At 38.5% G+C, this 69502-nt stretch overlaps 3 protein-coding genes and 2 long non-coding RNA genes across 5 annotated transcripts; 1 reads left to right on the forward strand and 4 right to left on the reverse strand.

Moving 5' to 3' along the window:
- Window positions 1–18143: 18143 nt before the first annotated feature.
- On the reverse strand, window positions 18144–22907 carry LOC133876660 (E3 ubiquitin-protein ligase RSL1-like). Its single transcript, XM_062314915.1, has 3 exons — window positions 22027–22907; window positions 20615–21387; window positions 18144–18548 (listed from the first exon to the last, which is right to left on the reverse strand). Exons 1-3 carry the CDS (start codon window positions 22780–22782, stop codon window positions 18446–18448), a joined length of 1632 nt encoding a protein of 543 aa, XP_062170899.1. The 5' UTR covers window positions 22783–22907; the 3' UTR covers window positions 18144–18445.
- An 8136-nt stretch (window positions 22908–31043) lies between these two features.
- On the forward strand, window positions 31044–33320 carry LOC133876822 (uncharacterized). Its single transcript, XM_062315064.1, has one exon. The coding sequence runs from the start codon at window positions 31044–31046 to the stop codon at window positions 33318–33320; it is 2277 nt and encodes a 758-aa protein (XP_062171048.1).
- A 4592-nt stretch (window positions 33321–37912) lies between these two features.
- On the reverse strand, window positions 37913–44609 carry LOC133877578 (E3 ubiquitin-protein ligase RSL1-like; the record flags this gene model as incomplete). The annotated part of the gene is made up of 3 exons (XM_062315938.1): window positions 37913–38350; window positions 42585–43354; window positions 43788–44609. Coding segments are annotated over 3 exons (1773 nt in total), but the record flags the coding sequence as incomplete, so codon positions are not given.
- Window positions 44610–48073: 3464 nt separating this feature from the next.
- Window positions 48074–51631, reverse strand: LOC133876648 (uncharacterized). Its single transcript, XR_009901608.1, has 6 exons — window positions 51441–51631; window positions 51299–51364; window positions 50810–50864; window positions 49285–49391; window positions 48430–48510; window positions 48074–48305 (listed from the first exon to the last, which is right to left on the reverse strand). It is a non-coding gene; the product is annotated as an uncharacterized LOC133876648 (long non-coding RNA).
- Window positions 51632–53598: 1967 nt separating this feature from the next.
- On the reverse strand, window positions 53599–59289 carry LOC133877075 (uncharacterized). Its single transcript, XR_009901650.1, has 2 exons — window positions 56608–59289; window positions 53599–55730 (listed from the first exon to the last, which is right to left on the reverse strand). It is a non-coding gene; the product is annotated as an uncharacterized LOC133877075 (long non-coding RNA).
- Window positions 59290–69502: the final 10213 nt, after the last annotated feature.

Genomic DNA, 69502 nt, shown 5'->3' on the forward strand with positions numbered 1-69502 from the left:
AGGCGTAAGTGAAAATTTTGATTTTCACGTATCGTTATGACATCAACAACGACGTCATCAGAGAGTAAATTGACAACGGAATACATATTTTTCTTTTACAATAACACATCAAAGCTGAATTGAATAACTTCAATATATAAAATAATAATCATTTGTTCTGATATGATAAAATACATCCAAATAACAACATACGTACCACATGCGGCACAAACATTACATAACCATTGTATATAACATCTGCATACTAAAGGTCTTGTCCATAACCTAGCAGTTCCAACCTTCATTCTTGCAAAACTCGCATGTGATTGTGGTTAACACCACAATCCTATACTATGGTCGAGTGAGTCAACAGTCCTCAACCACATAGTAACACACTGATTTATCTAACAATATATAATGCATCCAAATGATGACAGTTATATTCCAAAATACATAATCACATTCACATATAATCATGCTTATTCCTCTACTTTAACTATTCACTGACTCAAACCATATCTCTTGTTAACACATCGTTAACGTTATCTTTTCCGCTAATTTTACATACTATTATCGCTATATTCTCCTCTAATTTAACACACTATTAGCGTTATCTTCTCCGCTAATTTAACACATTATTAGTCAACCACATACCTAATTCTTCTATCACTGTTTTTCTCTATTATTCCTTCAACCTTTGGTTCATCCATCGGTTTTATCAGTGTATTGATACCTTGGTACCTAAAATTTCGTTTATTCATTGGTCTCCTCAATTCACTGACGCCGTAGTACCTAAACCTCCAGTCTTTTTATCAAAACTTATATCACGCGCATAGTATAATCATGCAAACAGCATCACATCCATAATTTCAACCAAAACATGTTACACATATTAAATGCCAGACATCAATTAGTATATAATCAAATAAAACAGATATCACTATATTGCTAAAGACTAAACCACACGTATCACCTCCAGTGAGTAAGAAATACTCACAGTAGTTCTTCTGGCTTCAGGAAAGCATTCAGAGATAAAACCATTGCAATATACATATATAATCCAAATAAATAGTGAATTAGTACAATTCACTAAGCATAGATTTAACCTTATACTCATTTATGATTTCTTAATCCTATTATCGTTTTGACATTGTAAAGACATATAAAATTCTTCAATTATAATGTCACATATTTCATGTGGGCATTCTAACTGCATTCATTATTAAATTACCAAAATACCCTTAATCATAACAATTACCAAAATGATTCTTTTTACTCGAGTATCACAACGGCATGATTTATACTTCAATCACTCCGCTTTGAAGACCCTATTTTAAAACATAATTTAAATCATTAAAGGATAAGAATCTTATCCAAAATATCTTTTTAGGATATTTTGTAAAATATTTCAAAATATCTTTTGGGATATTTTATAAAATATCTCAAAATATCTTCTGGGATATTTTATAAAATATCTCAAAAAATCTTCTGGAATATTTTGTAAAACTTACTAAAAGCAATATTCCTTTTCTCTTAATCCGTTTTACTATCCTTAAAACGTTCTCTCATTTTCTTATCAACGATTTTATCATTAAAACATAAAAACTAACTTAAGAGCTTTAAGAATTTACCACAAGCAAACCCAAGAGCGATGAGATCCGGCCAAAGAGCGTGATGAAGAGGATCCTTTCCCTTTTCTTGTACCAATCCGAGAGAGAGAGAGAGAGAGAGAGAGAGAGAGAGAGAGAGAGAGAGAGAGAGAGAGAGAGAGTTTGAGATATTTATATATGTTCGTGAAAACAGAAAAGAGAGTTCTTCTTCTTTTGAACCAAAACTAAAAGAGAAAGAGTAAGAGTTTTTCATGCTACTGTATCCATGGAGAAAGTGATGCAGAGAAGCATGAAAGAACTAGAGAAATCAAGAGAAGAAAAGAGAAGAGAGAACTTACCAAAGGCTAATGTCCAAGGGAGAAGAAGATTCTTCTTCTTCTTTGATTTCCTTCTTTTAAATTCTAATTATGCACAACAAAGAAATGAAGAAAGCTACTGATTTGAGGGAAGATCAGAGCTTCAGTGTTCTGTTTTCTGTTGCAAAAATAGAAGAACACTAAGGGAGAAAGAGAGAATCGAGAGAGAGTTTTGAGAGAATTCTTCGAGAGAAGAAGAATATGCGGTTTGTGAGAGAAGCCACCCTTTTATAGAGAAATAAACGGTCCAGATCAATATATTTTGATATGATCTAATGGCTTAGAAACCAACTTGGAGGACAAGTTTATAAGTTATCAAGCAATCATCACATTTTTCAGATATTTCTTATCTTATCTTAATAATTCCTTATCTAATTAAGATGACAAGGTTTGGATGGCTAAGATTTATCACAAACTCATCTAAGGTCAAGAACATGTTGAGCTGGGTCATAACTCATCAAAAGAAATGATGAGAATTGGATAAAAATCAAAAGACAGCTGTTTCGGGTGAGATTATGCATTTTTGCAGAAAGTTGCTCGATCGACTTTTACATAGGGGAATAATCGATCAATCGATTATTATATCGATCGATCGATTTTTGCTTTTATTATATCGTTCGATTCCTTCATCGCATGATTGATTTTGAGAACACTATATAATCGCTTGATCGTCGATTCTATTTAGCTAGAATCCCAATATGTTTTAAACTCTAAATATATTATTACTAAGTATTTGATCTCTTTAAACATGTCTTGATGAATATTTATGAATAAATATTCATATTTAGTTTATTAGACCATAAGTCTGATTTTAAGATATTTTATTTAATATCTTAAAATACGAGGTATTACACGGGTTGACCTATATCATGTTGACACGCGAGTCAACTAACATGCCAACACAAATTACTAACCCAAATACACAATGTGAACCTCTCTTAGCAACCCAAGTGTGTTTTCTCCCAAGGGATTCACGTCACTCTGTCAAATTTTATGTTTTTTAATTTTAGTTATGATGACCAACAATTATGTGATAAGTCTTATTTATAAGACTTTAGTGAAACCCTATAGAGTAACACTAAATATATATTTAGATATTTTTATACATGTAAAAATTCTTTGAAAAAACTCATCAACTAGTTTTATTTTAAGTGTAACACTTAACTGAATATACTATGTCCTTGTTTGGTACACAGAATGAGTATTTCATTAAGAAAATGAATAGTTATTACTGAGAATGAAGAAAGCTAGAATGAAATAATTATTCCAATTCCTTAGTTTGGTGACAACACATATACTACAATTGGAATTGAACCAACATTACTAAAAAAGCCACATAATTTCTTATTTTTCAAAAACTCAAGTCTTTAAAAAAAAAAAAAAAAAATCTTTGAATCTATGGGTGGCTGACCACTCCAATGGGTGTCCGGCCACCCATAGCAAACCCAGGGGATGGTCGCACCACCTCCGAAATACCTCGTGGTGGACTTGCGAGGTCCTCCGGGGGTAGTGCGGACAGCCCCGATGCCATCAGGGGTGGCCAAGACCACCCCCGACTTGCATGGGGGTGGCCAGGTCCACCATGAGGCACTCTAAGGGTTGTACAACCACCCCTTGGGTTTGCTGTAGGTGGTCGGCCACCCATAGATTCAACGAGTTCTTTAGATGTTGTTGTTGTTGTTTTTTTTTTTTTTTTTTTTTTTTTTTTTTTTTTTTAATAGTTTAGTTTGAAAAAAATTAAGGAAAAATATGTTTTATTTATTTTCATTTTTTTTAAAAGGTTGTCTATTCCCTCAGAAATAACTATTAGGCTCATTGTTTAGAGGAATAGTTATTCCTCTTCATAAAAGAGAATAGTTAGTCCCATGGAATAACCATTCATAGGAGTAGGTCCCTACCAAATAAATGAGTGGTAATTCCAAAAGAATAGACATTCCATTCTAAGGGCCTAAACCGTGAACCAAACGAGCCATATATCTTTGAGAGACTGGTAGATACATTATTGAACATCTACATATTATATGTATTATACACAATCGAACGTGTGTATATATATAGCGCTTTATGGGGCATCATCGGTTGACATCGTCAAAGTTTATATGCACAATAAAATAAAACAAATCATAAACCCCTGAAGTCTAAGGACAATAAGCAAATTGTGATAGAACAACCTTTTAACTGATAATGATCACTCCATAAGGTGTTCTTAATATTGAATCGAGTTTAGTGTATATACTTATTACATTACACCCACTTATTTGCTTAAGGACACTATCTCAATGGAGTAAATCATCCTATCTTATAGTAGCACAACAAGTGTAGACTTTAGTGGGGTAATAATTAGTAAATATCTACAACCTAAAACAATTTTGGGTTTACAAGGAATTGAAAAATTATTCCTCACCTTTGGTTTATTAACCGCCAACATGATTTTTCTACAATTTTACACAAACAAATAATAAATATAAAAAATTAGTTTTTGAGGGCATATAATTTTAACAGACTCCTACTTGCACTCAAAACCAGTCATACATATACTTTACTCTCATGTCTCAACAAGTTTCTTAAACACTTTTTGAGGTAAGGATTTGGTGAATGGCTCTGGTACATTGTTAGCCAAGGCAAACTTTGCTATTGTCACATCACCTCCACGTATGATATCACATATCAAGTAGTATCTTGCCTGAAAATTCCCAAACTTACTGCTCTCTTACCAAGAGTGAAAGCAAATCTAGAAGTTGATTTTTGTCATCAATATTTGATTGAAAATCTGAATCTATATACCCTTGAATAGTCAATTCCTCACCCCCAACACTAAGAAATAATGTTTGGTTCTATTCAAATATTTGAGGATATGTTTCACTACTGTTCAATGCTCAGGAATTGGATTCAACCAATATTTGCTCACAAAGCACTATATATTTGTGTTTTAGGATACATTTACTTAGAGAGATGAATTCCATGTCTAAAGGGGAAAAAAAACCATTTCTTGGAATTCTACAAAGTAAACCTAGTCAATATCTTGTCAATGTAATTACCTTGTGAAAGTACAAATAATATTTTCTTTTGGCCTCTATATATTGTGATCCTGAGTATGTAGGATGCTTCACCAAGCTCTTTCATTGTTAAGTGACGAGACAACCATCTTTTCACAAATGGCATTGCTCCTACGTCATTCCCAATGAATAGTGTGCCATCTAAATAAAAGAATTAGAAATGTAAGAATATTTCCACTGCCTTTTTATAAACACAAGGTTCATACATGTTTTGTGAGAAACCAAACGATATGATTGACTGATCAAACCAGATGTTCCAACTACATAATGCTTGTTTTAGGCCATCAACTTGCATACTTTTGATTCACGCCCATGAGATATGAAGGCTTCTGGCTGGTCCATATAAATTTCTTCTTGGATGTATCCACTCGAGAATGCAGTTTTTACATCCACTTTCCATATCTAAAAGTGATAGTATGCAATTGAAAAAATAATCCTTATGTACTTTAGCATAGCCATTGGTGAAAAGGTTTCTTCACAATCAATACCAACATTTTGAGTGTAACCTTTTTCCATTAACCTAGTTTTGTACATCTTTACCTTTCTAGTAGGTTCTAATTTTCTTTGTAGACTCATTTGCAACCTATAGGCTTAATGTCTTTAGGTTTGTCTATTAAGGCCCAGACTTGATTGGAATACATAGAGTCCATCAATGATTCCATAGCCTTTTTCCAATGATCAATATCCTCATCAGTCATGGGAATAACGAGGCTTCGGATATGAGGTAATATTGTTATTCCTTCCTAGAATTTTCTTTTCAAAATTTTGAGGACGAATTTTTATAAGGAGGAGGAATGTAGTACCCCAAATTATTAATAGGATTAAGTAGGTCTTAATTGGAAATTAAGAGTTTTTGACTTTCTGCGTTGACCAAAAAATTGCTTGTGAACGATCGTTATTCGTACATCGAATGTTCAAATGATGTGGTGTACAGTGTGTTAGATTGTGTCGAATGATCGAACCGTAGGACGAACGTTCACATAATCCTAAATAGTACATGAACATTCGAGCCTTGTGTATCGAAGTTTGACAGGTGGCAATACTGAAGAATCGGCTCATTCTTTTCCTCTATGATAAATACACCACCCCCTTCGTTTATTTTGAGTATTTCTACCCCTTTGAGCTAGTATTACTCTAATGTGAGTGTGTGGGAGTCCTTCAGTGGAAGGAAAGCATTTTTTTAAAAAAAACGAGGTGATCCTCTTAGCTTAACTTGATTCATTTATAGCTATTATGCTGTTCGGTTTTTTTTTTTTTTTTTTTTTAATGCTTTTTAATCATAGATTTAATCATCTAGTCGTTATAATGGTCTTAATGCTAGTTTAGTTTTAGGTTTAGCATTTTGATGTTATTAGACAAAGTAATTCTTACATGATAAGTTGTTATGGCTTAGGATTGTCTTAAGAGTATTGTTAAGGCTGTATGATTTCCTTAGAATTAATTTGCCAGGAACGAACATTCGATCCTCCTTCATCGAACGTTCGATCCTCATGCTTTGATCGATCGTTCATCATGTTTTGAATGTTTGCGCATTGTACTCCGAACATGCGGTCGTCGTGTCCTGATCGTTCGTAGGTAAGGAAGAATACATAATTTGAGCTTATTAGAGCATATAATCAGTTTTATCTTGGGATTAGGACTAATGGTAAGTTTTTTTAATTAATTAATTAATTATTTATTTATTTATTATTTTTATTTTTATATTTTTTTCCCTAGATTTCAAGGTTTTGGAGCCTTAAGAGGACTTTACGGAGGGACCTTTTGATACAAGTGAGTAAAAATCACATTGATTCTTGTTATTATATTTTCCGCATAAGCATGATTATTTTATATATATTAAACGTGCATGTTTATAACTCACATGAAATACCTTTTTGACAATTGTGAACTCTACTTGTGAAAATGAGTGACGAATTAATAAGATGATGAAAATGATATTTTGTAAACACATGCGTATAAAAGACAGTGAAGAATATTTGCATCGTATGACATGGTATATCGGTATGTGTGGGATAATGGTTATTGGCTAACTATACATGTTAACCTTATAGTCAAAGGTTTATTTTTATGTTTGGCTTTGGATCCAATGGTTATTGTGACCGGCACAACCATGTTTGAGTTGTGGTAACTATATACGGACGTCATTAGCGAATGTCATTCGCTCGAGGTCGGACTGATAATGATGGAGGGTAGTGTACAATATGCGGGGCATCGGTATTGTATTATAGGTCGCTCGGAATAGCACCAACCCTAGCGGGACCTGTAATAAACATCCCATAATAGCGTAAAATAAAAATAAGCAAAATTCAAATCAAGAAAAAATTGCCCATACAACATTGGTTTGGGGAGGTCAAATCATGATCATAAGATGGATAAAGATGGGAAACTTCTTGATGCCTATCTACATTCTGCCACCACCACCAACTTGGATAGAAGTGTCAAGCTTGTCCTCGAAATCATAGTCCGTGTTGCCACTTGGTGCCTCGTTAGTCAGCAATCCCGCAAACAAATCTAATATGTATGTCTCCATATGCTCTCCCCACCAACGATCTTTTGTCAGCCTCCTCTACTTTGCGGTGAAGGCAAGGGCAACTGATCACCCACCTTTTGTCTTAGTTGGTCCATCCTTGTGTGAGCTGCGCAATCCATGCTTGTACCTCCTAGCTCAGGATGGCAAGCTGTGATGATGAACTTGCTGAATGGTGCCATGGGCTTCACACAGTTCTCCAAAGGTGAGATTGAGACTTTCATCATGCTGGTAATACGGGTGATCAATCCCCCAAAAGGCAACAACCTTGAGGATGGGTCATGGAATGCATCTCGAATAACCCATATGACATGTGTTGGGTAGTCAATGTGCACCTAAGTTCATAGCGTGTAGAGGAATTGGGCTCCTACCTCACTGATTTTGTTTGTATGGAAGACTCAACAAATTTGGTCGGAAGATGTCATCGGGATTAGTTGCCGCAATGTACACCACTAAGAATTGAATCCTTTTGAATGTGGAGTGGGCTAGTATTGAGATAAGATAGGGTGACGTGCAAGCTTGCCATAGGAGTTTGACCTTAGAGCCAACCCTATTAGAGCATATCAGAGTAGCACATACTGAGGATTTAGATTTCATCAATATCCTTGAATGGGTAAGCAAGAACAAGAGGCTTGACTTTAGTGCTGTAGAAGACAAAACCCTAACATTTCAAGGAAGACTTTCCATGCCTAACGACCCAGAGTCTTACCCTTACACATTACACCTTGGAAGCACCAAGACGTATTGTAGTGCCCCAATTATTAATAGGATTAAGTATGCATGTCTTAATTGGAAATTAAGACTTTTTGACTTTCTACGTTGACCGAGCATTCGCTGAGAATAATGAACGATCAATTATCCTACTGCGAAAGATCTATTTTCCTTCTGCGAATGATCATTTTTCCCACCATGAACGTTCGATGACATGGTATACTACTATGTGTCAGAAGGTACATCTCACGCCGTTGGTATGTACGACAAATAGCACACAAATGTTTGAAATAGTACACAAACGTTCGATACTCGAGTATCAAACATTCGATAAGTGGCAACTCACTTCATCTTTATCCTTTACTTTTTTTTTCCCTATAAATACCCATACCCATTTATTTAATTTATGTATTTTTGACCGTTAGAGGTAGTGCTATTCAACTCTGAGTGTGTGGGAGCATTTCGGTGCGTGGAGAAGTTTTCGCTCTAAGGGGTAATTCCCTCAGCTTAAACCTTTCCTGTATAGTTGTTATGCTGTTGATTTATCTTTATAGATTTTAATCATATGTTTAACCCTCTAGTTGGTATTATGATCTTAATGCTAGCTTGATATTAGGTGTAGCGTTTTGATGTTTTAGGCATCATGTTTTTTGCATGATGTGGCTAAGGATCGTATTAGGTGTGTTATTAAAATCCTAGGTCTTGCTTAGTAGTAGTTTACATTGGTTTTAGTTCAAAAACAGTTTCTGCCAGGGACGAAGGTTCGATCTCTCGAGCTTTGAACGATTGTTTCTCGTAGTACGAACATTCGCGTGTCGTATCAAAAACATTCGACCCTTGAGCACAAAAACTCGTGGGTCAGGCAGAATACCCATTTTGAACTTATTATAGCATAAGATTGGCTTTTGACTTGAGATTGGGGCTACTGATAAGTTTTTCTTAAATTTCGAGGTTGTGGAGGACTTTACGGAGTAGCCTTACAATTTTTACTCATATGGATATTTGTTCTTATTTTTCCCGCATAGCATGATTATCTCGTGTACCAAATATGCATGTTTATAACTCACATGAAATATAATTTTGATTACTGTAAACTTTACTTTGTGAAAATGAGTGATTAATTCAAGATAATAAAATGTTGAAATTATAAGAGCATGCATGTAAAATATGGTGAAAATTAAATTGCATCGTATGACATGGCACACCGTCTCGTGTGGGATAATGATCATGGACTTACTATTATATTGGTTGTTCTTTATGGTCAAAAGTTTATGCTATATTATGATGGGCCTTCGATCCAAAGGTTGTTTTGTGATTGTTGCTTGAATGGGGGTCACGGTTACGGCTTTGCTAGTAGCATTGGCCACCTAAGGTTGGATTCGATTGGGCTGCTAGTATATGATGGTATGTGTACATAATTCGAGGTACCGATGTTATATTACAGGTCCCTCGTAGACCATGAATATGACATTATTCTTGTTATAAACATGTACAATATCTATACTGCATCCATGACCATCTTATGAAATGAAATGCTATAATGATATTCTAATGCACGTGCCTTACATCTTAAACTGAGTTCATAATATGATAACATTTGTATCATGCATATTATTACTCATTAAAACGTGGACTTACGCTTGTATCTTTTCACCTATGAAACATGTAATGTTTTATAGATAGTTTGTTTGATGACGACCCCGGAGCGGCATATGGTTCTGTTGGAGGGAGTACTCAAGATCATCTTTGAGGAGCTAGATCTCATATGGTTGGCTAGGATGTGGAGAGGAGATAATGAATACTGCCGAGATATGATAGACATTATCTTTATGATTTATCTTCTGGAGTGTAGGACTTGATTTTGATGTTGTTATGACTCTTAAATCTTTTGGCTCTGGATCTGTATTAGATTTGATGACTAGTCTTTTGACCGTATTTTTGAAAGATTCGCCTATCTATGTTATGATGTTTTCATCTTACTTTGGCTTTTATTGTTGTGATTGTAGATTTTAGATTGCTATATTTTTTTAAGTGAAAGTCTTCTGTTGTACACTCTCTTCGGAGAGTATGAGATCCATGTAGTCTTATTCTTTCTGAAATAAAATTGGGAGACGAACCATTGAATTAACTATCAATTAATTACATTAGGGCGTTACATGTATCGGGACCTCCGAGAGCGTTTTTGGTGGAATCGAATGAAGAAAGATATAGCTCACATTGTATATTAGTGCCTAACTTACAAGTAGGTAAAGCAGGTTAAGGCTAAGTGATACAGAAGTATGTCAGTGACCCTTTGTATGTTTTAGAGAGTGAACCACGTACTATGAGTCTGCTTGGACCTAACATACGAAGAGGTACTCATCTGAATAGTCGACAAGAAGGATCGTAAGCTCCGTATGAATAAGATTTTGTTGGTCAGGCTTTTAACCTTGCTCAACACCAGGTCATGACATACATAAATATTTTCTGAAATTTTATTTACTTTTTGAACAATTTATTTCAATTTCGTTTTTCATGAAATTTCACTTTCTTTAAAAAGTAGAAAGCACAATGTAATATACAGTTCATCCTTTCTGAAATAGGATTTGTTATCCTATTGGACCTAGACTTATCCTATTGTCTACTAGGTAATTTAGGTGTCTTTTATTGTTACTCTCCTTGTTGGAGTGGGTTTGACTCGTAAACCTAAGATAATAAAAGATTCCAATCTGATTGGAATAAGAAAGCCTAATGAGATGAGGATTTCCATACCTAATTGGATAATGTTTCTTAATAAAATTAGGACTCCCATTTAAGGAATTTTATTCCTAATAAGGATTGGTAAACCAAGTAGTAATTCTAATATGATTAGAATTCATAACCCTAGTTAGATAAGGATTTCTAATGAGATTAGGTCCTCTTTGAACAATATTAAGTTAGAATGCCACCACCCCTTCAAGACTAGGGGTCGGTTGGCCATGTGCCATGGGGCTCTTTCCAATACAGAATCCATGCCTTTTTTACATGCAAATTTAAAGAAGATGTAAGTGATGTAACCATTATATGAAGACAAAACCTCAGACAATCCATCTTTCCACCATATCTTATGAACAATAGTATTCATAGCAACATAATGTAGTTTAGAATCCAAAAACAATCCAACCAAGGTAAGGCTGCAAGCGAGCAAAGCTACTCGTGAGCATACTCGGACTCGGCTCGACAAAGCTCGGCTCGAGATTGGTTCATTTATTAAATGAATAGAGCTTGAACATTTTTTTAAACTCGTTTAATAAATGAGCTGAACATTTCAATACTCGGCTCGACTCGAGGTATGATCGTGAACAAAGCTTGTAGAAACTTGACTCGGCTCGATAGGCTCGTTCATATATATAAAATAAGTAATTAATAAATATATATGTAAAAGTTAAATATTAAAATATAATAATTTTTTTAAAACCTAACTAGTAGTTGGGTCTGATTCCATTTGGATTTTGGGAATTACCAAGTAGGCAAGCAGCCTCTTCCTTTTTTTTTTTTTCTTTTTTTTTTTTTTTTTTTTTATCAATTTCGTTGCCTTTGTTTTGGCCATTGGATCTACATCAATGATGAAAATCCAATGATTGATGAAGATCCAACGGCCAAAAAGAGATGGAGGGAGAGATATGTTGTTTTAGGTTTAGGGTTTCTTTCTTTTCTCTCATTTTTGTCATTTCTGCCGCTCACTTTCTTAGTTTCTTCTCGACTCTTCGTTTCTCACCTCGACAGACTCAAGGAGAGTAAATGCTCTCAACCACCCACCTGCTGCATTCAATGAGATTTGATCTCATCTCTCTCACAAACGTCTCTAAGACTCTAACCCTCACCGCCAGCAGCTTTTCCTCCAGAATCTCTCAACCCCTCTCTCAGCATCTCTCTTCCTCTCTCTGTACCAGTAGACCTCGAGGCTTCACATCTACGATTTTCAGTCTAATCTTGAGCATGAGGACGACAACCCTCACCATGATTCGCACGCTTCAGCTTCATCGGCTTATGGGTTGTATATATATATATATATATATATTTGTTATTTACTCTTTGTTCTTTGTTTAGTTAGTTCGGTTCCTCTCTTGTAGAAAGAACTCTAAGATTTGAGTGCTTTCTCCAAAAATCTCAAAGGCCTTCTGATTTTTTTGGTGAATCTCTTTTTCTCCTTCATCCTCTTAGCCTATCTTCTGATTTTGTTCATCTTCTCTCACTCTTTCTCGCCATATCTCTTGCCCTAAGTCTTGGGTCTAAGATAACCGAGAAAGGAAAAAAAAAAAAAAAAGAAAAAAAAAAAAAGAATCATTTTTTCTCATTTATCCATTTTTCAGAAAATAGAGAGCTTTTTCCTTGTTTGATTAATTGATTTGTTTCAGTTGTTTGATATTCGATGATAAATTCATTTTATGGTTTTATGACAATTTATGTTTGATTTATTATTCATTCTATTTTATTTAATACTCTGTATAATATACTATGATTTTTTTTTTTCAGCTCTCTATCTCTGTTTGGGTTCTGATAAATTCTGGAAAAACGATACATTTTGATGTTTCATGTTTATTATTTAGGTTTTAATTTGTAGTAAGAACATGATGCTATATAAATTTTTAGGTTTGATTTATTATTCATTTTGTTTTATTTAATACTCTGTAAATATATTATGATTTTTTTTAGCTCTCTGTCTTTGTTTGGGTTTTGAGAAATTTGGGAAAAATGATACATTTTGATGTTTCATGATTATCATTTATGTTTTAATTTGTAGTATGAACATGATGCTATTTAAATTTTTAGGTTTGATTTATTATTCATTCTGTTTTATTTACTCCTCTGTATAATATACTATGATTTTTTTTTTTTAGCTCTCTATCTCTGTTTGGATTATGAGAAATTCTGGAAAAATACATTTTGATGTTTCATGATTATCATTTAAATTTTAATTTGTAGTATGAACATGATGCTATTTAAATTTTTAGGTTTGATTTATTATTCATTCTGTTTTATTTTTAGGTTTGATTTATTATTCAAACTGTAGTTTGTGTTTATTATTGTAATGTAGTTTGCTACTACTTTTTGTCCATGGACGAGTTGATAGTCAATGTAGATGAAGGTTCACTTGATGTGGACCTAAATTTGATGAATATTGCATCATATAATGATGATGGACTTGTAAGTCTTGAATCACTTGATGGAGATGCTGTCCAACCTACCCCCAGTGGGGAAAGTGCTTGTGCGGCTGAGGAGGTTTAGGAGGGTGATGATCCTCAAAAGCATGCTTATGAAAGGAAGCCAAGGAAGAAGACCTCTCCAATTTGGAAGGACTTTAAGGAATTACTGCAATCTGGTGTGAAGAAAGCTCAATGCATTCATTGTAAATCTATCCTTGGCATTCCAGCTTCGGGTGCCACAACTCAATTTCACAGACACTTGAATAGCTATATTCCACGCATAGCGGCTAACAAGCAGAAGGTGATAACATTTGACTCTAATTGTGGCAGTGTGGTCTCCGGATCATGTTTTACTTATGATCATAAGAAGGTATGAGAGCTTGCTTATCATATGATACTTTGCCATGAGTATCCTTTTATGGTAGTGGAACATGTTTTGTTTAACAAGTTTGTGAGGTCTAACACTCCTTATTGGCAAAAGATATCTCGTACAACTGCTAAAAGTGATTGTATGTCTACCTATGAAATAAAGAAAAAGAAACTGAAAAATTTGTTGAGAAATGTTAACAAAGTAAACATAACTACTGACATGTAGACCTCAGGTCAGAGAGTGTCTTATATGGTAGTTATATGTCATTTTATTGATTCTTGGTGGCATTTACAAAAACGTGTTTTAAACTTTTTTAATGTCCCACCCCCTCATAGTGGTGTTATAATTGCTGATGCACTTCAAAAGAGTTTCATTGAGTGGAGAATTGAGAATAAGGTATCTACAATAACAGTAGACAATGCAAGAAACAATGATGTGGCTATTCGAATTTTAAAAGATGATTTTGCTTTGAAAAAGACATTAGCTGTTAAGGGACAACTCTTTCATGTACGTTACTGTGCTCATATCACTAATCTGTTGGTGTAAGATGGTATTAGTTAAATTGGAGTTATTGTGGATTGTGTTAGGGATGGTATAAAATATATAGTTGCATCGGCGGTAGGTTGAAGCAATTTGATGAAATTACAAAGCAGTTACAATTGTCCTGTAAGAAACTGATTTTAGATGTTCATACTAGGTGGAATAGCACTTATATGATGTTGTCTACTGCATTAGAGTTTAGGGAGGTGTTCCCAAGGTATGAAGATAGGGATCAAAGCTTTCGTTGGGTGCCAAGTGTTGATGATTGGGTTAAAGTTGAGAATGTTTGTCATGTTTTAGAGGTTTTTAATGAGTTGAAAAAGATAGTATTAGGGAGTAATTATCCAACTTCTAATTTATTTCTTCTTGAGGTTTGGAGAATAAGAGATGTGTTGGGTAAAAAATCTAAGGATGCCAATGTTTATGTAAGAACAATGGCAGAAAAAATGTATTTGAAACTTGAGAAGTATTGAGGGGAATGCAATCTGCTCATGGCTGTTGGTGCTGTTTTGGATCTAAGGTTCAAGTTGAAACTTTTACAATTTTGTTTCCCTGAAACTTATCAAGAGCCTGAAGCCACTAGAAATGTTGAAAAGGTACATAGTGTTTTAAATGAGTTGTGTGGTGAGTATGTTGATGCCTACAACTTAACTGCTGCCTCAAACTGTGGGCATCAAAGTAATTCAAATTCTGCTTCATCTTCAAGTGATGATTCATCTAGTGGTGTTCAAAGAAGCACTAAAAGTGGAATGGCTATGTTTAACTCTTTTGTATGAAGTGTTGATACCTTTCAACCTGTGAAGTCGAATCTAGAAATATATTTGGAAGAAGATGTTTATATCTGTGATGAGGGTGCTGATTTGAAGTTTGATGCTTTGGAGTGGTGGAAATCCAATCAACTTAAGTACCGCATTTTATCTAAGATGGCATGGGACATCCTTGCAATTCCTATCACTACAGTGAGTTCGGAATCAACATTTAGTGCTGGTGGAAGGGTTATTGATCCCTATCATGCATCTTTATCTACTAAAACTGTTGAGATTCTACTGTGTGGAGCTGATTGGGTTCGAGCACTACATAGACTTAGTAAATCTTCTAATGTGAGTATTATAATTTGTAGGTGTGTTGCTAAATGAGTTTTAACTTTTCCCTTAAATAAATAGTAACCAATGTTCTTTGTTTTTTTTTTTGTTTTTTGTTTTTTTTTGTAGTTGGATGAGCCTTCTTTGGTGGAAATTGAGTTGCCTCAGTGCTGGATTGTGGAGAATTTTTTTTGTTATAGTTAATGAGATCAAACTCTAATATATATATATATATATATATTTTGCTATTCTGTACTTTGTCTTGAAAAAAATAACTCATCTATTTTTTTGATCGGTTATTTTAAGCAGATATTTGGTATGGAAGTGGACTGAAACTATTCTGGAAGTGTTGTATTTGGGGGAAGTTTTTATTAATATTTTGTAAGCTCATGGTAAGTTGATTTTGTTTTATTTAATGGTAATTTTAGACTCATTTATACACTGGTTATACATTGATTATGTTTTGTTTACATGCTTACTTTTTTCTAATTATGATTATTAATTTCTTACTAATTTTTTCATTTTCTCTTGTAAATGTGTAATAAACAGGTGAAGAAGTTAATTCCTGCCTACTGGGGGGATTTGCTGCACTGCCACAGTGCCATGTATTTAAACTTGTTTATTTTGTAAGCTTGACAATTGGATTTAATTTTTTTGAATGCTTGTGTTGTGTAGTGTAGACCGTGTAGTTTACTAGTTTATGTTATTTTGTGTTTGTTAAGATATTATATTGTTAGCTTGAAACTTTGCAAGCTAGCAGCCTTGGTAGGTTAACTATTGACTAGTTTTTGTTGGAATTCTTGAGATGGGGACTATCCATCCACAAGGACTTGTTTTTGTGAATGCTAGACTTGCTAGTTTATTGTTAGAACTTAGATAACTTAGATTGTAGTTCATGTTGTTTTCTATGTTTGTATATTTGGATGTTTTGGAAATTTGAAATTCTTGATAATCTTGTTAGCTTGAAGCTTGGATAGATCATTGATGAATACTTGGATGTGTTGGAAAATTGAAGTACTTGGAATTCTTGAGAATTCTTGTATATTGCCTTTTTTTTTTAAATGTTGGAACTCTTGAGAATGTGTAATCTGGAATTTGTTGTTGAATGTTGGCTTTATGAAGTGAGTTGTAGCTTGTAACTTGTAACTTGTAAGTTTTAATTTGTTGTTTGTAGTTTGTAATTTGTAATTTGTATTTTGTTATTTGGAAGTTGTTGTAATTTGTAATTTGTAAGTTTTAAGTTGTAAGTTGTAAATTGTAAGTTTTAAGTTTTAAGTTTAAATATTAAGTTGTAAGTTTGATAGCTTGTTAACATTATAAATGTTGAGAATCAATGTTTTAACTTTCAATGTTTCAGTTTAAATTTACATCTTTTAAATTGCTTTGAAATTGAATGTTAAAAACTTGAAATGCTTGTTATAATGGTGTAAGTGCCCCAAAAAAAAACCCGAGCTCGAGCTTGAGCTCGTTCATTTTAGAAATATGTAACGAGTTCGAGCTGAGTTCGAACTTCAAAAACCCTTAACAAGCCGAGCCTCGAACAGCATTTCCAGAATTTTTCGAGCTCACGAGCCGAGTTCGAACAGGCTAAAAAACAAATCTAGCAGGTCCAAAAAAGCTCGAACTCGGCTCGACTTAGTTCATTTACAGCCCTAAACCAAGGTTTTATTCCATTCCAAGCAACCCTCAGCTGCCACCTCTTTAGGGGTCACGAGTTCTATCGTCTAGTTGAGTGTTACCCAAGGTATCAACCCGATCGATTAACTAGGGGATGGCTGGCTATGCGCAACGTTCATTGGCTATAGGGTTTTACTAGAAGTCCTACAGTACACAAAAGCTCTACCATGAAGGAGTTAAGGGTACATATAGGACATATGAAGGATGAGTACGACTGTCGATATATGTGTCAGTATTAGATTGTGCATTTCATCAGCATGATTTTATGTCTCTATTGTTGCATGACTACCCGAGAATAAAACCATGATTCCCTTTGCCAAATACACTATTTCTTAAAAGAAAAAGCTAAGGCAATGATTCCTTTAAGGATGTCTCGATGATCTATAATGTGCTAAAGCCTTATTTATGTCACTGTTTAATGATTTTTACAATGTTATTTATGCGCATACTTATATATCAAATTTTTAATAATGACGTAAAATTGGCTCACTGCATGGGCTGGCTTTTGTTGGCGATTTACTTATTAATCAAGTCGTGGACTTACACGATTTTCATCGATTAAACAATTTGTATTACAGATTGGCTGGGGATAGTACTTAGAGAGAGAAGACCAAAGGTAGATAAGAATTCTGAAGCCGCAGGGCAATGGCATTTAGATGGGAAGTTAATCATTTATAAATGTATTGATTTGCATATTTGAGTGACAAAAGTAAAGTTGTAATGGATAAAGTACTTAAGGGCTATGGCGTTTGTCCTAATGATATAGTGACTCGAAAAAGAATAAATAAATAAATATATGGGAAAGAAAAAGAAAAAGAGACATGATCAAATCTCATTAACGATTCTATTGTTTAAAATGTAATATCGAGGTAGTAATAATAGCATTCCATATTATAAGTTAATTAATTTGGGAGTGCTACACCACACATTTTGTCCATCTAAAGTGGACAAAATAACAGTTGGCATGTCCTCCATTAAGAGATTAAACAAACCTTTTACTGTTTTATTTTTTAAATAAACTGAAAAAGGCAGAAGAAAGAGAGAAAGAAACAGATATAGATTGATAATCATTTCACTCAATCTGCAATTTTTTATTTTTATTTTTTTGATAAATAAACTCAATCTGTAATATAAGAGTCATCATATCCAAAATTCAACAAAAAAACTAAGAAACTGTGACCTAACATCACCAACAAGTCCTTTTTAAGCATACACACTTCGATCTATGCAGCATTGATAGAATACCTTTTACTGTTCTTTGTCCAAAACCAAAAAAAAAAAAGGGGGGCGGGGAGCAGAGAAACAGATATACACTTATCATGATCTCAGTCTGTACTAAGTGTTATCAGACTCCATATCATCATCTTCCTTGTTAATCACGTATAATGTTTTGCTCATCCCAGAGTGGACAGGAACATGTTGCTTTCTTGTCCTTCCACTCATCACCACAAGTGTAGCAAAACTCATACCCACATCTGCAAAAACATTGCACGGGGAAAATACAAGATCTTTTAACAAATATCACTTTAACGCAGAGAAACAAGAAACAGAAAATGGCTGATTTGTAGTTAGTTTTTTCTCTTGGGAAGCACAAAGATGTGAATTTTATAAGAAAGACAAGGACACTGAATGAAAAAAAAAAAAGAAAAAAGGAAAAAAAAAAAAAAAAGGGACTAAATACGTTTGACCCTATTTGGTTTAACGACTTTATTTTTTGCTTCATTTGGTTCATTTCGTATTGTTGATGGTAGTCCACATCACATGCCTTCAAAAATCAACACATATCTCTATGCATAACTAAAAATTAAAAAATAAAATAAAATAAAATAAAACAAAAAAATTAAAAATAAATAAAAAATAAAAATTAAACTAAAAAATGAGGCCATGACTGGTCTGGGGTGGCCGAAACACCACCATGGGACCATGGGGATAGTTTGGCCACCTCAAACTGGCCGGTTCGGGGGTGGCTGAACCACCCCCATGACCTTTGGGGGTGGTTCGGCTATCCCATAACCCTAAAAAGAAGGAAAAAAAAAAAAAAAAAAATCATGTTAGGGTTTGACCCTTGGGGTTGGTCAACCAACCCCCAAGCCAAATGGGGGTGGCCGAGCCACCTTCATAGCTCTTGGGGATGATTTTGGCCATCCCCATTTTGCTCTATGGGGGTAGCTGAACCACCTCTAATGGCCATGGGGTGGTTCGGCCACCCCCAAACTGGCCATGATTTAAATTCTTTTAAATTTTAAATTTTTTTTTTTGAAGTTTTTATTATTTTTTGTTTTTTAATTATGCATAAGGATATGTGTTGATTTTCTAAGACATGTGGCGTTGAGTTCTGTCAATTTTTGGGCAGAAATATCATATCCATCTTTAACCATAAACAATGTACCATCTACGATACGAAATGAACTACTAGGAGACAAAAATAAATGCATTAAACCATATGAGGCAGAAAGGTATTTAACCTTAAAAAAAAAAAATACCAATCATCCACTCAACCAACCCAATGACATCTCCGTTTTGCTTATCGAAAAGGTACATCCTCTTCATCTTGTTTTAGCATCTTTATTCCCTCAATAAAATAGCTCTTCCATCTACAAAATGTCTATATTTAGTGGTCCCGGTAACGGATTTCTCGCGACTACCATGAGGTGATATGGATAGAGTATGTTGGGATTATTATCTCAATATTACAGCTGGAACTTATGGGATATACCTGATCCATAACTTCTTGAGAAGATGCCGGATGGACTCTATCCCGGATTTTCCGGGAGTTTTGTTTATTTAAATAGTAATAAAAAATTGTTGATGTAATATAAAAAGTAAAAACTGTTCAAATTTTTTGAAGTTGATATTTTTTTAGAGAAATTAAATGAAAATAAGGAAAAGGAAAAAGAAGGGGTTGTCAAACGCCTTCAAATAAAAAAAACAAAATGTAAATCATTATTACATTGGGATGAAGTCGGCGAGAGGCAGCTATTGGGACCAGAGATAGTGCAAGACACCAAAGACAAGATCGCACTCATTCGAAAAAGAATGTTATCGGCTCAAAGTAGACAGAAGAGCTATGCGGATCAACATCGCCGCAAGTTGGAATTTGAAATTGGCGATCAAGTATTCCTTAAGGTTTCGCCAATGAAGGGTGTAATTCGATTTGGTAAAAAAGGTAAACTAAGCCCGAGTTATGTAGGCCCTTTTGAGGTGAAAGGGGTTTCATCTTATTATTCTCTCCTATCATTAGGGTTTAGATGAAATGAGGACTATTTTTAATATAGTGAAATTAAAATAACAATAATGGATAAAATTCTGTAAATGCTCGAAAATTTTTATTTAAAACAATTATTGTCTCATTTTAGATTTGGTAAAAATTAAATTATGAATTATAGACACACAAAAGATCAAATTGGACGGAAGAATACAAAGTAGCTGCAACTGCAAGTGATGTGGTAGCACAACTTTCAGCCAGTTCAACTATCACACACGTACTTTAGCAACAAGAAGAACAAGAAAAAGTCAAATTGGAAGGAAGAATACAAAGTACCTGCAAGTAATGTGGTAGCAACCTTCAGCCAGTTCAACTATGTTGTTGCATTTCACACACTGGCGCCAATGTTTTGCCTCTGCAAGGGACTGAAGCTTTGCATCTTCTGAATGAGAATAAGGATTTGATCGTTTGTAATCATAGCAGGTCAGACTAGAATGCCAAGGGACTTTGCAATTGACACAGAGTAAGTAATGACATTTCATGCATTTTCTGACTCCAGATTCTTCAGCAGCAACATTTACAGTCTTCGTATATTCTAAAATAGCACTTTTTGACATTAATGCCGAGCACCTGGGATATGGGCAATAAACTTTCTCTGTAACAGGAATAGAAGATTCCTTCATTCGTTGGCTCATGACCTCAACCAACTTTGGTGCCAAGAATTTTCCACAGCTATCAATACTAACCTCACACTTACAACCTTCATGAGGGCACTTTGCCATCATCCCATTAAGAAACTTGACCTCCACATGCTGTTTAATACAAGAAAAGCAATACCTGTGCTGGCAACCATCAACTGAGAACATTTTATCAGCATCGGTATCTTCAAAGCAAATCACACATGTCTCCTTCAAACTCTTGCTGTTGCTAGTTTCTTCAGGCCAAGTAATTTGAGAAACTATAGCATCTCTTGCGAATTTAAATGCAAACTTAACATAATTACGTGCCACAAGAGACGGGTTGCAGTATGTAAATTTTCTTTGGAGAAGAGCCACCTGATTGACTAATGTTGCAATCTTGCTCTGTCGGGGTTGTACTCTACCTGTAAGCTGTTATCCAAGAATAGAATGTCAACCACCTCTATCTTTGTATCTTAAGAGCCTAACTCATTGGCAGTCTGGCACTAAACACAAGTTTCAATTATCATTTAACATTCAGTAATTTTGATAGAGCAAGTCATATCAGCAAAGAAAAATGAAATTCTTTTGCAATAAGAAAATAATGGCAATGCCTACTTTCCAAGAGCGAACCAGTAGTGGGTGATTTGGAATTTAACAGACAAATGCAAATAATTGAAAATGTTGAACAAGAGAGGCTAACTCACCGAATCAATAGTGCAACTGAAAAGCTCATCAAGAAAAGTTGAAATACTGGAATTCCTTTCAATTTTCAAGAAGTGACTCAAATGAAGAAACATATGCAGGACATCACATGCTTTCTATTTGTTTAATCACAAATGCGATATGCATTGTTTATGTAATACCCAACTATTTATAAATCAAAATGGGAATTTACCTTCACTGTTTTGTAGTTCAACTGAGTAACCCAACCTCTTATCAAGCTATATTATCAAATATAACAAACACAAATATTTCCACAAATAAGGCAGCACTCGAAAATAAAGAAAATTACAAATCAAAGCATCCAAATTTTAAACAAGGCAAAAACAAGTTAAAAGTTGAACTCACATATTGGTAAAGCATGTAGTCATCACAGAAAAAGGTGAGCCTTTCCAAATCCAAACTGAGAACTTCATTGAGCCCTTCGATCAGAGCCTCAAGCTCAGCAACTTCATAGGTCACGACTTGACCATCCACGACCGCCTCCAGATTCTTCCTCACCTCCAAGATCAGATTATCTCTCGGATCGCAAATCGCAACCCCAGCACCAGCCACAGTCACCTTCATACCCCTAACGCTCTCTTCGCTCACCAACCCCTTGAAATACAACCTGAAACACTCGGTGTCAAGCAAACCGCTCAACGAAGAAGAAGACGACGATGACGAAAGGTCCGTACGGTACGGACGGTGGTAATTGTCCCCATCGACTTCCCAATCCTGTTCGGGGATATTTTGAATATCTTCCGCGAGCTTCTGATCATGGATCCGACGGTCCAGATCCTCCAGCATTTTCCTCATCTCCGCCTCGCTTAGCTCGCGGTCCTCGAGCTCTTGCGCGAACCAATCCACGTCTTGCAGCATAAGCTCGACGGCGAAGTCGGAAAGGTCGTCGTCGTCGTCGTCGGGAGATGACAAGGCGTAATTGAGCTGTGCCTGTGATGTTGAGGTTGAAGGTTGGAGAGCGATGGAGGCGTTCATGGCTTCTTCCATTTGGAGCTGATAGGCCATGTCGAGGTCGGAGTCTAGGATTTCCGCCGCCATGAGCACTCGGAATTGCTCGGAGAGCGCAGTGTTGAGGTCGTCTGTAACCGTACTCCTTGCCATGCCTTTTTTGTTTTCAACTTTCTTTCACTTGTCTCGCTTGGAGTTGGAGTCTAGACGGTTTTTCTCTCTCTCACTTTGTTTGGGTTTTCAAGAGAGAACAAAATTGCAAGTGAAAACAGAAAAAAGCACCATGGGCTGGTCTGTTTCAACTTTCTTTCACACTCTTGCTCGGACGGAAAGCGAGGAAGTTGCCGGGAAACTGCTTGGGTTTTCTTTTTTTTTTTTTTTTTTTTTTAAATGTTAGATAAATGAAAATGAACTACAAATTAAAAGAAATTACAATAAACTAGGGATGAACACCCCAAATTAAACACTAAGAATGTAAATACGTGGAGACAATGCTTCCAAAGATGTGGACTTATTAATTCTTGGCACGAATACCTAGAACCCGGGTCATTAGTGAAGGTGGTTATGGGTGTATACAAGTAGTGATGTAAATAAACTAGTTTGACAACTTGCTCGGTTTAGCTCGATCCGAACTCGAGCTCGATAATGTAGAAACTCGCTCGATTAGTAAGTGATACATACCCAACTCGCTTGACAAAACTCGATAGGGGCTCGCGAGCTCAACTCGTTTAAAGCTTGACCAGATCGCTCCCCCAGCTCGTTAGTCCGACTCGTTAGCTTGTTCATATATCTTGTATATATGTGTGTGTCTATATATATTACTAAAAATGAGTTATATAAATTTAAACATGTATATTAGTAATTAAGTAATATCCTATATGTTATATATGTTGTTTAATATTTATATGTTTGTGTATTAGTTAACATATTAACTAGTTAGTTCATAAACTAACATATTATCTAATTAATTAACACATACTAAGTAAATGTAATTAACTATATGTTACTCGATATTTTTATATATATATATATAGTAGTTAACTATAGTCTATATGTAACGACCCAAGGAAAAGCGTTAGTTACATCTGCGCTATCACCTCAAAAAGAACTAGTCAATTTGAAGCGTTCCCTAGAATCACTCATAAAGTCCAGTTTTACCTACTAATTAGGTAATATGAGACTTAGCACTCATCTATCTCTTATAAACCACTCACTCTATGTGAGTTATTTATCTCTTTCCAATATGAGACCGGAGTATTACAAACTCCCCCCTTAAATCCCTGACGTCCTCGTCAGGGCCACGTCATGCAGTGCTCCAGTACCACATGACCTGGCGTTACTAGGTGACTCTGATACCATTTGTAACGACCCACCCCTAATGACACAATATTGTCCATTTTTGGCTCCCCAAACCAGACTTCCCAAGAGGTCACCCATCCTGAGATTGCTCTCGCAGAAGCACGCTTAACTGCGAAATTCTGATAGGTTCATGACCATCACGACTTTAAAATGCGTTGTGTCATAAATGATGCATTTATACATATAAGCACATCCTCATTCCCATGAGATGTGGGACGTCACAATCACCCCCTCTTGGGACCCAGCGTCCCCGCTGGCGACCCTCTTGGGCTTGTGCACGCTCCCACCATCTCAGGCTGGGCAATGGCTCTGATACTATTTGTAACGACCCAAGGAAAAGCGCTAGCCACATCTGCGCTATCACCCCAAAAGGACTAGTCAATTTGAAGCTTCCCTAGAATCCATTATAAAGCCCAGTTTCACTTAGTAACTAGGCAATGTGGGACTTAGCACCCATGAGTATCTTTATAAACTACTCACTTTATGTGAGCTATTCATCTCTTCCCAATATGGAATCGGGGTGTTACACTATAGGTCATTTTTTAATATATATATATATTTATACTAAATAAGTATATAGTATACTAGTTAAGTAAATATTGTATTACATATTAATTATAAGACTTTGATAATAGTATTTAGTATGTTAAACTAACATATTAAGTGATTAATAGTTAGTATGTAGGTTGTTCACAAACTCGGGTTTGAACCCGTTTTGATTACACATTGAAAAATGTGATAGCCTATCTTGAGCTCGACTATTTAAGCTCGACTCATAAACGGCCAGTCTTGAAATCTTAAAACTCGGTTCGTCTCGGCTTGATTACATCCTTATATACATGATCTAAATGACCCAAACACTATTATAGAGAACACAAAGAAGAAATATACAACAAAAAGCCCAGAAATATAAAACACAAGTAATTAAAACAAAAAGCAGATAAAACAACACAACAAATCTAGTTGAAAGAAGGGACTGGGAGCCATTGCCGCGTGAAGACCACGCGCCACCACGGGAAGGCCTCTCTCCAGCATGAATCGCAAGGAACCGCCATGAACCACCTGAAACAGAGGTGGAGGAAGGGTAGAGGGTGATGCATGGCCACCACACGCCAAAGAGGGAGACAAACTCCCAGGCGCACCGATGCAGTGACATCGGATGCACTGAAGAGGGTGATGCGTGGCCACCATGCACCGATGCAGTGATATCGGATGAGGACGAGGTGGCCATCGATGGATGCGGAAGACGTCGGCGAAACCACTATAGAGGCGCGTGTCGAGTAAAAATTGACAAAGGTGCGTAGAACTAGATCTAAAGGTTTCGACCAACAACCAAGTCAAAAATTACAACAAACACTGTGGAGGTATAAGGCGGAGATCGGTACTAGCTGTGTTGAAGAAGATAGGGTTAAAGCAAGCTCCAGCAAAATACAGGACTGAATAGAGGCGTTAGCAGAGTGGAGAAAGGAGAAGGGAGAAGGAGAAAAGAGAAAAAAAAAAAAAAAAAGAGAGAGGAGGGAGAGGGAAGCTCTCCACCCATGGGACTGAGACGGTTGGTTTTTTTTTAGAGAAAATGGTTTTTAGAGAGAATGAGGAGAGATTGGAGAGTGGATTGCGGCACTGCGATAATATCCAAGTTCAAAACTGTTTGGGTTTTCAATAGCTGCCAAAGAAGTACTTGAACAATACGATGCGGATACAACCGTAGAAACTTGCCGAGCATTGACTTTGTGCATTCATTCAATTAAAATATCAGTTCAATACGTTATATATATATATATATATTTTCTTTTTTCTTTTTGGATAATTCCACTACTGATTTCTGGGATTGGCCTAAATTACGAATCACTTCATGTGGTACAAAATGTTCATGAAGGGTCTTTGTGGTAAACTATATTTACGAATCATTTCCTGAACACGTTTTCCGTCCACCAAGTGAATAGATTTCGTTAGTTTGCCACCTCATATCCAGTAGGAAATCAACATGTGTCCATTACAATAATATATATATATTAAAAAAAATATAAATAAAACTTAAAAATTATTATTATTATTATTTATTTTTTAAAAAATAGAAAATAGTGAAGGGATGGCTATCGGTTGGGCAGCCACCCCTAGTGGCCACCCTGCCACCCTCAAAGGCAACTAGGGGTGTCCCGAAGGCCACCTTGGCACCGGGGGGTGGCGCGCAGCCACCCCTTCACTATTTTTTATTTTTTATTTAAAAAAAAACATAATAATAATTTTTAAGTTTTATTTATTTATATTTTTATTGTGATGGACACATGTTGATTTCTTATTGGGTATGACGTGGCAAACTAACGGATTCTGTTAACTTGGTGGATGGAAAACGAGTTCAAGGAGTGATTTGTAATTATAGTTTACCACAAGGACCCTTTATGAACTTTTTGAACCACATGGAGTGATTTGTAATTTAGGCCAACTCCAAGGCCTAATGGTGTAATTATCCATTTTTTTTAATAAATTTGTGGTCATCTTTCTAATAATTTGATGGTGTTAATGCAATTGTCATGCCTAGCAGTCGGTTATCTCGAGATTCTACATGATAGATAAAAGTCATGCAAAAGGGGGATGACGACGATATCACTTTCGATGCTAAAGTCAGTAAAAGAATAGAAGAAATGATCAGAAACAAAGCACAATGAACAATGACCACAAAATGTAAGAACAAGCAAGAGCTAAAGAGAGTATTCAGATATCTTAGAGGAGGTTACCTCTTGGTGTTCTGCTTGGGGGTTTTTGTAGAACAAACCCTTTACGTCTGGAGGAGTGATTCTCGGCCAGATTGGTCATGACATCTTCAATGCTTTCCATATCCAACTGATCCTCTTCAACTCAGGGAGCTGGTTCTGGGGTAAACCATTGGGTTTTTCCCTAATGAAGTGTAATCTCCTGTTGAAGCTGAGTAATTTCCTTCTCTAACGTTATAATCTTATGGATCCTTTCCTTACGGGATTATTCCATTTTCTAGCGTGATATTATAGCATTATGCAATCTTTGGTGGTATTCATTTGGGTCGTGTTCAGCACGTCTAATTTTGGGGCTGTTCTAGGTCTGGGCCTCTTGGGCCTTTGCGAGTGCTGTGTTTGGTCAGGCTGTGACAGCAAGGCCTTTGAGTTGGGGGGAACCATCGAGTTTGGGCCTGGGCCCTCAAAAGGTGGAGTTTCTCCATTTCAGCAGCCTCCCATTTTCTTGAGCCACAGGTGTGGGTCAATGAGAATGAGAGTAAAAGATTCATTCCAGCAGCCGCCCATTCCCTTGGGCCACAAGTGCGGGATCCCAGCAACCCTCCATTCCTTTGGACTGCAGGTGTAGGCCAATGAGAATGAGAGTAAAATATCTATTCTAATAGCTTCCCTTTCCCTTGGGCCATAGGTGCATGCCAATGTGAATGAGAGTAAAAGATTTATTTTAATAGCCTCCCCTTCTCTTGGGCCATAGGTGCGGGCCAATGTGAATGAGAGTAAAAGATCAATTCCAAAAGGACCCCATTCCCTTGGGCCACAGATGTTGGACAATGGGAATGAGAGTAAAAGATCCATTCCAGTCGCCCCAATTCCCTTGGGCCACAGGTATGGCTCAACGGGAATGAGAGTAAAAGATTCACAAAAGAGGTCCAGTTGTTCCCCAGGCATGGGAAACTCAAGCCTGGGGGTTTTGCTCTGTAATTAGGAAGTCCAATTTCGATCGGCATCATTGCTTCACTCCCGAAAGCCAGAGAGAAGGGGTCTCCCCTGTGGGCGTCCTTACAGTGGTTCTATACACCCAGAGTACTTCCGGGAGTTCATTTGCCCAGAGCCCTTTGGCCTGATCAAGTCTAGCTTTTATAACTTTGAAAATGGTTTTGTTTGTTCTCTCAACCTGTCTGTTAGCCTGAGGTGCGCTGGAGACAAATAGTAGTTTTATTGTCTTCAATTGCGCGCAGCAATCTCGGAAGGCCTGGTTGTCGAACTGCTTACCGTTGCCGAAGAATATGGTGTGGTATCCCGAATCTACATACTACAGACTACCATAGCTAGGAAGCGCTCAATGTTTTTCTATGTGATTGTGGCTAGGGCCTTAGCTTTCACCCATTTGGTAACATAATCAACCGCCACTACAGCGAACTTTACCTGACCTTTTCCGGGTGGGAGAGGTCCTACGAAGTTGACACCCTACTGAGCGAAAGGCCAAGCAGGGAGTATCAGGGTTAGTTCTTTCGGCAGACTCCGTGGGACGTTTGATAACTGCTGACATTTCTTACAAGTCTTCACCATATTTTGTGCGTCTTTGGTCATGGTGGGCCACTAATACCCGACATGGAGTGCTTTCCGTGCCAAAGATCACCCACCTGAGTGGTTTCCGTAGACATCTTCGTGGATTTCTCTGAGGATGTAGTCAGCTACAGCGGCTGACAGGGATCAGAGAATAGGGTGCACGAAGCTCATCTTGTACAAGACCCCTCCTTGTAAGAGGTAATGGGTTGCCCGACATCTAAGTCCTTTTGCTTCCTTTGGGTCGTTGGAGTGTTCCGTCTGTAAGATAAAGAGCAATAGACATACCTGACATTTTCACAGAGGTTAATGACGGGTGCGTCTACTATTTGTAACATTTTCCCCTAAGAGCGCTAGCATTTCCTCTAAAACCTTTAAAATAGTCAAATTTAACTATTTTGAGCCTTTTTCTTTTTCACACCAACAGACTAGTCATTATAAATTTTTTTACCAACATGAATTATAAATAGGCAATGTTGCATATTTCACTGTTCTATTGTTTACACTTTGTTTTATTAATATTTTCTCTCGCCCTCTCTGTCACTCCACCCGCATCCCTCTCTCTCTTCATTGAACCGCATCTAAGGGTGTACAACTGGTTGAGGTAACGGTTATTTGCTCATAACCGCTATCGCAACCGGGGTCTCCGGTTATTCCTATTTTAACAACCGCAACTGCAATCGGCTTATCGGTTGCGGTTTTTATCAACCGCCAATTTTTTTTTATCGTTGAATTTTTCAATTTTAAAAAAATCCAATATTTGGCTAACTTACTTGCATCAGAGTGCTAGTTGTACTAGGTCTCGAGTTGTTTTGCTCTTCATAATTTAACTGTATCTTCAACACTACCAAATAAACAATAAGCTTGGGTCATTCTTTTTTATTAGTATATCTCTTCACAGTCAGACAGCCACGGCAAGAACAAGAAGAAGATCAAGTGCAAAGGACTTACTGGCAAAGAGCGAGAGAGATAGAGAAAAAACAATGGTGGCGTTGGAGCTTATAGGGGGTTTCAGTTTTTTTTTTTTGACAGATTAGGATAAAGGGGAAGGAGTTTCAGTTTATTTCTTAGCAAAGACTAAAGAAAAGAGAGTTAAATTTAATACAAGTGAAAACAAAAAGAGAAAACGACGTTCAAAAAATCAGATTTTTTCCTAAACACATGGGTTCTATTATTTTGGGTATCGGATTTTGACTAGAAGAAAATGTAACAAGTAGACAATCCACACACCGTGAGTTAAACACCACTAGTAATATATATATATATATATATATATATATATATATATATATATATATATATATATATATATATATATATATATATATATATATATATTATAATTATATAGAATAATAAAAACCGGTTGCGGTTACCCGGTTATTAACCGGTTTTTTAAACTGCAATAACCGGTAACTGCAACCGGGTACCTGGTTATCCGGTTGCGGTTATTTTCGGTTTTTTCAGTTTTTCCGGTTAGCGGTTGTTGCCGGTTATTAGCGGTTACTGGTTATTTTCGTTTAATAACCACACACATGTACACCTTTACGGCCGCATCCCTCTCCCTCACCTCTCTCCGCCTTCTCTTTCCTCTCTCGATCTCTCTTCTCTCTGGTCGCTCTTTGTTATGCATCCGAGTGAGGGAGCTGGGTGTATGTTTCGGACAAGGATGCCTTGATACCAGGGCTTAAGGTACCTTGGATGGCTGCCACGTGGTTCTCCTATAGGAACTAGATCGGATGTGGACACCAGTTGCAGAAGGGTATTAGAGTCACTATGTTTATCTGTATGGGTCTTGTTGTAATTTCCTGTATTACCTTTAATTTCCTAATACAGTTCCAGGGTATTCTGGAACGTGCTAAGTGGGTTGTAGAGAGTTAACTTAGTGGTCAGTGGGTTAGTTAATCTTAGTGGGTCAGTTGGGTCGGTTAATCTTAGTGGGTCAGTTATTATGTAGTGGGTTCGGCCATTACTGGCAGTTCCCGATTGCTTTGTTGTTGCTACATGATTTATACCAGAGAAGTGGAAATGAAGGATATCTGTTGGGAGGTTAATCATACTACCGTGTGTTTATTAGTTAAACCTGGAAGTGTTAAAACATCTGAGCCGAGTGCTTGAGTGTGGAGGACTAGTCCCTCGAACTCCTAATTTTACTTAAATAATAACAGGATACGTAACAAGTGGTATCAGAGCCGCGTTCCTGCGACCATGGCCGAAGGTACTCGTACATCTCAACTGGCGGAGGCTCTCACCAAGCTGAGAGAGGAATGCAGAGCTGAGAGTCAGAAGTTAACCCAACTTTTTGATTCCTTCAGCACACAAAGTCAAAAGTTAACCCAACTTTCTGATTCCGTCAACACACAATAGGAAACTATCAACAACCTTCAAGCAGACAACAAGGCATTTCAAAGCCGAACGAAGGAGAATTTGCATGTGATTATGGAAGTATTGGCAATTAAAGCACCCAAACAGAATCCTGGAGGGGTGATGGTACAGGGAGAAACAAGTGGGGAAAAGAGCCCCAGCATACCTCCAATCACGGGAGGAGAAGGAGTCATATTGGGATAAAGTGGTTCTTTTATTCCATCAACCCCTGAGGGAGCAGGAATTAATCCCAGATCGGTCAACTTGGACTTCCCCAAGTTTGACGGAAACGACCCAACTAATTGGGTTCTAAAGGCCCATCAATTCTTTGTATATGGGCAAGTACCAGACAATCAGAGGGTCCCAATAGCCTATTTCCACATGGAAGGGAAGGCTTTGCAGTGATGTAACTGGCTAATGGAGTCAGGGTCAATTCGGAGCTGGGAGGAATTTGTAGTGGCTCTGAAAATCAGGTTCGCACCTTCAGACTATGATGACCCCGTAGGAGCATTTACAAAATTGCAGCAAACTTCGACTGTGGATGAGTACCAGTCCCAGTTTGAGGTACTGTCCAACAGAATTCCAGGTTTGATAGAGTATTTTCGGGTGAGCTCTTTCGTCAGCGGACTCAAGGAGGAGGTGAGGATTATGGTAACTATGCTCAAACCCACGACCCTCCCAAATGCTTTTGGGTTGGCCTGCTTACAAGAACATGAAATTTGTAGAAGAAACCGAAATTCCAAGTCCCAAAATTGGTCTTCCAACTCATTCTACCCGAGATTGCCCACCCCATCTTATACCAACAAACCTACCCATAACCAACCAGCCAACAATCAGTTTTCCAACCCCTACCCAAACCGAAACACTACCTATCCTTACTCCGGAAACACCATTCGAAAACCTACCCTACCCATGAGGAGGATTTCTCCTAGTCAAATGCAGGAGAGAAGGGAGAAAGGATTGTGCTATTACTGTGATGAGAAATATCAAGCTGGGCATAAGTGCAATAAACCAAGGTTGCTTGTTTTGGAAGGAATGGAGTGGGAAGAGAAGGAAGAAACAGTGGAGGAAGAGTTGCTGGAATTCCAGGGAGTACAAGCTCCAGGTGAAGCGGAAGAGGGTGAGTTGCTCGGCATCTCCTTACATGCCTTAGCAGGAACTCCAACTCCCCGCACAATGAGGTTGATGGGAAGCATTGGTTCGGTGGAAGTGGTTATTCTAATTGATACCGGAAGTACCCACAGTTTTGTGGATCCCAATGTAGCCAGAAAAGCCCAACTCCCAGCTGATGAAAAGGGACAGCTGATAGTGATGGTAGCGGATGGGGCTACCCTTTCTTGCCAAGGTCAATGTAAGGCAGTGTCCATTCTACTACAGGGTTGTAAATTTTCGGCTACTCTACACCTCCTAACTCTGGGGGGTTGTGATGTGGTCCTAGGAGTTGACTGGCTGAGGTGTCTCGGACCTATTCTATGGGATTTCGGGACCCTCACCATGAAATTTCCCTATAACCATCAAAAAGTAACCTTGCAAGGGATGTCACCAACCCCTGAATTGCTGGATGCGAGAGAGACAATGCCCAAGTCCACGGGAGCCAGCTGCAAAGGTGTGTGGGTACAGCTTATGGAGATTACAGCAGATCAGCCCAGGACCATGTTACACCTGGCTGTCCAGCAGCTTATTGAAGGGTACCCGGAGGTTTTTAAGGAGCCAGAAGAACTACCACCGTCCAGGAGCCATGACCACCAAATTCTCCTTAAGGATGAGGCTAAACCTACGTGTGTGAGGCCTTATCGCTATCCTTACTATCAAAAGGGGGAAATTGAGAAGTTAGTCCAAGAGATGCTGAGTTCGAGAGTCATTCGTCCCAGCCAAAGTCTGTACTCATCGCCGGTGTTACTTGTGAGGAAGGTGGATGGGAGTTGGAGGATGTGCGTGGACTACAGGGCGCTCAACCGAGACACCATTAAGGATAAATATCCTATCCCCAATATAGATGAACTGCTGGATGAGTTACATGGGGCAGTGATATTTTCTAAATTGGACCTACGGTCCAGTTATCACCAAATCCAGATGAAACCCGAGGATATGCCCAAGACTACCTTCCGGACACATGAAGGGCACTACGAATTTCTAGTAATGCCCTTCGGCTTAACCAATGCACCGTCTACTTTCCAAGGATTGATGAACGAGGTATTTCAACCCTATCTTAGAAAATTTGTTTTAGTTTTCTTTGACGATATCTTAGTTTATAGTCTGAACCTTAAGGAACATCTAAAGCATTTAAGGTTTGTACTTGAGGTTTCAAAGGAACATCAGTTATATGCCAAGGCCTCAAAATGTAAATTTGGGAGTTTGGAGGTAGATTACTTAGGCCGTGTTCTGTCAGAAGGAGTGAAGGCTGACCCTGCTAAGATTGTGGCTATGAAGAATTGGCCAAACCCTCGAATTCCCAAGGCCTTGAGAGGATTTTTGGGTCTGACTGGGTATTATAGAAAGTTTGTTAAGGGCTATGGAGGAGTGGCAGCACCCTTAACGACACTTTTGAAGAAAAATTCCTTCGGATGGAATGCTAGTGCTGAAGAGGCTTTTCGAAGTCTTAATGAATTAATGTCCACCCCACCAGTGTTGGGTTCACCAGATTTTACTAAAAGATTCCTAGTTGAAAATGTGATGCTTCAGAGGCGAGTATAGGAGCGGTGTTAATGCAGGAGGGGAGACCTCTAGCATATTTAAGCCAAGGGTTGAAAGGGAAAAGCTTATTCTTATCAACGTATGAAAAATAATTGTTGGCATTGGTTATGGTAGTTAGGAAGTGGATGCATTATTTATTAAGGCAGGCTTTTGTAGTTCATACTGATCAACATGCCCTTAAATATCTACTAAAGCAGAGAATAGGAACACCCACCCAGCAGAAATGGGTCTCTAAGCTCTTAGGATATGACTTCACTGTAGAATACAAAAGAGGGAGGGAGAACAAAGCTGCAGATGCCCTATCTAGGGTACCGTTTAGGGAAATAAAAGCTAGTGATGCAGGACCTATGGATGAAACAGATAATGAAGCAGGTACTCATGCATAATTAGTAGCAGAAACAGATGCTGATGCTGATGCAGAAAATGCTAAACCAGAAACAAAGGCCACAGCGCAGTCTAAATCGGCAGAGCCATAGATAAATAGAGAAACAGAGGCAGCAAATCAATCAGACATATCCCAATCACAATTGTAAGCAATTAGCACAATTAGCGCAGACTGGTTAGAAGAGCTTAGAAAGACTTATCCAGAAGATCCCATGTTACAGGAGCTACTCCAGCAAGTCCAGGAAGGAGCCCTCAACCCAGCCAAATTCAACTTGCAGAATGGACTCATCTTCTACAAGGGGAGACTACATTTGGGCTCCTTGGTGCCAATCCTGCACCAGTTTCACAGCAGTCCATTAGCTTGTCACATGGGGAACCAAAAGACCTATTCAAAGGTGAAGAGGGAGTTCTACTGGCCTGGAATGAAGAAAGATATCCGCAGCTACATCCGGGGATGTGACATATGCCAAAGGAACAAAGTGGAGAACATCCATCCAGTAGGGTTATTACAACCACTCCCCATTCCTTCTCAGGTATGGACAGAAGTCAGTATGGACTTCATAGGGGGATTGTCAATTTTGCAAGGAAAGGATGTGATAATGGTGGTCATCGACAGACTCAGCAAATATGCCCACTTCATACCCCTAACTCACCCATACACAACTGGAATAGTAGCTCATCTCTTTCTCGACCAAATTTTCAAGCTCCATGGATTACCCAAATCCATAGTCAGTGACAGAGACAGAATCTTTACAAGCAACTTTTAGAAGGATCTATTCCGTCTAAGTGGTACCGATCTCCTCTTGAGTTCAGCTTACCACCCACAGACAAATGGGCAAACAGAGATTATGAACAAAGGGTTGGAAGGGTATCTCAGAAGTTTTATAGGTGACTAACCGAATGATTGGCTAAAATGGCTTTCATTGGCCGAATGGTCTTACAATACCTCAGAACACTCTTCTACAAAAATCACCCCTTTTGAGGCGGTTTACGGTTTTTCTCTTCCACGGCTCTTACCTTACGAACCTGGAACTACTAGTGTTCAGGCGATTGAGGAAACCCTAAAGACAAGAGAGTTCATTCTTTCTTTGATCAGGGAGAACTTACAGGATGCGCAAGATAGGCTGAAAGTCTACGCTGACAGACATCGCACTTCCCGTGAGTTTGAAATTAGAGATTGGGTCTATCTCCGTCTTCGACCTTACAGACAGATGTCGGTGTCTATCCGACGTAACCTAAAGCTCTCCCCACGGTATTATGGACCTTTTCAGGTCATTCAGAGAATCGGACAGGTCGCCTACAAGCTGGATCTACCCCAAAGTTCACAAATCTACCCTGTATTCCATGTTTCTCTTCTCAAAAAACAACTCGGAACACAAACCATTCTCCTGGTGACCCTACCGACCCTAACCCCAAAAGGGACCCTAACAGCCAAACCAGAGAAGATACTTACCAGGAGATTGATGAAAAAAGGGAACCGTGCCGGTGCGGAAGTGCTCATCCAATGGGCTGGAGCTACGGAAGAGGATGCAACATGGGAGGATCTTGAAGTACTTCAGGGGAGATTTTCGGACCTTGTGGGCAAGGTCCTTTGATGAAAGGGGCTGTGTTATGCATCCGACTAAGGGAGCTGGGTGTATGGTTCGGACAAGGATGCCTTGATACCAGGGCTCAAGGTACCTTGGATGGCTGCCACGTGGTTCTCCTACAGGAACAGGATCGGATGTGGACACCAGCTGCAGAAGGGTATTAGAGGCACTATGCTTATCTTTATGGGTCTTGTTGTAATCTCCTGTATTACCTTTAATTTCCTAAGACAGTTCCAAGGTGTTCTAGAACGTGCTAAGTGGGTTGTAGAGAGTTAACTTAGTGGTCAGTGGGTCAGTTACTCTTAGTGGGTCAGTTATTATGTAGTGGGTTCGGCCATTACTGGCAGTTCCCGATTGCTTTGCTGTTGCTACATGATTTAAACCAGAGAAGTGGAAATGAAGGATATCTTTTGGGAGGTTAATCATACTACCGTGTGTTTATGAGTTAAACCTGGAAGTGTTAAAACATCTGAGCCGAGTGCTTGAGTGTGGAGGACTAGCCCCTCGAAGTGCTAATTTTACTTGAGTAATAACAGGGCACGTAACACTCTTTCCCTCTCTCTTCATCATCTACCTTCACCAAAATCATCCACACAGAAAATCTAGAACCAAAACACCAACAACAAAATTAACCCAAACCAAAACACCCAACATGAACAGTGAATAGAGAGGGAAAGAGCAACTAGAGATTTCTTGGTGTTTGGGTTTGAGTTAATTTTGTTGTTGGGTGTTTTGGTTATAGATTTTCTATGTGGATGATTTTGGTGGAGGAAGATGATGAAGAGAGAAAGGGAAAGAATCGAAGTATGGACACGCAGATGATTTTGGCCATAACTCAACAGAGAGGGAAATAATTGCACTTCAGATGTTGCGTGACCATAACCCACCAAAATTATCACCAACGAAAATCATCAATCCCATTGAAAATCAACAAGAAGAAATTCCCTACAAATCCGAAAACAAAACTCACTCCTGTGATTTCTCTCGACATGGAAGACAAACACATACAGGGAAAAGGACATTTGGGCAATGAGAAAAATTAGGGGAGGGGGTAGCGTGGTGACTCACCACTGGTGAGCAAGAGTGAGAGAGAGAAAAGCAGGAAAAATGAAAATATAATAAAAAAAAGGAAAATAATATTTAAATGCAAATAAAAAATATAATAGAAAATTTGTTAGAGAATATATATATATAAAAAAAAAATACTAAAGTAGGGAGTTATACCTTTTTAACAGTTATTTTAAATTTTATTACTGAAAATGCTCTCAGTGATTAGACAAGAAAGAAGAAGGTAAAGTCCTATAATAATAGTCGATATTATTATTATATGTTTGAGGTTGTACAACTCCAGCTTGAACACCTTAACCGTGTGTCAATACAGAGACCCTCCCTTCGATCCCCCTCTCTTTGAACGTTACTCCACAAGATCAAGAAGTGCATAATTATGCACTAAGTATTGTAATTATAATAAAAACAATAAAATAAAAAATAAAAAAAAAGAATGTTTTTTTCACTGTGAATAAAAGAAGCTTGAGAAAGCTTTTGAGAGTTTGCGTGGAAACTGTTTTTGGCAGTGTGTTGCATTAGAGTGTTGCAACGTATAAAAAAATGCTATATGAAAAAATAGCTCTCTCTCTCTCTCTCTCTCTCTCTCTCTGTCTCTCTTTGAGTATGATAGGTATTTAGACTCTAGATATTGTGGGTATCGCTTTGATAGTGTGCTTCACCGCCGGAAAAGAAAATGTTGGAAACTCAAAAGTTAAGACATGTGGAGCAACTTCAGCAAGAACCTATATGATTGCAAAAGATGTATCAAATCTATTTTTTTTACAGTGTATTTATTTCTACTAGGTACAATAGAAAGTACAAGGCTTAAGTTGCAACCAAATATATAATCAATATTTTGGACTGAGTGGCGTGATTCAAGATTATTGTATCACTTGAGTAATGATTGCTTTGAAGAGAGTTCAGTCATATGACTCATATTCCTTGAAATTTCTCTCGTGATTGTGCAAGATAAGATTAGCATGTATCATGTTTAGTACTGTCAGTGTCGAATAAACATATGAAAGTCGTATAAATACTCATTCTTTTAGTGAGCTACTTCTAGTGCTGCTATATGGACCCTTTTTGTGATGAGAATTGCTACATGTTTTTACAAGTGCTTACTCCTGATGCAGAAATCACTACTGATATATCATATACAGATTAACTCATCCAAAATTTAAACTGTCACATCATGAAAAATTTATGATAAGGGTCATGCTTTCGCGTTTCAAAAGAAAGATGACTCTTAACTGCCACTAAAATATCTCAAATGCCATGCTTGAATATTGTGAAAAGATACAATGCTTGGTGATGTAATGTAGACTCTCGCTCAAGAATTTAGGAAAATGGATGTGATATATATACCTTCTTAGAGTTAACATCAGGTGCTTTTTACAGTAGAATTTTAGTTGTCTCCTTCAAATTCAACTGTACTAGCTGCTTTTCTTACCCATTATTTCATTCTCCTTAAGAAAATATGAGAAATGCAAAAAAATGTGGCTAGTTCTAAATATGAGAGAGAGAGAGAGAGAGAGAGAGAGAGAGAGAGAGAGAGAGAGAGAGAGAGAGAGAGGATATCAATTTAATAATAATAATAATAATAATAACTGAATGCCATAGTAGTTGTTATCATCGTCTTCTCCCTCTTCTTCATAGAAGTTTCTGTCGTCGCCAAACCAAATCTGGTCCTCATCCCAAAGCCTCTGTACTGCTTTTTCTTAACTATTTTTTAATTTATTCTTTCATTCTCCCTAACAAAATATGAGAAATGAAAGAATTTGTGGCAAGCAGTTTCAAAGAAGAGAGAGAGAGAGAAGAGAGATATCAATTTAAAAATAATAATCTGAATCAGAGTCATAGTACTCGCCATCTTCGTCTTCTACCTCTTCTTCATCGAAGTCTCTGTCCCGGTCAACCCAAATCTGGTCCTCATCCCAGAGTGGGCAGGAACACGTTGCTTGTTTGTTCTTCCACTCATCTCCACAAGTATAGCAGAATTCATACCCACATCTGAAACACAATGAAAGTATATGCAGCAATTAATCAATTAAAAAATGAAACCAAAAATAGAAAACTAAAATTGTTGTAATTAGGCTTCTGTTCCAAGTAGTACATCGCTATTAAATATGCAGACGACAACACTTACCCTCTCCAATTACCTCCCAATTTGCAATATCTTTCCAAATTAAAAAAAGTTGCAATGTCTTCCCAAATTACCTAGTCCTTACACTTAATCCCCCCGTTAAGATTTTTATGTTAAATTAGACTAAAATGGGTCACATGCTATACATGACTTAAAATGACAATAATACCTCTGCATCAAATTTTTTTAAAAACAAAAAATTGTACCAAGAGATCCACATATGGTCATGGGTCTTGAAGGCCAGAGTTATGGGTCACCTCTAGACCCACGGCCAAGCCAAGCCAAGCCAAGCTAAGCCGGGCCCCGGGGGGGGGGGTTTCACCTCCACACCTACAGCAGGCCGGAGGTTACCTCCAAACCCGCGTCGAAGCAGTGGGTCACCTCCAAATTAGCTAAACGGGTTGGGCGGGTCAACCTATTTAGCCAATCGGGTTACGAACGAGTTGGCCCGTTTGACCTACTTATAAACGTGTCATAAACGGGCTAACCCGTTTATGACCAGAACCCAAACCCAAACCCTATAACTTCGTGTCGTGTTCGTGTTGGATTCGCGTGTCATGTCAAAAATTGCCAATCCTAGTCGTGGGTCTCCCCAATTTAGCCGTGGGTCTCCATGACCCAAAAAGGTTTTTATTTTTCATTTTCTAATTGAAAGGCATAATTGTATTTCCACACGATAATGGGTATAATAGACATTTTATGTCACGTGTATCGTACGCAACCTAGTTCCGTAGGATTTAACAAAAAATCCTAACAAATGGAGGCCAAGTGTAAGCGCTAGGTAGTTTGGGGAAGACATTACAACTTTTTAAAATTTGGGGAGACATTGCAAATTCAATGGTAGTTTGAGGAGTGTAAGTGTAGTTTCCCCATTCAATCTGCTTACTGCCTCTCTTTCTCTCTTGCCTCTCTCCTCATCCCATGCCTCCCTTTTTCTCTCTCCACCCTAGAGGTGGCGAGTGGAGGCGCGTCACGCTAGGGTTTTGCTCCGTTAAGCCTTTTCGAACCTCTCTGTCTAGATCGCGAAGGGGGGGTTTTTGCTGTAGGGGATTACATCTGTGTCTATCTTCTTCGGTGATGGCACCCAAAATGGTCGTGTAAGGTTGGGTATGGAGCATCGTTTCTTCGTAGAGGCAAAAGCTTTCACCTTTTTGGTGGAAGCAGGAAGGTCGGAGCTTCAACTATAGGAAAGACGTTCAGGCTATGCTGGTGTCATCGTTTTAAACGCGAGGTATGTAGCATGGCTGATCGATAGGATTGAAGAAGCACTGCGAAACCCTGGAGCTGAGGAGTTCGAAAGTACAACCCAGGAGGCTTCTTTCGTCGTCACCGTCAAGAGGGAAGGTAATAGAACTAGTCATTTTTTGGAGGTGGCAGTCCAAGGTGAGGGGTGCCAGAGAAGGTTTATTTTGCTGCCAGAGGGTCATGAAGGGCGGGGATGGAGCAGATTTTCTGGGGAGTTGAGCAAGATTATGGATTTCTTCACAGCCATAGGAGCTCCTCCTCCTTCGGTTCTGGTTCTGGGCTAGGGTTTCTTGAACCTCTAGTGGAGGAGACTTCTTTGCAAACTCTATTTAGCGAGGACGGACCTGGCCGTGCTAAAGCTACTTCTCCTCAAGATAATGAAGACAGGGACAGGGTTCTAAGCAGGGAGGAGTTGTTGTCTCTCCTCTAGGCGTGGAAGGGAAGCTTCAAGAAGGTAGTTGGAGAACTGGACCGGATCATGGCTTCATTTTGGGCTGGGTTGGTGAAATTTGGGCTTCAATTTGGCCAAGGTTGGGTGCCTAGTGGAACTTTTAGGAGAGATCACAAGCCCAATCATAAGTCTAAATTCTAGTTTGCCTCCAAACGGGCTTGTAAGCCCAATTCCTCTTTTAGGGCCAATTCTGACCCGGCTCTAGAGACGCCGGTCATGCCAACAATGGACTTGCCGGAGGCTTCACCGTCAATTGGTCTGGTCTCGGGGATGCTAGTGGTGTTGATGGAGGATTTGTTGAAGGTCGTTCAAGTTCCGATGAAGTCTAGTGGCGTCAACGATTCCAGCTCATCATCGGTTATGGCTTTTTCTTCGGTTTCTCGGGACTCAACCTCTTCTTCCTCTCCTTCTGGGTTGGCGTGACACAGCAAAGGGGGGATCTCCAAATTGTTTAGGCGTGGATTTCTTAACCCTCGGCCATCGGTTGCTTTGGGTTTGAGCATGGTTGTTTCAGGTATGGCTTCTCCCCTTCTCGCCTCTTCAATTTCTTCTGAGAAGACTCTGGTTGGGACTCCTAGGCCGAAATTGAGGACAAAGACCTCTAACCAACAGCCGGCAGCTTTGTCTCCAAGTAGGGCTAATTCTAGTATGGCCCCTTCCCCACCCACTCGCATCCTCTGGGTTGAATACAAAAGGGCTCCCCAGGCCAGTTTTGAGGGCAGGGACTTCTATCCCAGGGCAGGACCATAAGTTGTTTGTGGAGGCAGTGGCTACCCCTCGAAAGGTTAAGCGCAGAAGGGAGCTTTTAAACTTAGATTGCTCCATCAATTACGATGCAAAGGGTGCATCCTCAAGGCGGGGGAAAGGCAAGGTTCATGCTGACTAGTGTTAAGGGAGTTGAGGGTCTTTGGGTGTTTTTTTTTTTTTTTTTTTTAATTCTGTTTTGTGGGCTTAAGGTTTGAGGTTTTTGGGTTTGATGACATGGGTTTCTTGCCCGTTTTGGAGCCTCTTATGTATACTATTTGTCTGCTTGTGGGCGTCTTAGGCTTTCTAATAAATTATTATTCATAAAAAATAAAAATAAAAAAATAAAAATTATACTAGAGCAACAAGATGATAGTAACACGTCCAAGAAACCTTATCCCAACTATCAGGAATTGGCTACATGAATCCATTGATGCCGTTGGGGATGGCCTTCGCATCCGTTTTCTGGCATGATAATTGGTGCGGTGATAGTGCTCTAAAGTGTTATTTTCCTAAATTCATTGCCTTAGCTCGTAACAAGGAGGCTTTGGTTTCAGAGTAAATGAATCACTCCAATCCACACAACCTTTGGAATCCTAATTTCATGCGAGATGTTTATGATTAGAAAATTGAATCTCTGGATTCTTTTCTCAACTCTTTTATATTCTATGAACCCATGTTCGGGAGCTACGGATAGCATTGTGTGGACTCCTTCGAGCCGACATGGTTTTGCAACAAAAAGCTACTACACTGTTAACTTCTCCTAACAATGAAGAGCCTAGTTCATTCCCTTGGAAAAGCATTTGGAAGGTGAAGGCCCCTCCGCGCATTGCTTTCTTCTTATGGGCCACAACTCTGGGTATAATCCTCACGGTAGACAATCTTAGAAGGCGGGGGTTTCAGCTGATTAATCGATGTTACCTTTGTAAGAAGGATGAGGAAACTATTATCATCTTCTCCTCCATTGTGAGTTTTCTGTGAATATCTGGCACTTGGTGCTTATCAGCTTTGGGGTCTCTTGGGTCACACCTGGTAACGTGTCTTAACTGCTCCATTGTTGGAAATTCCTTAGGCATGGACATCCTAGAGAAGCTATTTGAAAAGTTATTACAGCCCTCTTAATGTGAAGCATTTGGAGAGAAAGGAACCGTCGAATCTTTGAGGATCGCGAGTCCAATGTGCTACTTAAATCCTCTTTCTTAAGATCTCTCAAGGATTGGGCCCTTGCTCATGTTCCTACCTTCTCTTCAGGGAATTTGGTAGATCTGATTTGTTTTCTAGATTGTAACAACAGCTAGTTCTCGGTGTTCTTGTTTCTCTTGAATAACAACTAGTTCTTTGGTGCTCTTGTTTTCTTGTATACTCTTCATGTATGAGGATTTTCCTCTTTCTTCAATAAAACTTATTATTATTCATCAAAAAGAAAAAGATTCGAGTTATGGAATTAAGATCATGTTCACTTGGCCTCAAAGCGTGAGGTACGTGACCTCCTAAACTTATACTCCTCTTCCCTCACAAAATTTTGCTACTAACAATGAGTGAAGCCCACAAGACAAATATGCCTTCAATGGATAAAACGATAAATGAGTATATAGAGAGGCTAAATATCAAAAAGAAAAGCTATAATAAGGGCACAGGTTGACTAGGATAAGATAGACTACCTGCAAGTCATGTGGTAGCAACCTTCAGCAAGTTCAATCATATGGTTGCACTTCACACATTGGCGCCACAGATTTCTTGTTGCAAGAGACTTCAGCTTCACATCTTCTGCAGGAGGATGAGGGTTTGACAGTTTATAAGCATGGCATGTCATATTACTGTGCCAAGGGACCTTGCAATTGACACAAAAAAGGCCATGACATTTCATGCATTTCCTGGCTCCAGATCGTTCAACAGCCACAAAATCTTTGTTGTATTCAAAAACATCACTTTTTGACATTAACGTTGAGCATCTTGGATATGGGCAATAAATTCTGTCTGTCACAAGTATTGAAGCTTCCTTTATGCGTTGCGTCATGATCTCGATTGACTTAGGTGCCAAGAACTTTTTGCAGCTGTCAACAAGAAGCTCTGATTTACAGTCTTCGTGAGGGCATTTGGGCACCATCCCGTTAAGTAACTTCACCTCTACATGTTGTTTCATACACGAAAAGCAATACCGGTGCAGGCAGCCATCAACCGAGAACATCTTACTAACATTAGTGTCTTCTAAACAAATTACACAAGTCTCATTCAGATCCTTGCCACGGCTAGATTCTGCAGGTATGCTAATCTGAGACACTATGGCCTCTCTTGCAAGTTTAAACACAAATTTAATATCATTTCGTGCCACGAACTTGGGGTTGCAATATTTAAATTTTCTCTGAAGAAGAGTCACCTGATTTACTAGCAATGCAACCTTGCGCTGCTTTGGTGGCCATTTCCCACTAACCTGCATTGTAAAATACAATGTCAGCAACCTCAATCAGAAGGTATATTAAAATTTAAGATTATGAAACATTTTGAGAATAAAAGGATTGCATGAACACCACAGTTAGAAGAATTCCAAACCTTTCCATAAACCTCCAAACCATACACATACTAAAGCAATAATCTTACATATAATTATCCATACAAAAGACATCATGGAAAAAACTTTGATCAGTTCACTGGTAACCACCTCTCCAAGAAGAGCATATAAATGCTGTCGGAGTAGTGGTTAATATAACATTATTGGACTCATAATCGTAGGCTGAACTTTTAGATTCACCAGGTCTTTTATCTGGATCTCGCCAACATATATAAACACAATGCCAGATATAATAATTCATACATAAAACGATACATATATTACGCCAAAACCAGCGAGGCAAAGAGAGACTCACAAATTGGTAGAGCGGGAAGTAGTCGCAGTAAAAGGTGATGCGCTTCAAATCCAAAGCAAGAGCCGCATTAAGCCCTTCGATCAAAGCCATGGCATGCGCGCGGACCTTGCTCATTCCGTTCCCCACCAAGGGCTTCCTCACCTCCCATAGTAGATTCTCTCTCGGATCGCATATCGCTACGCCTATCCCCGCCAGAAAGGTTTCCTGGCCCCTAACCCTTTCCTCGCTCACCAGCCCCTTGGTGTACAATTTGAATACGTCGTCGTCGTTCTCCTCCACGACCTTCGAATTCGAGGACCCCTCCCCGGAGCCGAAGGGTTTTTCGTAGTTATTGCCCCACTCAGTCCATTCCTCCTCTGGAATCCTCTGAATCTCGCGCGCGACCCTAGCGTCGTGGATCCGACGGTCGAGATCCTCTCTGATTCTGCGCATCTCAGTCTCGCTTGCTTTACGATCCTTGATTTCCTGTTCGTACATCGCGACCACATCGGTTAGGAGGGTATCGAAGCCCGGAACGCCGTCGTTTTGAGGGTCGAGAATTGGATTCGAGGACGAGGAAGCGGAAGTAGAAGTGGAGGCATGGACATGGACGGTAAGGGAGTCGGCGAGGGCTTCTTCGAGTTGGAGCAAAAAGGCTAGGTGGAGGTCGAAGTCGGACTCGAGCGCTTCGGCGTCCATTAGCTTGTGGCGTTGCTCGGAGAGCAGCGAATTAAGGTCCTCGTGGTCCGGTAAGTCTCTGTAGGCCACTGACGATTTTGAGGAATGCCCCAAACGAGAGCTTTTCGGTCCAGGTAAACTACGATACACGGCCAAGTGATTCGTGGTAGGGTTGGTGTGTGATGTGTATAAGATTATATAAATTAAGGTTAAATAGTTTAGGGGTACATGTTATTACACCTTAAATTCAAGAGAAATGATTTTTACACTTATTTCTCATAACAGTCCTACAACAAGCTGACGTGGCTGGTAGTATTTTATTATTTTTTTACAAAAAGGAAAGAAAACAAATCAAAAAAAGTAATAAAATATTACCAACCACATCAGCTTGTTGTGGGGCTGTTGTGAGAAATGAGTGTAAGGATCATTTCTCTAAATTCAATCATCCCTTCGATTACAAAATGCTTCCAAGGTGGTATATGGCGTTAGGCCCTATTTTTAGTTGGTACTTTTGTCAGTCCTTTATCTATTTTTTTTTAATAGACCTCCACGTCACTCTCAATAAAATACTGACACTTGTCCTTCTTTTCACATATTGTGTCCGACTCGAATGAGACACCCACGTGGCACACGTTCATAGGTGATACTTAGGGTTTCAGTGCCATATAGGTTTAAGAAAATAATAAAAATAAAAAAAAAAAATCATAAAAACTTAAAAACTTAAAAAAAAAAAAAAAAAAAAAAAAAAAAAAAAATCGAACACACAAAAAAAAATTGTCCCCAACTTGGATGAACCCTAGTTTTCCTCTTCTCCCAAAATCACACGAACTACTTTATAAGAGCACTTGTCTTTTGATTGTCGATCGAAATCGACCGTTTCTATAACGTTATCTTGTGTTTTTAGTTTATCTTCACCAATTGCAAGAATCTTCGTAAGCAGCTCCAGTTTTGAGCAACATGTCAAATGGTTGTGGCAAAGAGAAGGTTTGATCTGTTACACCATAGCTTGTTTGTTGGGGGGTAAGAAAAAAGAAATGTTGATTTTTGGGTTTTAATGGCAGATAAAGAATTCGTCTTCATCCTCAGTTGGGTGTGGTATGGAATCGTTGGTGTGTTATTGCGCCTCACCATTGAAGACTTCGTGGACAGAGGACAATCCTAGCAAGTGATTTTAGGCCTGTGCGCAATATGATCCAAAGACGGTAAGTTATGTTAAAATTGTTGGTTCTTTGTGTTGCATCTATGTTAAATGTTTTATTCCCAGTGATGCAAAGAATTCCAGCTTTCCGTTTTTTCAAATGGATAGACCCTCCAACTTCTAATAGTGTTGGAGATGTCTTACCAGTGTTGTTGAAAAAACTCAACAACCTAGACATCGAAAATGATACACTCATGGAAAGGGTTATATTTCTCAAGAATGAGAATGTCAAATATATGGATAGAGTTAAGCAGTTAGAGAATGAAGGTGGCATGAAAGCCGAAAGGATTGTGTATCTGGAGAAGGAAAATGACATATATGGCAAGAGAGAAATGATTAATCTTATTGCATGTTTGGATGCAAATAGAATTTGAATTCTATTTGCAACAGTATTCGGGTTTTTTGGTTTGGTCGGATATATAATACAACCCGCATTTAACCCAAATACTGACCTGAATTCACCGCAAATTTCAACTTTGAAAACTCGAATTCCAAGGCACTTTTTCAATTCTAACACTAGTCAGGTGCCCAACGTTTTGTTTTGTTCAAGTTGTCAAACGCGTGAAATAATGGCCTGAAATGCCTGGGGAAAAAAAATAAAAAATTTTGACCTCGAGTTGTGGACCTTGTCCTTGGCTGGAATTTGGTGGTAGGAGGGGTTGTTGAAGGATGCGACGATTATGAAGACAAGCCCGACAGCGACGAGGCCACCGACGATCTGGCCTTAGGGGTCTAGGAGGGAGATAGAGAAGTCATTGGGGACGGGGAAGGATGTGGTGCCTAGGAAAAAGGTGGCGGAGATGGAGAGGATGTCGAATCGGCCGTGAAAGGTGAAGGTGGCGCCGGGAGTTGGGGAGGGCTGGCAGAGGGTGGTGTTGGCAATGGTGCCAAAGCCTTGGTCACCAAGCGCAATACACACACACACACACACACACACACACACACACACACACACAAACACACAGGTTTGTCTGTCTATGTGTTTTAATTTGTGAATAAGGCAACGAATGAAGCGCGTAATGGATTTGGAATTTGGAGTTCACAAAGAAGAGAACATGCTGGTGTTGGTGGTGAAGCTTGGAGAACATGCTGAAAGTTTGGATTTGCTTATACTAAATGGGATGAGGGTGTTTTAATAAGTTATATAATATAATAATAAGATACCACTAAACAATGACTGAAATGCCAATTTTTTTATTTTTTTATTTTTAAAAAAACAATTCGTATTTTTCTTGGATTAAAAAAATATATTTATTTATATTAGGGATAATTTCACAAAAGGGTATCGAATTGTACAGTATTTTGATATAAGGGTACTGAACTAACAAACGTCTCAAATTGGATATCCATGTTTCCAAACGTCTCACTTAAGAGTACTCCATTAAGATTTGTTATTAAATCCTAATGGAGTATCCAAAATATCCATTTTTTTTTTCGAAAAATAAAAAGAAAATTCTAGGACCTAGGTGTTGGTCAGAATTTAACGGAATTTGCAAAAATACACATGCCTGAATCTTTGAAATTTTTTATAATTTTTTTTTTTAAAAAAAAAAAACACACAGGGGTATTCTGAGAATTTTGGCAAGATTTAACAGCAAATCTTAACGGAGTACCCTTAAGTGAGATATTTGGAAACGTGGATACCCAAGTTTAAGATGTTTGTTAGTTCAGTACCCTTATTTCAAAACGACGTATAATTCGATACCCTTTTATAAAGTTATCCATTTATATTAAACAATAAATTATTTATTTATACAACTAATTTTCATTCATTATTTCACACTAATTTTCATAACTCCAATCATTCTACACAACTTTTCGTACTTCTAATTATTTCTTACTATTGTTCTTCGTGAAAAAATACTCTCATACAACTATCACCCAAACATGATTTCAAATGCAATTTAAACACTATCAATCATCCAAACATCTTTATTTGTCTCGGAATTCGCGCACTAAATTATAGTTGAATTCAGATTTTAAAAAATCGAACACTTAAACATGCCATTAACTTTGATGTTGTCATTGTTGGTTCATTGGATTGCACTTAGTGTATAACTTTAACCTGTTGTATAGCTCAGAGATCCTTGACTGTTCTGTACTAGTGAACCTTGTTTGATGTAATATTTGTTGGAAAGGCAATATGTAATGAAATGTGACCATTTTCCTTTTTGTAATGAGTTGTTTGCAATTATCATTTCCCTTCTAAAATGTTGAAGACATCATCATGTTTAGTTCATGTTGTCAAATACAAGCGAATAGCATGCACCCTTCAGCTGTCAGTGTTTCCATATCACTGCTTACAATCAAAATTTGTCCATATATACACAGAACTACGGTAAAAAAGTAGGCATGAAATGTGCCATTGATAACACATTTTACCACCTAAAAAATTGCACATTGTAGTTAGAAGATAAGTTACAGTGCTTTAGGTAACTATTGAGAAATATGGGTTACAAACAGGATTCCACAAAAAACTATCACATATGCATTATAATATTTGACATTTTGTTCCTTGACAAAGAAACTTTCACAAAAAAAATGGTTACAAACCCCACATATTCTTTCACAAAAAATAAACTGTCACATTCCTACTGAGTGGCTGCATGTCGACTTGTTTCTGATTCAATGTTAAAGTCGTCAACATGTTGCAATCCTCCAATCTGTACCATCATTACCACAAAACAAAAGTCATTATATAGTATAACATGTTACAAAACAGTTTATTAACCATCATTCTGCCAACAACATGTATAGTATAATATTTCACAAATATTGAATACTCACTATTGTTCTCCCCGTCCTCCTACCTAGAAACCTTTTTGGTTTTGACGATACTAGTGGGATGCCCATATGTTGGGCTTCATGCTACCAACACCAACATGAAAACAAAGTATTTTATGTTAGTGGCCACCATACAAAAAAGAGCATGTAAGTGGAATAACATAAATACAAAATAAAAAGGTTGAAACAAAGCATACAACCAATCCTGTTGTGGGTTCCACATTGCTAGTGGCTTGTACTACAGGTAAGAGTCCACTCCCACTCCCAACCCTGATCCTAACAATTTTCGGCCACTACTTCCTGTTATAGTTTTTTGGTTGCCTGTAACTTCTAGCATTGTGGCTCTTTTGACCACAGTTTCCACATGTTACGTCGTACCTCTGTCAAGTTCCTTTAACAGTTTCTTGCGGACATTCTCATCAATGCCTCTGCGTCTCAACTTTCTCGGCCTACCTCTTTGTTTTTTAGAGATAGGGGGCTTTATAGGTTCGGTATCATCATCAAGTGGCCATTCATTAGGACCAGGCATAGGATGGATCTGTGACGACCCATTTTTTTTTTGTATAAAATATTTTTTAAAAACATAAAAGGGTCATCACAGTGGCACGACTACGTGTCGCTCAGCTAACCTACGTACATGCTCCATATCATGTACCTGATATTCAGAGTAATATCTAACAGCGGAATAATCATAACACTAAAGCTCATAACGGAAAGCGTATCAGAAATACATGTGGTCCATACAAAAGAGCCATATATTTGTCTAATTGTTTAAGGCTTACAGTTATCCATCAATACAAAAGAATGGCTACATAAAAGAATATGTGACACCTATGTCACTAGCCATATATAAAATACCCCAAAGAGTGAACTCCATAGTCCAGCTCAATACAACTGTCGCGGTGTGCTTCAATCGTAATATCCCAAATACGCAGCTACGGGGTCCTCCTCTAAGTCAGGTGTACCTGCAGTCAAAGGGATATCATCTATACGGTTGTGGGGGTTTGCAACATCATCTATACGGTTGTGGGGGTTTGCCACATCCGTATAGGTGAAATGGTGAGTTCACCGCCTCAGTACATAATACCGAGACCTTAGTGATATTAAACTAACTGGGTTTTTGCAATGAACCAACTTTTCTTTTTAGTCTCGCATACACTATAACAGCTACCAATTTATAAAATTTTGTTTGAAAACCCCCATAGCTGATATAATAAACACCGACTATCAGAAAAACATTTAAAACATACTATGTAGTTGGACCCATACGTAGAAGTTCCAATGGCTTGGATGCAACCACGTATAAACCCACTTACAATAATACTTTTTTGTTGGTAGCTCAAATGCACATAGGTCTAACGTTATTAACTGTGATAACACTATGCCTCAGGGCATTACAACTTCATGTCAAAGCACATAGTTGTCCATGCGGTTACTAGAGTAAAACTCTGATATCCAAGCACTTCTTACTATTGAGCCACGACAATCCATCTACCTATTCCCAAGCCACACTGATATCACAACCAATAGCGTCATAACCAAGCAGACTAAGCTTAAAACATGCCATCTCGCTCTTTAGTACAAGCTTACTATCATTTTCCAAACATGGTTAACACAGAATCCTAGGGCATTACAACTTCATGTCGAGCACGTAGTTGTCCATGCGGTTACTAGAGTAAAACTCGGGGATCCAAGCACTTCCTACTGACGTGCCACGACAATTCATCTACCTACTCCTAGGACACTGTATTACTCATACCGAATCATGATAATATTCTTGTTTATCCAAGCTCAATGTTCTAAAATTATGCAACTAGACGATAGGAGTATACATAAGCTCTTTTGCCATTAAAACTCTTAGGCATACTAATACGCTTCGTATAAAAATTACAATATTCTATATCATGAAAACATAACACGATTTAAACGATGATATGCATGCTCATGATTGTCCTTTCATTCCTTTTGAGACTTTCCTTCCTTTTCATTCTTTGAGGCTTACTCTTCCTTTCATTCTTATGCTCATGCTCATGCTCATGCTCATGCTTTATGCTTTACAATTCAAACTCTATGCTCCTATTCTTTGCAAATCATGCTTCCTTCAAATTTGCTAAACCAATCAACATGTAATTTTATCATTCTACTTTGCATAATTTAAATCTCAACCGCAGCTCACATTAAAACACTCTAAATCAATTCAACACATTTCATTCATACATCATTTCATAACATTATTGATATATCTGAACATACTCTAAAGTACTCAAATCAAGCAAAACAGGTATATTCAACATACAGTTGGTTCTGATTTATAAAACAACATATATATTTTGCAATTCTGTAATATATAAAAATAACAGTTTCTCAATGAGTAAAATATCACCTGACTGCTTGCACACCAACACTAACAAGTCCTAGGCTCAATCCACAAAGTGTCGCTGTACATAACACATTGCATTTATTTAGTTTCTATCCAATAGTTACACTAATTTTCACTTTGAATTGCCCAATGACTATTTTACCCATCAATTGCCTAAACTCATACTTAACAATATTCCTAGGCTTATAAATAAAACTCCCAATTTATTCAAATTACCAACATTAAAACCTAACCCCACAAATAATTATTTTTCTACAAAACTCATGGTTAATTTGGGGTTAATCATCACTATCACCACGAATAGCTCATAAATTAACAATCTAATTTTAAATAATTAAAAGCCTCAAATTTATCTAATCCATCAAATTAGGGTTTTCCCAAACTTAACCCCAATAACAATATTTTTAGCACAATGACATTTACTAAGGGTTAATCTCTTAAAATCCCACAAATATTAAATACCCAAAAATTAAGGCTTGAGGAAAAACTTACCCAAATTCACCAAACTTCGACCCAAAGTTTGGGTAGCCTCAAGTAAGCTCCAATAAGCTCAAATACCTAAAGAATATAGAGGATTAAGCTCATATTTAGGATTTTACCCAAAAATCTCAAAATCATGAGTTTAGTGTTTTACTTTAAAACAATCGGTAAGAACGTAGATCCGAGTGCAAAGATCACGTTTCCGAAAACGGATTGAAGATCCGACCGTTGGATCTTCATAGATCGCAAATTTTGTATAAAAGTGCTTAAGAGAACTCCCTCCCTGTTCTCTTTTTTTTTTTTTTCAACTTGCAGAGAAGGAATGAGGCTACTGCCTCATTCCTGTTTTCCCTTTAAGTGAGGCGCATTTGCGCCTCACGTTATTCCTTTATTTTTATTTTTAAACTGAAGGGCAAAATGCCCTTCAGTACATGAAATGGCCGAATGGCCATTTCATTGTTTGGTCGTGTGGCCCATTATGTATTTATATATATATATATATATTCCCCACCCCCCCCCCCCTTTTTTATTTACTCTTCTTTTATTTGTTTCTTATTTCTTTTGAAATTCCTAATTCTTTTTAAACTTAAAAATATTTTCTTACATTTTATTTTCTTAACTACAATTTACAAGTCTATAGGATCAAAATAAAAACACACCAAATAGACTTATTTTTATTTTTATCCTAATAAACCCATTAAATATTTTCTAGGACATTACAGGATCTTTAGAGAATATGACTTTAGGTACGTCTCCATCAGTTACCACTTACTAAGGTATGTCTCTGGAAGTTCCCTATTAGCATATATAACACAACATGGATGAGGGTAGCGAATACCATTCTTGCCACCTACCACATCCACAAACTCTAATCCATAAATTGACCCATCCTAGGTTTGTGACTATGGTCAATCTCGAACTCATAATTGTTTCCTTGCTTCACTTTTGTTTTTGTCCAACTTCTTTGCAATCTTAGGGCATATACTATTACTTGAATTCACAGCCCCAGGTCTTTTCTGATTGAACCTATTCATTAGTTGTCGCCTTATCATCTCCATCATAGTTAGAATAGGTTTTTCTCTTGTGAAAAATGAAATTTACTTCTATAAATGCAAGTGTGTGTTTATTGTGTTAACAAAAATAAACAATGCGAAAAATAAATAACACAAGAATTTTTGTTAACGAAGTGGAAACTCAAGATGAGAAAAACCACTTCGGGGCAGCCAAACATAGGATATCCATTATTGAAAAGACAAGACTAAATACAAGATAGTAACACTCAAATACCCCTGATGCAGTGGTTGTACCTTGCTCTCTAACGTGTAACCCAACATGAATGCCTCCCAACCAGGTCTCCTACCTGAAGGAGTCTTCAATGGAATCCTTTATCTTATGGTTGACCCCTAAGATAGACTTCAGTTATAGCGCAGCAACAACACACTTGCAATGGCTTGAGAGAGAACAAATCAGCTCCAATAACTTCACAAAATAACTTTTTAAGCTCTGATGGAATTCAATACCGAATTCTTGCAGTTCTCAATGCCCAGGGGCCTCTATTTATAGATTGAGGTTCAAATGGGGCGACTGCAGTGAAATATACCGGTGCCGTCCGGACAGTGGAAAAGGGCCGTCCGGACGGACAACTGTGCAACCCGAATTTATGAGATTTTCGCTGAAAATCTTTCCTGTTTGAGTGCCGCGTCCATAAGGTGAGGCACTGTCGTCCGGGCGGTCGTACGTCCGCTGCAAGTAATTTCCATATAAGGCTTCGCGAGTCCGGACTGTTAATCTTCAACACGCAATTTCCATATCAGATAAGCGCGAGTCTGGACCATAATAGGCAGGCGTCCGGACCATTGAAGTTGAATACGCAATTTCCTTATCAGATGCACGCGGGTCCGGACCATCCTGACAAACGTCCAGACGGTTGTATTTGAATTGCTATTCTTGCCTTAAGGAGAAGTGCGTCTGGATGAGAATCCACATCGTCCGGACGGTTGCAGCAATTTTCCCTTATTTGAACTTGGAAAGAATCTGAAGCTGATCGATCACTGGACGTCGTCTGGACGGGCTGCTGAGACGTCCAAACGGATGCAAGCTGGCACAGAAGCTTCTTGATATAGTGGAGGGTCTGGACGAAAGTCCACGTCATCCGGACGGATGATGCTTGGTCTGTCTGGCGTCCGGATGGTATGGCACGTCGTCCGGACGGCTGGAGCTATGGACAGATGAGCGTGCGGACGGGATGGCAATGTCGTCCGGACGGCTGACAGGGAACCAAAAATCTTTTGACTTGCAAGCAGTGCAGAATCTTCTGAAACACTTCTGAATAGTGGAATCCCTATTATAAGGCTTCTTTACAAACATGTGATTTTGTCCAACAGAATAAGGCCAATTACAAACTAACAAACTCCCCATTTGGCCATTCTGGGACAAAAATCAATTGACCGGTTTAGAAATACCATTCCGGTCCAACAATAAAAATTACTCCCCCTTTATGTCACAAAGGCACAAAGGGTAAAACAGAGTAAAAAAATCAACTGCAATAAAAATTACTCCCCCTAATGGTCTCAGAAGGACCAGGGTAAACAGAGTAATATAAGTCCAAAAGTTTAACAAACAGTAGAAGATAAACTAAATGTCTCAAATACAGACAAAACAAACTAAACAAAGGAAAAAACACTCAAGCGTCCTCTGCCATAGGTGCAGTCTTAGGTGCATCATCCTTATCATCACTGTTGTCAGGATGATGGTACTTGAGGCACTCCTTGAGGTCCAGCTGGTTTTGCTCCACACGCTTGTTGATGGAGTGCACTTCCAGCTGCATAGCGGTGATGGACTGCTGCATGGAGGACATAGAAACCTGCATAGTGTTCATCCCTCCCTGAATGGCAGCTAGAGCCTCCATGATCTGAGAATAGTTGACCTCCAGCTCAGATGGCGGGACAGTCTGAGAGGATGAAGCCATGTCCGGAAAACGAACAGGCCTGGCGGCAGGTATGGGCCTCATCATCGGAGTCATCTCTCCGCAGTTGCGCATTAGACTTCATCAAAGTCTGCTTGCTGATGGGTTGCTGAATCTTCATCTTAGGTTCTACAGTAACATTGATGCCAGATTGAAGAATGATCTGAGTGAGTAGGCAGCCAAAGGGGAGACCGGTATTGCCCTCATCACGGGCTTCCAAAATCACGCCCAAAATATGCTTGCACAGACAAAAAGGCAAGCGGAGGTGGATGGCATAAACGAACCGGGCCTTCTTCAGAATCAGGTCACTGCGCCTGACAACTGGCCAGAGATTATGCTGGACAATCTTTGCCAACATACGGTGGGAGGGGGATAAAGCGCTGATCCTGATGGTGGTGACTCGCTCCTCACCCTGTGGAACAGGTTGGAAAAACTCCCGAAGATCATCCATGGAAGGAGGGTGTACAACCTCATTGTATGGGCTGCCATATATCTCGAGGACAAGAACTCCGATGAAGCAACTGATGATCTAGGGATCAACAGTGATGATATGGCTGTCAACAATAGACTGAAGCACCAACCCGTGATCATCGTCCTGCACCACCTCTAGGTTGGCATTAAAGAGTTTGACTAGCCTGGTGTACACCACACAGGCGCAGGTGTGAAGATATCCCCAATGGTATGTCTGGATAATGTCGTGGATGCTATCCAGAGGTGGCACCATGATGTCAAAGCGGATCACATTCCGCTCGGCTATGACTGTGCGATCCATAGTTTTGGCTTGAAGTGCAGCCCGATCTTCCACAGTCCTCTGGCGGACCCTGCGCTGTGGACTGCCTGCAGACAAGATTCTGCAAAAAGAAACCAACAAGATTTTGCCAAAAATAATCGAAAACAAAATATTCTTGTTAGGTTACAACAAAAATTGGGCAGAATAACAGCAGTAAAAGGAATATTTCAAAAATATAGACATAAATTATCACATTTTAGTCCCACAATGTATCACCACAAATAATCTCAATATGGCAAATATATAATCTCAAAACATTCCTAAATAATCAACATTCTAACAGTTAAAAGTAAATTGAAGAGAAAAAGACTAGAAGAATACCTGGAATGTGAGATTAATGCACAAAAAGACAAGGAGGGATGAGATAAAGCAAAAAACACTTAAGAAATCACTCACAACAAGCCAAAAAGTGAGATTTTGGTGGGGTAGGGAGGAGAAACAGCAACCAGGGGCCTTTTATAGAGTCCGTGGGGTCCCCGTCCGGACGGTGTATTAATGCCGTCCGGACGCTCGCTACCTCGGAAATGAGCGGACAGGTCACGCGCGTCTGGATGTCTATCCTGATCGTCCGGTTGTTTGGTGCCGCGTGCGTCCGGACGTAAACTGATCCCATCCGGACGACTAAGCTCCATCCCCGTCCGGACACCAAGAAGGACCGTCCGGACGCTCCACACTGAAACATCAGAAAACTGAGGAAAATTTACAGAAATCAATTTCTCAAGTCAGTTTTCAGAACATGCATGTATAATCTACTGATAATACAATCAGAAAGCATCTCAAAATTAGGCAGAGATATAAAAGAGAGTTGAGAGTACAATCTGTACAAATATTTTCCTGGACATAGAAAATTTAAATAGACAACTGATGTGCAAATTTTAATACTCGCAAGTGCACGAATCGTTTTGCAATATAGTGTTATGCAAGTGCGAGGTCGATTCCACAGGAAATTGTGTTGCGAAAATTTGATCTCTATTCAAACTAATCCTATTTTAACCTAGTTCCAAATTTAGGGGTTTTTGATAAAAGAAAACATAAACAAAAATAATGAAAATAAAGGGGTTTAGGGTTTTTGAATCCACACTCACCAAATCACAACAACCTAATCTCATGCTCATCACACATATTTTGAGGTTCTCACATACAAATCTTAGGTATGCTCTACATTGCTTCAAAAATCATTTAAATCATTCAATGAATCCATTCATTGCACAAATCACAAAAGATATTAGGATTAAACCAAATCATCAAATGTATTAGTCGAACGAAACACAATGAATATCCAATGTTTTGATAGATGAAAAACCAAGCAATCGATTTAATGAAACTTATTCCACATCATCACTTGTATCCGGAAACCACAAGAGATATCAAAACATCATCTCAGAAAAATCGAAGTAGAACAATGAGAAATCAAACCCATAAACTCAAATAGCATGAACAAGCATGAAACTCAGTTTCTCTTCAATGGTGAGGTTTCATCCTCAACCCTAAACGAAAATATTAACTACACATGGTAAAATAAAATGCTGAATTTTATTAAAAACATAAAGAAAATAAAAGACTTACAAAAGAGAAAATTGCATGAGAACAAAAGCCAAAGACGTTATGTACAGAGAGGCTCACGCCTCTACTCCCACCCACTTTTACAAGAGAAACAACAAATATATATAGTGCAAGCTCTAGGGCATCAGCCCTCTCTCAATCACGTGTGTGCCAGATTTTTCGGTGCTGTCCAGCTGGAGGGTTCAGTATGGGCAATGCGTGATTCATGGAAAGAATAACGCAATTGATGGTGCATGCTGGCCGGTTGGGTGGAAGGAATGAGTGATGAGATGAGTATTTTATGTTGAGTGGGGAGATGAGTGGTATTATTTTATGGGGTTTAGTGGAAGGAAGGAGAGATGATGTTTGGCCGAGTGGGAAGAATTTGTTGCTGCCCTCCACTAAGTGCTGCTGCAGGTGCTGCCCTTGCTGTTCTTCACGTGCTGTCCAAGCTTTGGGGAGACAAGGAATGGGACAAAAAAAATTAAGAGAGATGGACAAAGTTCCGGATTTTCGGGATGATCCGACGACTAAAATTAAAAGAGCCATATCTTTTTCCATGCATCTTCAAACTGGCTGAAACTTGTTGCGTTGGAAAGCTGACATCTTGAACTTCAATTTAGACCTAAGAAACTCTCAAAATGGATATCGTTTGGTCCTGTTATGATAAGTCTAAATCTAGTAGTCTGCTGCATCCGAATTTCCTTGTATTTTGCTTGAATTATATCATTTCTCTCTTATTGTCCTACAAAATATAAAAACACTAAAGCTAACCAAAGCATTAGAAAATAACAAAGCTAAAGGTTTAACTAATGTAAATTAAGGGGTCCAAATATACACTTTTTGGCACTCATCAACAACTCAACTCATGCAATGCGTGTGTGTGTGAAGACTTAACCCATAAGGTATGGCTTTCAATGACGTGACAAATGGCAACTAGATTTTCTAGACAAGAGAGAGAATCAGTGAAAGATTAGTCAAAAGTCAAACCTTATAACTTACTAGGGCCTAGCCACGCTCATTTGATACACTCTCCCTGAGATGCAGCACCTAATTGTTTTACTTGTACCATGAAGGACAAAGTAAAAATTTTACTTGCACGTAGAGGGCAAGGCATATGGCAAATTTAGCACATAAGCAGTGAATATACAATTTAAAGCACAGAATTCATATGATTAACTGCTTGATTCTTATGGTGTTGCAATCTAAAAGGAATGCTAGAGTTTTTAGGTTCTAGGTTCAACTAGTATGTAGTCAATTTGGCCATCTTATCAAAGACCTCTTCTCTTATCCAAAATTTCTAGAAACAAAAAGTTAGAGAAGGAAAGATGTACCTGTTAGGGAGTCTTGGATAGTGCACATTTTCATCGTATGAGGAAATAAGCTATCCTACTTTTGCATAAACAGGAAAACACTTGGCATATATAATCATAAACTCTCAATTATATCTAAGCAGAGTAGATTAATGCACACAGAATTGAGATATCAGGTGAAAACACATGCAATATCTGATATGCCAAGAAAGAGAAATCCTGCAATTTCTCCCCAATTTTTTTTTTTTTATTAAAAAAAATGCAATATGGAATTAACCTCATATGCAAGGCAAGATCAAACCTGATGATGCCAATACAGAAAAACAGTCGCTTGACCTGCTTTTTTTGTCTTCCCCAATAAGTAACTGCAAAGATCTCTCACGAGACATAGGGGGCAAAACAAACTGTGTAACGCTCCGAATTTGAGCCAGCAAATTCGTAAGCAGAAACCTCCGGTTCCCACGTGACGTTACTACATCAGAGATAACTGACGCATCGGAATATAAATTTATTTTCTTTAAAAAGATACATCAGAGTTTATTGAGTGACAAATGTAATTAAAGTATTACATTCCAAATTGATACAAAGAAATTACTACAATCATTAACTACATTAATAAACAGTTCTAATTCTTCAATGCTAACAAAATCCAATTCTTGAGCTTTATACTCTTTCGTACCTGCATCATGGGCTATACCGCCCATATATAAATATATGGGTCAGTCAACTGCTTTCAAATAATGATAAGATTACTGATTTAATTAAATATATGCGATGCAACAATATGTAGTGCAACAATATGAGGACAATTATAAACACTTAAGCCAAGGACTCAAACTCCAGAATCTCTATTCCTTTGCCAAGGGCCTCTATTCTATTCTCAGGGCCTCAATCCTGGGCTGTCTATCCCTTTCAGGGCCTCAAACCCGAGGATGTGTATCTTTCCTAAATCCATGGATGTCTATCTCTCTCAGAGCCTCAAACCCACCAACTGGGTTGTCTATCTCTCTCAGAGCTTCAAAACCGAGGATGTCTATCTCTCAGAGCTTCAAACCCACCAACTGGGTTGTCTATCCCTTACAGGGCTTCCTATTTGTCTCTATGCTTTAATACTAAAACATGTCATATTACAAACAATATGCTCCAAACAAGTTGCATACTATTAAATAAAGCAGATATCAAAACATTAAAGAAAGCTCTACATGATCATTTTGAGTGAGTAAGGAATACTCACAGTCCTTTTTGTACAGTTTCTCAGTTCATTTAATGTAGCGCCCCAGTCTTTAAAACATATTTATAATAAGATTAAAGAATAAAAATGATTATTTATGTGAATAAATAATCGTTCGATTTATAAATTGTTTTATAAATATTTTTCAATAGATTTAATAAACTATGTTTTAATAAAACTGATAATTATCTTATATCCGAAAACTATTGAGTTAATAAATAGATAATTAATTAATCATTAGATTAATTATCCTTATTTTATAATTGTATAAAATATTATTTGACAATTTATTATTTAGTGTGATAATAATATATTTATTAATGTTCGTAATAAAATATCTTGATTTATGAAACGAACTAAACTCAAAACGGGTTTAAAATTACACTCTAGTGATTTATTAAATTGATAAAGACCTAGTGTAAAAATACCTGTAGATTAACCAATCTGCAGGAGAATTAATACCTTCCTGCGTTTTATTCCATTTAATAATATATATATATAATAATATTCCACTTACGGTTATAATAATAATATATATAATAATATCCCACTTACCGTTTTAATAATATATATATATATATATATATATATATATATATATAATAATAATAATAATAATATCCCACTTACGGTTATAATAATAATATATTTATATAATAATATCCCACTTACTTTTATTATTATATATATATATACTTTTAATAACATCCCAACCTACCGCACCTTCTTCCTCCCTATTCCTTCTTCTTCTTTCCAGCTCTTCACCAATAATATATGTATATAATTGCAATTGGTGTACTTGCAATTATGAAGGACAGCTTGTACGTGAATGAAGGTGTGCTAGCTTATTGAGTCAGGAGGAAATATATATTATTTACTAACATGATAGTGGGAAACACAATGATCACAAGGAATAACATCATGATGATGGAATATAACTTTTCTTCCTTATATTCTTTCTTCTTCTTTCTCTCTTCTTTCAGTTCTTCGTTTCTCCTTCCCGAACACAAACCGAGTGAGAGAGATGGAACCAAGAAGACTCAGGAGACCCGTTTTCCAGTGGGTCAGCACCGGAACCAAGGATGGCTTCTGGCCATTTAGAAGTTCCACTGCTGGCGAACTCGTGGGCTGAAACCATCAGACCCGGGAGGAGCTCCGACGAACCCGTAAACTGTGTGACCCGGAGACCCGTTGAAGCCCGATCCTCCACGATCGGCAGTTCCAGTGGACTTTCGGTGAACCAGAAGCCGAAATCCCACTGTCCCAGTGGCGATTTCCGGCCGATCTTCTGATGGGTCGGCGTTTGATGGAACCCAGGAGCTCCGATTGTGTAGTCCGTGGCCCATAACCCGAGATTCAGGCGATTCTACCCGGTGAACCCACGATCTGGTATGCCGACCCAGTGAATCCGCGAACCCGTAACCCCGAGAGCCCAGCCAACCCGTGACCCGAACCCGGAAATCCAACCCGGCAGCGACCCGTTTCCGGCAGTGTCTTTCCGGCTACTTTTCTGTCAGATTTCTCTGTGAAAATCCCTAGGTAATTTCCTGTGATTAAATTGGTTTAACCTTATTGATTTTGAGTGGATGTGATGAGTGATTATTTTATGTTGGATGGAGTGATGGCCGAATGGTGGAGAGAATGGAGAGAATGAGTGCACGTTGGTTAGAAATGAGGAGAGATGAGATGGGTGAAATAATATGAATTAAATAATGTGAGTGTGTGAATTAAATAATGTGAGTGGAATAATATGAATTAAATAATGTGAGTGTGTGAATTAAATAATGTGAGTGGAATGATGTGAATTAAATAGTGTGAGTGTGTGAATTAAATAATGTGAGTGGAATGATATAGATTAAATAATGTGAGTGTGTGCAGCCAGCCCGACCCGGCAGCAACCCGATCCGTCAATCAGTGACCCGAACACGGAAATCCAACCCGGCAGTGACCCGTTTCCGGCAGCGAATATCCGGCAACTTCCCATGACCGAACTCACTGTTTTCACTGGATTTTCTAGTAAAAATCCTTAATATGATGAAAACAGTGAGTTCGGTCATGGGAAGTTGCCGGATATTCGCTGCCGGAAACGGGTCACTGCCGGTTTGGATTTCCGGGTTCGGGTCACGGGTTGACGGATCGGGTTGCTGCCGGGTCCGGCTGGCTGCACACACTCACATTATTTAATCTATATCATTCCACTCACATTATTTAATTCACACACTCACATTATTTAATTAATATTATTCCACTCACATTATTTAATTCACACACTCATATTATTTAATTCATATTATTTCACCCATCTCATCTCTCCTCATTTCTAACCAACGTGCACTCATTCTCTCCATTCTCTCCACCATTCGGCCATCACTCCATCCAACATAAAATAATCACTCATCACATCCACTCAAAATCAATAAGGTTAAACCAATTTAATCACAGGAAATTACCTAGGGATTTTCACAGAGAAATCTGACAGAAAAGTCGCCGGAAAGACACTGCCGGAAACGGGTCACTGTCGGGTTGGATTTCCGGGTTCGGGTCACGGGTTGGCTGGGATCTCGGGGTTACGGGTTCGCGGGTTCACCGGGTCGGCATACCAGATCGTGGGTTCACCGGGTAGAATCGCCTGAATCTCGGGTTATGGGCCACGAACTACACAATCGGAGCTCCTGGGTTCCATCAAACGCCGACCCATCAGAAGATCGGCCGGAAATCGCCACTGGGACAATGGGATTTCGGCTTCTGGTTCACCGGAAGTCCACTGGAACTGCCGATCGTGGAGGATCGGGCTTCAACGGGTCTCCGGGTCACACGGTTTACGGGTTCGTCGGAGCTCCTCCCGGGTTTGATGGTTTCAGCCCACGAGTTCGCCAGCAGTGGAACTTCTAAATGGCCGGAAGCCATCCTTGGTTCCGGTGCTGACCCACTGGAAAACGGGTCTCCTGAGTCTTCTTGGTTCCATCTCTCTCACTCGGTTTGTGTTCGGGAAGGAGAAACGAAGAACTGAAAGAAAAGAGAGAAAGAAGAAGAAAGAATATAAGGAAGAAAAGTTATATTCCATCATCATGATGTTATTCCTTGTGATCATTGTGTTTCCCACTATCATGTTAGTAAATAATATATATTTCCTCCTGACTCAATAAGCTAGCACACCTTCATTCACGCACAAGCTGTCCTTCATAATTGCAAGTACACCAATTGCAATTATATACATATATTATTGGTGAAGAGCTGGAAAGAAGAAGAAGGAATAGGGAGGAAGAAGGTGCGGTAGGTTGGGATGTTATTAAAAGTATATATATATATAATAATAAAAGTAAGTGGATATTATTATATAAATATATTATTATTATAACCGTAAGTGGGATATTATTATATATATATATATATATATATATTATTAAAACGGTAAGTGGGATATTATTATATATATATATATTATTATTATTATAACCGTAAGTGGAATATTATTATATATATATATATATTATTAAATGGAATAAAACGCAGGAAGGTATTAATTCTCCTGCAGATTGGTTAATCTACAGGTATTTTTACACTAGGTCTTTATCAATTTAATAAATCACTAGAGTGTAATTTTAAACCTGTTTTGAGTCTAGTTCGTTTCATAAATCAAGATATTTTATTACGAACATTAATAAATATATTATTATCACACTAAATAATAAATTGTCAAATAATACTTTATACAATTATAAAATAAGGATAATTAATCTAATGATTAATTAATTATCTATTTATTAACTCAATAGTTTTCGGATATAAGATAATTATCAGTTTTATTAAAACATAGTTTATTAAATCTATTGAAAAATATTTATAAAACAATTTATAAATCGAACGATTATTTATTCACATAAATAATCATTTTTATTCTTTAATCTTATTATAAATATGTTTTAAAGACTGGGGCGCTACATCATATTAAGGATTTTTACTAGAAAATCCAGTGAAAACAGTGAGTTCGGTCATGGGAAGTTGCCGGATATTCGCTGCCGGAAACGGGTCACTGCCGGGTTGGATTTCCGGGTTCGGGTCACGGGTTGACGGATCGGGTTGCTGCAGGGTCGGGCTGGCTGCACACACTCACATTATTTAATCTATATCATTCCATTCACATTATTTAATTCACACACTCACACTATTTAATTCACATCATTCCACTCACATTATTTAATTCACACACTCACATTATTTAATTCATATTATTCCACTCACATTATTTAATTCACACACTCACATTATTTAATTCATATTATTTCACCCATCTCATCTCTCCTCATTTCTAACCAACGTGCACTCATTCTCTCCATTCTCTCCACCATTCGGCCATCACTCCATCCAACATAAAATAATCACTCATCACATCCACTCAAAATCAATAAGGTTAAACCAATTTAATCACAGGAAATTACCTAGGGATTTTCACAGAGAAATCTGACAGAAAAGTAGCCGGAAAGACACTGCCGGAAACGGGTCGCTGCCGGGTTGGATTTCCGGGTTCGGGTCACGGGTTGGCTGGGCTCTCGGGGTTACGGGTTCGCGGATTCACTGGGTCGGCATACCAGATCGTGGGTTCACCGGGTAGAATCGCCTGAATCTCGGGTTATGGGCCACGGACTACACAATCGGAGCTCCTGGGTTCCATCAAACGCCGACCCATCAGAAGATCGGCCGGAAATCGCCACTGGGACAGTGGGATTTCGGCTTCTGGTTCACCGAAAGTCCACTGGAACTGCCGATCGTGGAGGATCGGGCTTCAACGGGTCTCCGGGTCACACGATTTACGGGTTCGTCGGAGCTCCTCCCGGGTCTGATGGTTTCAGCCCACGAGTTCGCCAGCAGTGGAACTTCTAAATGGCCGGAAGCCATCCTTGGTTCCGGTGCTGACCCACTGGAAAACGGGTCTCCTGAGTCTTCTTGGTTCCATCTCTCTCACTCGGTTTGTGTTCGGGAAGGATAAACGAAGAACTGAAAGAAGAGAGAAAGAAGAAGAAAGAATAGGGAGGAAGAAGGTGCGGTAGGTTGGGATGTTATTAAAAGTATATATATATATATATAATAATAAAAGTAAGTGGGATATTATTATATAAATATATTATTATTAAAACGGTAAGTGGGATATTATTATATATATATATTATTATTATAACCGTAAGTGGAATATTATTATATATATATATATATTATTAAATGGAATAAAACGCAGGAAGGTAATAATTCTCCTGCAGATTGGTTAATCTACAGGTATTTTTACACTAGGTCTTTATCAATTTAATAAATCACTAGAGTGTAATTTTAAACCCGTTTTGAGTCTAGTTCGTTTCATAAATCAAGATATTTTATTACGAACATTAATAAATATATTATTATCACACTAAATAATAAATTGTCAAATAATATTTTATACAATTATAAAATAAGGATAATTAATCTAATGATTAATTAATTATCTATTTATTAACTCAATAGTTTTCGGATATAAGATAATTATCAGTTTTATTAAAACATAGTTTATTAAATCTATTGAAAAATATTTATAAAACAATTTATAAATCGAACGATTATTTATTCACATAAATAATCATTTTTATTCTTTAATCTTATTATAAATATGTTTTAAAGACTGGGGCGCTACCAACTGCTTCCTAGATTGCATAGTAAGCACACAAATATATCAAGTAGAAGTGCAAGCAATCAAACCTGATGCCATAGGATTAGGAACCAAATCCTAGGCATGAACACCTGAACCTACTAGGTGCATCTGTTCCCCCTCATGGGGTGATGGTCCTTCTTGACCCTAGCCTGCCATCCTATAGGTGGTTGCTGGTAGGACTGCATCATCCACTCCATCATACTCTACATCCAGATAGGTGGCTCACTGTGGTACTGCTCTTCTTTCACCTTCTGAGGCCTCCTAAATTGTTTGGATTTGTTCTTGAAGTTGCCACTATGATTGGCAGGTACAAATCATTGCTGAGGCCGCTGATGCTGAGATGCCTGGTATCATGGTGCATGAGACCAAGGAGCTTGATATCTTGGTGCTTGATGGTATGGGGCCTGATACCACGGAGTCTGGAAATGGGCTGCAGGTCTAGTGCCATGATTAGCCTGTCGGGGCACTTCTTTCTTGGCCTTGGCTTTCTGAGCTTTTAGGAGAGGGAACACAAAGGACGAACATGCCCACTTAGACCACAGTGATGGCATATGGGAGGTCTTCTAATGGAATGAGGCTTCTGAGTGCCTGGAACATCATCATTGACCTTGTCCTTCCCTTTATCTACAACAGTGGGAGGAGGCTCTGGGACTGCAGGTTTCACAAATACAGTCTTTGAAGTAGAGGGAGCATCAGAAGAGGGAGCTACATACCTAAGACTGGTCTTGTCAGTAGGGCTCTTCTGGACAGACAGCATACGAGTCAACTTCTCATCAGTGACTCTTTCTAACTGAAGCTGAGTCTCTAGCAGCTTCTCCTCGAGCTCTTGTATTCTGAGCAGCAATGAACTCTTCTCAATCTGCAGACTATTCAGATTATAAAGGTGCTGCTTACGACCTTCCCTTAGCTTCTCATACTCTATATAAAGTGTCTTGTAAGCCTCCTTGAGCTCTTCCCCATTATCACTATGCTCCGAATAATAAAAGTCTTCTTCCTCAACGTGTAGGGCTACAAAGGCCAGAAATTTCTCAGACTCTGGAGCTTCTTCTTCTGACTCATCACTGAGAGTCACATTGTATGCCTTCCTTTTACCCTTCTTAAGGTTCTCGCAATCGGCTCGGATATGCCCAAAACCTGAGCATTCAAAACATCTGGGCCCTCTGGGATCCTTCTTTTCTTCTTCGTCAGGTTCAGCTTCTCTGGGAGCTTTCTTCACCTTTTCAGAAAACTTCTTTTTAAATCGATCATCTCTCATTAGTCTTCTGAAATTCTTGGCTAACATAGACACAACTTTTTCTTCCTCCTCAAAATCATCTTCAGATGAGGCTGCTACCTTCTTTTTGGAAGCCTTGAGAGCAATGGTCTTCAGCTTCTTGACCGGGGGCAGAGACAGCTCATATGTTTGAAGAGATCCCACCAACTCTTCAATCTTCATCTCTTCTAGATCTTTGCTTTCTTCAATGGTGGTTACCTTGATCCTGAAACGATTAGGCAAAGATCTTAGAATTTTTCGGATGAGTTTTACATTCGAGATAGGCTTCCCAAGACTCACCATGGAGTTTCTCAGGTCACTCATCTTGGAGTAAAACACTCCAATGTCTCATCTTCCAACATCTTAATTTCTTCAAATTTTGAAATCAACATTTGAAGTTTGGCAGATTTTACAAGTTTGGTGCCTTCATATGTTATTTCCAAAATTTGCCATGCTTTTTTGGCTGATTCGCAATTAGAAATTTTTGCGAATTCAGATGGTGAAAGTGCTTGGCACAGAGCATGGAGGACTTTATCATTTGAAAGACGAGCAGTTTTCTGAGGGACTAGTTCGAGTGCTGCATCCTTTGGTTTAGTCCAACAAGTTTCAACAATACTCCAACAATCAATAGATTTTAAAAAGAACAGCATACGTGCCTTCCAATGGCTATAGTTTGTACCATCAAAGGCAGGAACAAAATTAAGAGTTTGAGACATTATAATAAACAGAAGTCAAAAATAAATAACACTCAAGAAATTAATCATCTCAGAGTGTACCAAGCTCTGATACCAATTGAAAAATGAAATTGACTTCTATAAATGCAAATGTGTTTATTATGTTAGCAAAAATAAACAATGCGGAAAATAAATAACACAAGAATTTTTGTTAACGAAGTGGAAACTCAAGATGAGAAAAACCACTCCGGGGCAACCAAACCCAGGATATCCACTATTTAGAAGACAAGACTAGATACAAGATAGTAACACTCACATACCCCTGATACAGTGGTCGTACCTTGCTCTCTAATGTGTAACCCAACATGAACGCCTCCCAACCAAGTCTCCTATCTGAAGGGGTTTTCAATAGAATCATTTATCTAAGGCTAACCCCTAAGATAGACTTCAGTTATAGCGCAGCAACAACACACTTGCAATGGCTCGAGTGATAACAAATCAGCTCCAATATCTTTACAAAATAACTCTCTAAGCTCTGATACAATTCAATACCAAATTCTTGCAGTTCTTAATGCCCAGGGGCGACTCCAGTGAAATATACGGGTGCCTTCTGGATGGTGGACAAGGGTTGTTCGGATAGACAACTGTGCGACCAGAATTTTCGAGATTTTCGTTGAAAATATTTCCTGTTTGAGAGCCGCGTCTAGACGATGAGACACTGTCTTCCGGGCGGTCACACGTTCGCTGCAATTAATTTCCATATAAGGCTTCGCGCGTCCGGACCAAAGGGGATGGCTGTCCGGACGGTTAATCTTCATTGCACAATTTCCATATCAGATGAGCACGCGTCTGGACCATGATAGGCAGGCGTTCGGACGATTGAAGTTGAATACGCAATTTCCTTATCAAATGCACACGCGTCCAGACCATCATGACAGACGTCCAGACGATTGTATTTGAATTACGATTCTTGCCTTAAGGAGAAGCGCGTCTGGACGGGAATCCACATCGTCCGGACGGTTGCAGCAATCTTCCCTTATTTGAACTTGGAAAGAATCCGAAGCTGATCGATCACTGGACGTCGTCCGGACGGGCTGCTGAGACGTCTGAACGGATGCAAGCTGGCACATAAGCTTCTAGATATAGTGGAGGGTCCGGACGGATGATGCTTGGTCTATCTGGCGTCCGGACGGTATGGCACGTCGTCCGGACGCTGGAGCTATGGATAGATGAGCGTCCAGACGGTATGGCACGGTCGTCCGGACGGCTGACAGGGAACCGAAAATCTTCTGACTTGCAAGCAGTGCAAAATCTTCTGAAACACTTCTGAATAGTGGAATCCCTGTTATAAGGCATCTTTACAAACAAGTGATTTTGTCCAACAGAATAAGGCCAATTACAAATTAACATCTTGCTTCCAGAATCCAAGCGTTGAATTTTCTACAATGTTGTTCAACAGGATGTGACTGCAACTATGGGTACTTAAAGCATGTCTTGACCACAATTTTGGGTCTATCTTATCAAGGTAGTCAAAGGCTTCAACATGCATACCCTTGATGACCTCCATGTAGCTCTTAAAATGTGCTTCATTTGGAGCTCGAGCTGCAGCCCACAAAGCATCTTTAAAAGCCTTGCCCTTGAATCCTTTCCCTTTAAAGTTTGCATGTAAATGCCTCACGCAAAATCTGTGCTCATGGTTAGGCATCAAAAATTATAAAGTATCAAGCAACCCCTGTGTACAAATAATAATATGATTATGACAACAATGGTAAACTAAAGGTTAGTTTATACAGTTTAGTTTGGTATCTTTTGTCGATACGACATGAATGCCCATCTATGGGTAGCCGAACTCCCAATATCATCAAATAGTGTACTAAGAAACCATGTCCATGTCTCTCTTGTCTCAAACTCACAAACAACATAGGCTATAGTTTGACTGGTCTGAGCATTAGTCTGTTGTTACGCAGTCAAAAATTGGAGCATAGCACCTTCAAGGTCATTCTTTTTTAGCTCCAGATTCAGTTGGACTGCTTGTGATGGAGCTTGATTGTTCTTTCCCTGCTGGAAATTTCTTCGCTGCCCTTGTGATGTCCAAGACACTTCTAATGCATTTTAAATGTAAATTAGACTAATTAATGGATTGGAATTAATGAATTATCTTGAAAATGCCTAGAAAACACTTAGGGTCAAGTTCGGGTGTGAAAGAATGCCCAAATGGACAATTTGATTGCAGAGTTTGCAAGCTATCCAAACCTTCATGAGACGCATTAGCTGACTGTCCGGACGCTCTTGCAAATGCTGAAGTCCGAGAGCACACATTAGCACCGAGAGCTTCCGTTCGCAGCACCGTCCGGACACTCTTGAGGATGCACGCGATTTAAAATGTGCGTGGCCAAACGCTCACTTAACCCATGCAGATGGCACCTGAGATAAATGCGAGAATAAGTCTTTTTGGACTCATTTCCGTCGGATCTCTTCCCCTTTACACGATTTTCTCTAAGGTTTTCATAGAAACCCTTAGATCTACAAATATCCAAGCCCCTAACCTCAAATCTAACCCTGGAAACGTGATCTACGAAGCCCGATCTATGTTTCTACCAATTGGTTTAAGGTAATTTAGTAAACTCATGTTCTTTGAGATTTTGGGTTAAATCTTAAGATATTTGAGTTTGATCTTGATTATTCTTTAGGCTTTGTGTGTTTTGGAGCTTCCAAAATATTCTCCAAGTGTTGGGTTATATTTGGGTAAATTTTGGTAAGTTTTCCAAA

The sequence above is a fragment of the Alnus glutinosa genome, chromosome 9 (assembly GCF_958979055.1).
Source record: "Alnus glutinosa chromosome 9, dhAlnGlut1.1, whole genome shotgun sequence".
Classification (NCBI taxonomy): domain Eukaryota; kingdom Viridiplantae; phylum Streptophyta; class Magnoliopsida; order Fagales; family Betulaceae; genus Alnus; species Alnus glutinosa.

Excerpts from the sequence above, each read along its gene's own strand:
- LOC133876660 (XM_062314915.1), bottom strand. The coding sequence starts at position 22,782 with ATGGCAAGGAGTACGGTTACAGACGACCTCAACACTGCGCTCTCCGAG. Across the intron at positions 21,388-22,026 it reads ACTACATGCTTTACCAATAT|CTTACAGGTAGAGTACAACC; the intron begins GTGAGTTCAACT and ends CTTGGATAACAG. Across the intron at positions 18,549-20,614 it reads TGCTACCACATTACTTGCAG|ATGTGGGTATGAGTTTTGCT; the intron begins GTACTTTGTATT and ends ATGTTTTTGCAG.
- LOC133876822 (XM_062315064.1), top strand. The coding sequence starts at position 31,044 with ATGGAGTCAGGGTCAATTCGGAGCTGGGAGGAATTTGTAGTGGCTCTG.